The following is a 72,089-nucleotide window of genomic DNA, read 5'->3' as shown; positions in this document are numbered from 1 at the left end:
AGTGTCACAGGAATGGTTCAAAACATAGTCAGTAAGAAGACTCAGTCTTGTTGTACTTAAGTCGGCATTGTGCCTTTTCTATTCAATTCCGATGCAATTTCTGTGTTTCATCGTCAATAAGAATGTCAGAGGGATACAATAAACCTGAAGCGAAGCATCGGAATCTATAACTAGTGTCACAGAAATGGTTCAAAACAAAGTCAGTAACAAGAGTCAGTCTTCTTGTCCTTAAGTCGGCATTGTGCCTTTTGTATTTAATTCCGATGCAATTTCTGTGTTTCATCGTCAATAAGAAGGTCCAAGGGATACAGTAAAACTGGAGTGAAGCATCGGAATCTATAACTAGTGTCACAGGAATGTTTCAAATCATAGACAGTAAGAAGAGTCAGTCTTCTTGTACTTAATTCTGCTTTGTGCATTTTTTACTTAATTCCGATGCAATTTCTGTGTTTCAACGTCAATAAGAAGGTCCAAGCGATACAGTAAACCTGAAGTAAAGCATCGGAGTTTATAACTAGTGTCACAGGAATGGTTCAAAGCATAGTCAGTAAGAAAAGTCAGTCTTCTTGTCCTTAAGTCGGCATTGTGCCTTTTGTATTTAATTCCGATGCAATTTCTGTGTTTCATCATCAATAAGAAGGTCAGAGGGATACAGTAAACCTGAAGTGAAGCATCGGAATCCATAACTAGTGTCACAGGAATGGTTCAAAACATAGTCGGTAGGAAGAGTTAGTCTTCTTGTACTTAAGTCGGCGTTGTGCCTTTTGTATTTAATTCCGATGCAATTTCTGTGTTTCATCGTCACTAAGAAGGTCCAAGGTATACAGTAAAACTGGAGTGAAGCATCGGAATCTATAACTAGTGTCACAGGAATGTTTCAAATCATAGACAGTAAGAAGAGTCGGTCTTCTTGTACTTAATTCTGCTTTGTGCATTTTTTATTTAATTCCGATGCAATTTCTGTGTTTCAACGTCAATAAGAAGGTCCAAGCGATACAGTAAACCTGAAGTAAAGCATCGGAGTTTATAACTAGTGTCACAGGAATGGTTCAAAGCATAGTCAGTAAGAAAAGTCAGTCTTCTTGTCCTTAAGTCGGCATTGTGCCTTTTGTATTTAATTCCGATGCAATTTCTGTGTTTCATCATCAATAAGAAGGTCAGAGGGATACAGTAAACCTGAAGTGAAGCATCGGAATCCATAACTAGTGTCACAGGAATGGTTCAAAACATAGTCAGTAGGAAGAGTTAGTCTTCTTGTACTTAAGTCGGCGTTGTGCCTTTTGTATTTAATTCCGATGCAATTTCTGTGTTTCATCGTCAATAAGAAGGTCCAATTGATACAGTAAACCTGGAGTGAAGCATCGGAATCTGTAACTAGTGTCACAGGAATGGTTCAAATCATACACAGTAAGAAGAGTCGGTCTTCGTGTACTTCAGTCGGCATTTTGCCTTTTGTATTTAATTCCGATGCAATATTTGTGTTTCATCGTCAATTTGAAGGTCCAAGGGATACAGTAAACCTGAAGTGAAGCATCGGAATTCATAACTAGTGTCACAGGAATGGTTCAAAACATAGTCAGTATGAAGAGTTAGTCTTCTTGTACTTCAGTCGGCGTTGTGCCATTTGTATTTAATTCCGATGCATTTTCTGTGTTTCATCGTCACTAAGAACGTCCAAGGGATACAGTAAACCTGGAGTGATGCATCGGAATCTGTAACTAGTGTCACAGTAATGGTTCAAAACATAGACAGCAAGAAGAGTCAGTCTTCTTGTACTTAATTTTGCTTTGTGCATTTTGTATTTAATTCCGATGCAATTTCTGTGTTTCAACGTCAATAAGAAGGTCCAAGCGATACAGTAAACCTGAAGTAAAGCATCGGAGTTTATAACTAGTGTCACAGGAATGGTTCAAAGCATAGTCAGTAAGGAGTGTCAGTCTTCTTGTACGTAAGTCGGCATTGTGCTTTTGTATTTAATTCCGATGCAATTTCTGTGTTTCATCGTCAATAAGAAGGACCAAGGGATACAGTAAACCTTTAGTGAAGCATCGGAATCTATAACTAGTGTCACAGGGATGGTTCAAAACATAGTCAGTAAAAAGAGTCAGTCTTCTTGTACTTAAGTCAGCATTGTGCATTTTCTATTTAATTCCGATGCATTTTCTGTGTTTCATCGTCAATAAGAAGGTCCAAGGGATACAGTAAACCTGGAGTGAAGCTTCGAAATCTATAACTAGTGTCACAGGAATGGTTCAAAGCATAGACAGTAAGAAGAGTCAGTCTTCTTGTACTTACGTCGACATTGTGCCTTTTCTATTTAATTCCGATGCAATTTCTGTGTTTCATCGTCAATAAGAAGGACCAAGGGATACAGTATACGTGGAGTGAAGCATCGGAATCTATAGCTAGTGTCACAGGAATGGTTCAAAACATAGTCAGTAAGAAAAGTCAGTCTTCATGTCCTTAAGTCGGCATTGTGCCTTTTGTAATTAATTCTGATGCAATTTCTGTGTTTCATCGTCAATAAGAAGGACAAAGGGATACAGTAAACCTGGAGTTAAGCATCGGAATCTATAACTAGTGTCACAGGGATGGTTCAAAACATAGACAGTCAGAAGAGTCAGTCTTCTTGTACTTAAGGCGGCATTGTGCCTTTTCTATTTAATTCCGGAGCAATTTCTGTGTTTCATCGTCAATAAGAATGTCAGGAGGATACAGTAATCCTAAAGTGAAGCATCGGAATCGATAACTAGTGTCACAGGAATGGTTCAAAACATAGTCAGTAAGAAGACTCAGTCTTGTTGTACTTAAGTCGGCATTGTGCCTTTTCTATTCAATTCCGATGCAATTTCTGTGTTTCATCGTCAATAAGAATGTCAGAGGGATACAATAAACCTGAAGCGAAGCATCGGAATCTATAACTAGTGTCACAGAAATGGTTCAAAACAAAGTCAGTAACAAGAGTCAGTCTTCTTGTCCTTAAGTCGGCATTGTGCCTTTTGTATTTAATTCCGATGCAATTTCTGTGTTTCATCGTCAATAAGAAGGTCCAAGGGATACAGTAAAACTGGAGTGAAGCATCGGAATCAATAACTAGTGTCACAGGAATGTTTCAAATCATAGACAGTAAGAAGAGTCAGTCTTCTTGTACTTAATTCTGCTTTGTGCATTTTTTACTTAATTCCGATGCAATTTCTGTGTTTCAACGTCAATAAGAAGGTCCAAGCGATACAGTAAACCTGAAGTAAAGCATCGGAGTTTATAACTAGTGTCACAGGAATGGTTCAAAGCATAGTCAGTAAGAAAAGTCAGTCTTCTTGTCCTTAAGTCGGCATTGTGCCTTTTGTATTTAATTCCGATGCAATTTCTGTGTTTCATCATCAATAAGAAGGTCAGAGGGATACAGTAAACCTGAAGTGAAGCATCGGAATCCATAACTAGTGTCACAGGAATGGTTCAAAACATAGTCGGTAGGAAGAGTTAGTCTTCTTGTACTTAAGTCGGCGTTGTGCCTTTTGTATTTAATTCCGATGCAATTTCTGTGTTTCATCGTCACTAAGAAGGTCCAAGGGATACAGTAAAACTGGAGTGAAGCATCGGAATCTATAACTAGTGTCACAGGAATGTTTCAAATCATAGACAGTAAGAAGAGTCGGTCTTCTTGTACTTAATTCTGCTTTGTGCATTTTTTATTTAATTCCGATGCAATTTCTGTGTTTCAACGTCAATAAGAAGGTCCAAGCGATACAGTAAACCTGAAGTAAAGCATCGGAGTTTATAACTAGTGTCACAGGAATGGTTCAAAGCATAGTCAGTAAGAAAAGTCAGTCTTCTTGTCCTTAAGTCGGCATTGTGCCTTTTGTATTTAATTCCGATGCAATTTCTGTGTTTCATCATCAATAAGAAGGTCAGAGGGATACAGTAAACCTGAAGTGAAGCATCGGAATCCATAACTAGTGTCACAGGAATGGTTCAAAACATAGTCAGTAGGAAGAGTTAGTCTTCTTGTACTTAAGTCGGCGTTGTGCCTTTTGTATTTAATTCCGATGCAATTTCTGTGTTTCATCGTCAATAAGAAGGTCCAATTGATACAGTAAACCTGGAGTGAAGCATCGGAATCTGTAACTAGTGTCACAGGAATGGTTCAAATCATACACAGTAAGAAGAGTCGGTCTTCGTGTACTTCAGTCGGCATTTTGCCTTTTGTATTTAATTCCGATGCAATATTTGTGTTTCATCGTCAATTTGAAGGTCCAAGGGATACAGTAAACCTGAAGTGAAGCATCGGAATTCATAACTAGTGTCACAGGAATGGTTCAAAACATAGTCAGTATGAAGAGTTAGTCTTCTTGTACTTCAGTCGGCGTTGTGCCATTTGTATTTAATTCCGATGCATTTTCTGTGTTTCATCGTCACTAAGAACGTCCAAGGGATACAGTAAACCTGGAGTGATGCATCGGAATCTGTAACTAGTGTCACAGTAATGGTTCAAAACATAGACAGCAAGAAGAGTCAGTCTTCTTGTACTTAATTTTGCTTTGTGCATTTTGTATTTAATTCCGATGCAATTTCTGTGTTTCAACGTCAATAAGAAGGTCCAAGCGATACAGTAAACCTGAAGTAAAGCATCGGAGTTTATAACTAGTGTCACAGGAATGGTTCAAAGCATAGTCAGTAAGGAGTGTCAGTCTTCTTGTACGTAAGTCGGCATTGTGCTTTTGTATTTAATTCCGATGCAATTTCTGTGTTTCATCGTCAATAAGAAGGACCAAGGGATACAGTAAACCTTTAGTGAAGCATCGGAATCTATAACTAGTGTCACAGGGATGGTTCAAAACATAGTCAGTAAGAAGAGTCAGTCTTCCTGTACTTAAGTCGGCATTGTGCCTTTTCTATTTAATTCCGACGCAATTTCTGTGTTTCATCGTCAATAAGACGGTCCAAGGGATATAGTAAACCTGGAGTGAAGCATCGGAATCTATAACTAGTGTCACTGGAATGGTTCAAAACATAGACAGTAAGAAGGGTCAGTCTTCTTGTACTTACGTCGACATTGTGACTATTCTATTTATTTCCGATGCAATTTCTGTGTTTCATCGTCAATAAGAAGGTCAGAGGGATACAATAAACCTGAAGGGAGGCATCGGAATCTATAACTAGTGTCACAGGAATGGTTCAAAACAAAGTCAGTAAGAAGAGTCAGTCTTCTTGTCCTTAAGTCGGCATTGTGCCTTTTGTATTTAATTCCGAAGCAATTTCTGTGTTTCATCGTCAATAAGAAGGTCCAAGGGATACAGTAAACCTGAAGTGAAGCTTCGAAATTTATAGCTAGTGTCACAGGAATGGTTCAAACATAGTCCGTTAGAAGAGTCAGTCTTCTTGTACGTAAGACGGCATTGTGCCTTTTGTAATTAATTCCGATGCAATTTCTGTGTTTCATCGTTTAATAAGAAGGTCCAAGGCATACAGTAAACCTGGAGTGACGAATCGGAATCTATAACTAGTGTCACAGGAATGGTTCAAAAGTAAGTCAGTAAGAAGAGTCAGTCCTCTTGTCCTTAAGACGGCATTGTGCCTTTTGTATTTAATTCCGATGCTATTTCTGTGTTTCATCGTCAATAAGAATGTCCAAGGGATATAGTAAACCTGGAGTGAAGGATCGGAATCTATAACTAGTGTCACAGGAATGGTTCAAAACATAGTCAGTAAGGAGAGTCAGTCTTCTTGTACTTAAGTTGGCTTTGTGCCTTTTGTATTTAATTCCGATGCAATTTCTGTGTTTCATCGTCAATAAGAAGGACCAAGGGATACAGTAGAACTGGAGTGAAGCATCGGAATCTATAACTAGTGTCACAGGAATGGTACAAAGCAAAGTCAGTAAGAAGAGTCAGTCTTCTTGAACTTAATTCGGCATTGTGCCGTTTGTAATTAATTCCGATGCAATATCTGTGTTTCGTCGTCAATAAGAAGGTCCAAGGTATAGAGTAAACCTGAGGTGAATCATCGTAATCTATAGCTAGTGTCACAGGAATGGTTCAAAACATAGTCAGTATGAAGAGTCAGTCTTCTTGTCCTTAAGTCGGCATTGTGCCTTTTGTATTTAATTCCGATGCAATTTCTGTGTTTCATCGTCAATAAGAAGTTCCAAGGGATACAGTAAACCTGGAGTGAAGCAACGGAATCTGTAACTAGTGTCATAGGAATGGTTCAAATCATAGACAGTAAGAAGAGTCAGTCTTCTTGTACTTAATTCTGCATTGTGCTTTTGTATTTAATTCCGATGCATTTTCTGTGTTTCATCGTCAATAAGAAGGTCCAAGGGATACAGTAAACCTGAAGTGAAGCATCGGAATTAATAACTAGTGTCACAGGAATGGTTCAAAACATAGTCAGTAAGGAGAGTCAGACTTCTTGTACTCAAGTCGGCATTGTGCCTTTTCTATTAAATTCCGATGCAATTTCTGTGTTTCATCGTCAATAAGAAGGACCAAGGGATACAGTAAACCTCGAGTGAAGCATGGGAATCTATAACTAGTGTCGCAGGGATGGTTCAGAACATTGACCGTAAGAAGAGTCGGTCTTCTTGTACTTAAGTTGGCATTGTGCCTTTTCTATTTATATTCCGATGCAATTTCTGTGTTTCATCGTCAATAAGAAGATCAGAGGGATACAGTAATTCTGAAGTGAAGCATCGGAATCTGTAACTAGTATCACAGGAATGGTTCAAAACAAAGTCAGTAAGAAGAGTCAGTCTACCTGTCTTTAAGTCGGCATTGTGCCTTTTGTATTTAATTCCGATGCAATTTCTGTGTTTCATCGTCGATAAGAAGGTCCAAGGGATACAGTAAACCTGGAGTGAAGCTTCGAAATCTATAACTAGTGTCACAGGAATGGTTCAAAGCAGAGACAGTAAGAAGAGTCAGTCTTCTTGTACTTACGTCGACATTGTGCCTTTTCTATTTAATTCCGATGCAATTTCTGTGTTTCATCGTCAATAAGAAGGACTAAGGGATACAGTAAACCTGGAGTGAACCATCGGAATCTATAGCTAGTGTCACAGGAATGGTTCAAAACATAGTCAGTAACAAAAGTCAGTCTTCATGTCCTTAAGTCGGCATTGTGCCTTTTGTAATTAATTCCGATGCAATTTCTGTGTTTCATCGTCAATAAGATGGACCAAGGGATACAGTAAACCTGGAGTGAAGCATCGGAATCTATAACTAGTGTCACAGGGATGGTTCAAAACATAGACAGTCAGAAGAGTCAGTCTTCTTGTACTTAAGGCGGCATTGTGCCTTTTCTATTTAATTACGGAGCAATTTCTGTGTTTCATCGTCAATAAGAATGTCAGAGGGATACAATAAACCTGAAGCGAAGCATCGGAATCTATAACTAGTGTCACAGAAATGGTTCAAAACAAAGTCAGTAACAAGAGTCAGTCTTCTTGTCCTTAAGTCGGCATTGTGCCTTTTGTATTTATTTCCGATGCAATTTCTGTGTTTCATCGTCAATAAGAAGGTCCAAGGGATACAGTAAACCTGGAGTGAAGCATCGGAATCCATAACTAGTGTCACAGGAATGTTTCAAATCATAGACAGTAAGAAGAGTCAGTCTTCTTGTACTTAATTCTGCTTTGTGCATTTTGTATTTGATTCCGATGCAATTTCTGTGTTTCAACGTCAATAAGAAGGTCCAAGCGATACAGTAAACCTGAAGTAAAGCATCGGAGTTTATAACTAGTGTCACAGGAATGGTTCAAAGCATAGTCAGTAAGGAGTGTCAGTCTTCTTGTACTTAAGTCAACATTGTGCCTTTTGTATTTAATTCCGATGCAATTTCTGTGTTTCATCGACAATAAGAAGGACCAAGCGATACAGTGAACCTTTAGTGAAGCATCGGAATCTATAACTAGTGTCACAGGGATGGTTCAAAACATAGTCAGTAAGAAGAGTCAGTCTTCCTGTACTTAAGTCGGCATTGTGCATTTTCTATTTAATTCCGATGCAATTTCTGTGTTTCATCGTCAATAAGAAGGTCCAAGGGATACAGTAAACCTGGAGTGAAGCATCGGAATCTATAACTAGTGTCAATGGAATGGTTCAAAACATAGTCAGTAAGAAGAGTCAGTCTTCTTGTACTTAAGTCGGCATTGTGCCTTTTCTATTTAATTCCGACGCAATTTCTGTGTTTCATCGTCAATAAGAAGGTCCAAGGGATATAGTAAACCTGGAGTGAAGCATCGGAATCTATAACTAGTGTCACTGGAATGGTTCAAAACATAGACAGTAAGAAGGGTCAGTCTTCTTGTACTTACGTCGACATTAAGCCTATTCTATTTATTTCCGATGCAATTTCTGTGTTTCATCGTCAATAAGAAGGTCAGGGGGATACAATAAACCTGAAGTGAGGCATCGGAATCTATAACTAGTGTCACAGGAATGGTTCAAAACAAAGTCAGAAAGAAGAGTCAGTCTTCTTGTCCTTAAGTCGGCATTGTGCCTTTTGTATTTAATTCCGATGCAATTTCTGTGTTTCATCGTCAATAAGAAGGTCCAAGGGATACAGTAAACCTGAAGTGAAGCTTCGAAATTTATAGCTAGTGTCACAGGAATGGTTCAAACATAGTCCGTTAGAAGAGTCAGTCTTCTTGTACTTAAGTCGGCATTGTGCCTTTTGTAATTAATTCCGATGCAATTTCTGTGTTTCATCGTTTAATAAGAAGGTCCAAGGCATACAGTAAACCTGGAGTGACGCATCGGAATCTATAACTAGTGTCACAGGAATGGTTCAAAACTAAGTCAGTAAGAAGAGTCAGTCCTCTTGTCCTTAAGACGGCATTGTGCCTTTTGTATTTAATTCCGATGCAATTTCTGTGGTTCATCGTCAATAAGAATGTCCAAGGGATATAGTAAACCTGGAGTGAAGCATCGGAATCTATAACTGGTGTCACAGGAATGGTTCAAAACATAGTCAGTAAGGAGAGTCAGTCTTCTTGTACTTAAGTTGGCTTTGTGCCTTTTGTATTTAATTCCGATGCAATTTCTGTGTTTCATCGTCAATAAGAAGGACCAAGGGATACAGTAGAACTGGAGTGAAGCATCGGAATCTATAACTAGTGTCACAGGAATGGTACAAAGCAAAGTAAGTAAGAAGAGTCAGTCTTCTTGTCCTTAAGTCGGCATTGTGCCGTTTGTAATTAATTCCGATGCAATATCTGTGTTTCGTCGTCAATAAGAAGGTCCAAGGTATAGAGTAAACCTGAGGTGAATCATCGTAATCTATAGCTAGTGTCACAGGAATGGTTCAAAACATAGTCAGTATGAAGAGTCAGTCTTCTTGTCCTTAAGTCGGCATTGTGCCTTTTGTATTTAATTCCGATGCAATTTCTGTGTTTCATCGTCAATAAGAAGTTCCAAGGGATACAGTAAACCTGGAGTGAAGCAACGGAATCTGTAACTAGTGTCATAGGAATGGTTCAAATCATAGACAGTAAGAAGAGTCAGTCTTCTTGTACTTAAATCCGCATTGTGCTTTTGTATTTAATTCCGATGCATTTTCTGTGTTTCATCGTCAATAAGAAGGTCCAAGGGATACAGTAAACCTGAAGTGAAGCATCGAAATTAATAACTAGTGTCACAGGAATGGTTGAAAACATAGTCAGTAAGGAGAGTCAGACTTCTTGTACTTAAGTCGGCATTGTGCCTTTTCTATTTAATTCCGATGCAATTTCTGTGTTTCATCGTCAATAAGAAGGACTAAGGGATACAGTAAACCTGGAGAGAAGCATGGGAATCTATAACTAGTGTCGCAGGGATGGTTCAGATCATTGACCGTAAGAAGAGTCGGTCTTCTTGTACTTAAGTTGGCATTGTGCCTTTTCTATTTATATTCCGATGCAATTTCTGTGTTTCATCGTCAATAAGAAAATCAGAGGGATACAGTAATTCTGAAGTGAAGCATCGGAATCTATAACTAGTATCACAGGAATGGTTCAAAACAAAGTCAGTAAGAAGAGTCAGTCTACCTGTCTTTAAGTCGGCATTGTGGCTTTTGTATTTAATTCCGATGCAATTTCTGTGTTTCATCGTCAATATGAAGGTCCCAGGGATACAGTAAACCTGGAGTGTAGCATCGGAATCTATAACTAGTGTCACAGGAATGGTTCAAAACATAGACAGTAAGAACAGTCAGTCTTCGTGTACTTAAGCCGGCATTTTGCCTTTGGTATTTAATTCCAATGCAATTTCTGTGTTTCATCGTCAATAGGAAGGTCCAAGGTATACAGTAAACCTGAGGTGAAGCATCAGAATCTGTAACTAGCGTCACAGGAATGGTTCAAAACATAGTCAGTAAGAAGAGTCAGTCTTCTTGTACTTAAGTCGGCATTGTAACTTTTCACTTTATTTCCGATGCAATTTGTGTGTTTCATCGTCAATAACAAGGTCCAAGGGATACAGTAAACCTGGAGTGAAGCATCGGAATCTATAAGTAGTGTCAATGGAATGGTTCAAAGCATAGACAGTAAGAAGAGTCAGTGTTCTTGTACTTAAGTCGGCATTGTGCCTTTTGTATTTAATTCCGATGCTATTTCTGTGTTTCTTAGTCAATAAGAAGGTCAGAAGGGTACAGTAAACCTGAAGTGAATCATCGGAATCTATAGCACGTGTCACAGGAATGGTTCAAAACATAGTCAGTATGAAGAGTCAGTCTTCTTGTCCTTAAGTCGGCATTGTGCCCTTTGTATTTAATTTCGATGCAATTTCTGTGTTTCATCGTCAATAAGAAGGTCCAAGGGATACAGTAAACCTGGAGTGAAGCATCGGAATCTATAACTAGTGTCACAGCAATGGTTCAAACATAGTCAGTAAGAAGAGTCGGTCTTCTTGTACTTAGGTCGGCATTGTGCCATTTGTATTTAATTCCGATGCAATTTCTGTTTCATCGTCAATAAGAAGACCAAGGGATACAGTAAACCTGGAGTGTAGGCTCGGAATCTATAACTAGTGTCACAGGAATGGTTCAAAACATAGACAGTAAGAAGAGTCAGTCTTCGTGTACTTAAGTCGGCATTTTGCCTTTTGTATTTAATTCCGATGCAATTTCTGTGTTTCGTCGTCAATAAGAAGGTCCAAGGTATACAGTAAACCTGAGGTGAAGCATCGGAATCTATAACTATTGTCACAGGAATGGTTCAAAGCATAGACAGTAAGAAGAGTCAGTCGTCTTGTACTTACGTCGACAGTGTGCCTATTCTATTTATTTCCGATGCAATTTCTGTGTTTCATCGTCAATAAGAAGGTCAGAGGGATAAAATAAACCTGAAGTGAAGCATCGGAATCTATAACTAGTGTAACAGGATTGGTTCAAAACAAAGTCAGTAAGAAGAGTCTGTCTTCTTACCTTAAGTCGGCATTGTGCCTTTTGTATTTAATTCCGATGCAATTTCTGTGTTTCATCGTCAATAAGAAGGTCCAAGGGATACAGTAAACCTGAAGTAAAGCTTCGGAATCTATAGCCAGTGTCACAGGAATGGTTCAAACATAGTCAGTTAGAAGAGGCAGTCTTCTTGTACTTAAGTCGGCATTGTGCCTTTTGTAATTAATTCCGATGCAATTTCTGTGTTTCATCGTTTAATAAGAAGGTCCAAGGGATACAGTAAACCTGGAGTGACGCATCGGAATCTATAACTAGTGTCACAGGAATGGTTCAAAACTAAGTCAGTAAGAAGAGTCAGTCCTCTTGTCCTTAAGACGGCATTGTGCCTTTTTTATTTAATTCCGATGCAATTTCTGTGTTTCATCGTCAATAAGAATGTCCAAGGGATATAGTAAACCTGGAGTGAAGCATCGGAATCTATAACTAGTGTCACAGGAATGGTTCAAAACATAGACAGTAAGAAGAGTCAGTCTTCTTGTACTTACGTCGACATTGTGCCTTTTCTACTTAATTCCGATGTAATTTCTGCGTTTCATCGTCAATAAGAAGGTCAGAGGGATACAATACACCTGTAGTGAAGCATCGGAATCTACAGCTAGTGTCACAGGAATGGTTCAAAACATAGTATGTAAGAAGATTCTGTCTTCTTGTCCTTAAGTCGGCATTGTGCCTTTTGTAATTAATTCCGATGCAATTTCTGTGTTGCATCGTCAATAAGAAGGTACAAGGGATACAGTAAACCTGGAGTGAAGCATCGGAATCTATTACTATTGTCACAGGAATGGTTCAAATCATAGACAGTAAGAAGAGTCAGACTTCTTTCACTTAAGTCGGCATTGTGCCTTTTGTATTTAATTCCGATGCTACTTCTGTGTTTCATCGTCAATAAGAAGGTCCAAGGGATACAGTAAACCTGGAGTGAAGCATCGGAGTCTATCACTAGTGTCACAGGACTGGTTCAAAAATAGACAGTAAGAAGATTCAGTCTTCTTGTACTTAAGTCGGCATTGTGCCTTTTGTATTTAATTCCGATGCAATTTCTGTGTTTCATCGTCAATAAGAAGGTCAGAGGGATAGAGTAAACCCGAAGTGAAGCATCAGAATCTATAGCTAGTGTCACAGGAATGGTTCAAAACATAGTCAGTAAGAAGAGTCAGTCTTCTTGTCCTTAAGTCGGCATTGTGCCTTTTGTATATAATTCCGATGCAATTTCTGTGTTTCATCGTCAATAAGAAGGTCCAAGGGATACAGTAAACCTGGAGTGAAGCATCAGAATCTGTAACTAGTGTCACAGTAATGGTTCAAAACATAGACAGTAAGAAGAGTCAGTCTTCATGTACTTAATTCGGCATTGTGCCTTTAGTATTTAATTCCGATTCAATTTCTGTGTTTCATTGTCAATAAGAAGTTCCAAGGGATACAGTAAACAACAAGTGAAGCGTCGGAATCTATTACGGGTGTCACAGGAATGGTTCAAAACATAGTCAGTGGGAAGAGTCGGTCTTCTTGTACTTATGTCGGCGTTGTGCCTTTTGTATTTAATTCCGATGCATTTTCTGTGTTTCATCGTCAATAAGAAGGTCCAAGGGATACAGTAAACCTGAAGTGAAGCATCGGAATTTATAACTAGTGTCACAGGAATGGTTCAAAACATAGTCAGTAAGGCGAGTCAGTCTTCTTGTACTTAAGTCGGCATTGTGCCTTTTGTATTTAATTCCGATGCGATTTCTGTGTTTCATCGTCAATAAGAAGGACCAAGGGATACAGTATACCTGGAGTGAAGCATCGGAATCTATAACTAGTGTCACAGGGATGGTTCAAAACATAGACAGTCAGAAGAGTCAGTCTTCTTGTACTTAAGGCGGCATTGTGCCTTTTCTATTTAATTCCGGAGCAATTTCTGTGTTTCATCGTCAATGAGAATGTCAGAGGGATACAGTAATCCTGAAGTGAAGCATCGGAATCGATAACTAGTGTCACAGGAATGGTTCAAAACATAGCCAGTAAGAAGAATCAGTCTTGTTGTACTTAAGTCGGCATTGTGCCTTTTCTATTTAATTCCGATGCAATTTCTGTGTTTTATCGTCAATAAGAATGTCAGAGAGATACAATAAACCTGAAGCGAAGCATCGGAATCTATAACTAAAGTCACAGAAATGGTTCAAAACAAAGTCAGTAACAAGAGTCAGTCTTCTTGTCCTTAAGTCGGCATTGTGCCTTTTGTATTTAATTCCGATGCAATTTCTGTGTTTCATCGTCAATAAGAAGGTCCAAGGGATACAGTAAACCTGGAGTGAAGCATCGGAATCTATAACTAGTGTCACAGGTATGTTTCAAATCATAGACAGTAAGAAGAGTCAGTCTTCTTGTACTTAATTCTGCTTTGTGCATTTTTTATTTAATTCCGATGCAATTTCTGTGTTATAACGTCAATAAGAAGGTCCAAGCGATACAGTAAACCTGAAGTAAAGCATTGGAGTTTATAACTAGTGTCACAGGAACGGTTCAAAACATAGTCAGTAAGGAGTGTCAGTCTTCTTGTACTTAAGTCGGCATTGTGCCTTTTGTATTTAATTCCGATGCAATTTCTGTGTTTCATCGTCAATAAGAAGGACCAAGGGATACAGTAAACATTTAGTGAAGCATCGGAATCTATAACTAGTGTCACAGGGATGGTTCAAAACATAGTCAGTAAGAAGAGTCAGTCTTCTTGTACTTAAGTCGGCATTGTGCATTTTCTATTTAATTCCGATGCATTTTCTGTGTTTCATCGTCAATAAGAAGGTCCAAGGGATACAGTAAACCTGGAGTGAAGCTTCGAAATCTATAACTAGTGTCACAGGAATGGTTCAAAACATAGACAGTAAGAAGAGTCAGTCTTCTTGTACTTACGTCGACATTGTGCCTTTTCTATTTAATTCCGATGCAATTTCTGTGTTTCATCGTCAATAAGAAGGACCAAGGGATACAGTAAACGTGGAGTGAAGCATCGGAATCTATAGCTAGTGTCACAGGAATGGTTCAAAACATAGTCAGTAAGAAAAGTCAGTCTTCATGTCCTTAAGTCGGCATTGTGCCTTTTGTAATTAATTCCGATGCAATTTCTGTGTTTCATCGTCAATAAGAAGGACAAAGGGATACAGTAAACCTGGAGTGAAGCATCGGAATCTATAACTAGTGTCACAGGGATGGTTCAAAACATAGACAGTCAGAAGAGTCAGTCTTCTTGTACTTAAGGCGGCATTGTGCCTTTTCTATTTAATTCCGGAGCAATTTCTGTGTTTCATCGTCAATAAGAATGTCAGAGGGATACAGTAATCCTGAAGTGAAGCATCGGAATCGATAACTAGTGTCACAGGAATGGTTCAAAACATAGTCAGTAAGAAGAGTCAGTCTTGTTGTACTTAAGTCGGCATTGTGCCTTTTCTATTTAATTCCGATGCAATTTCTGTGTTTCATCGTCAATAAGAATGTCAGAGGGATACAATAAACCTGAAGCGAAGCATCGGAATCTATAACTAGTGTCACAGAAATGGTTCAAAACAAAGTCAGTAACAAGAGTCAGTCTTCTTGTCCTTAAGTCGGCATTGTGCCTTTTGTATTTAATTCCGATGCAATTTCTGTGTTTCATCGTCACTAAGAAGGTCCAAGGGATACAGTAAAACTGGAGTGAAGCATCGGAATCTATAACTAGTGACACAGGAATGTTTCAAATCATAGACAGTAAGAAGAGTCAGTCTTCTTGTACTTAATTCTGCTTTGTGCATTTTTTATTTAATTCCGATGCAATTTCTGTGTTTCAACGTCAATAAGAAGGTCCAAGCGATACAGTAAACCTGAAGTAAAGCATCGGAGTTTATAACTAGTGTCACAGGAATGGTTCAAAGCATAGTCAGTAAGAAAAGTCAGTCTTCTTGTCCTTAAGTCGGCATTGTGCCTTTTGTATTTAATTCCGATGCAATTTCTGTGTTTCATCATTAATAAGAAGGTCAGAGGGATACAGTAAACCTGAAGTGAAGCATCGGAATCCATAACTAGTGTCACAGGAATGGTTCAAAACATAGTCAGTAGGAAGAGTTAGTCTTCTTGTACTTAAGTCGGCGTTGTGCCTTTTGTATTTAATTCCGATGCAATTTCTGTGTTTCATCGTCAATAAGAAGGTCCAATTGATACAGTAAACCTGGAGTGAAGCATCGGAATCTGTAACTAGTGTCACAGGAATGGTTCAAATCATACACAGTAAGAAGAGTCGGTCTTCGTGTACTTCAGTCGGCATTTTGCCTTTTGTATTTAATTCCGATGCAATATTTGTGTTTCATCGTCAATTAGAAGTTCCAAGGGATACAGTAAACCTGAAGTGAAGCATCGGAATTCATAACTAGTGTCACAGGAATGGTTCAAAACATAGTCAGTATGAAGAGTTAGTCTTCTTGTACTTCAGTGGGCGTTGTGCCATTTGTATTTAATTCCGATGCATTTTCTGTGTTTCATCGTCACTAAGAACGTCCAAGGGATACAGTAAACCTGGAGTGATGCATCGGAATCTGTAACTAGTGTCACAGTAATGGTTCAAAACATAGACAGCAAGAAGAGTCAGTCTTCTTGTACTTAATTCTGCTTTGTGCATTTTGTATTTAATTCCGATGCAATTTCTGTGTTTCAACGTCAATAAGAAGGTCCAAGCGATACAGTAAACCTGAAGTAAAGCATCGGAGTTTATAACTAGTGTCACAGGAATGGTTCAAAGCATAGTCAGTAAGGAGTGTCAGTCTTCTTGTACTTAAGTCGGCATTGTGCTTTTGTATTTAATTCCGATGCAATTTCTGTGTTTCATCGTCAATAAGAAGGACCAAGGGATACAGTAAACCTTTAGTGAAGCATCGGAATCTATAACTAGTGTCACAGGGATGGTTCAAAACATAGTCAGTAAGAAGAGTCAGTCTTCCTGTACTTAAGTCGGCATTGTGCCTTTTCTATTTAATTCCGACGCAATTTCTGTGTTTCATCGTCAATAAGACGGTCCAAGGGATATAGTAAACCTGGAGTGAAGCATCGGAATCTATAACTAGTGTCACTGGAATGGTTCAAAACATAGACAGTAAGAAGGGTCAGTCTTCTTGTACTTACGTCGACATTGTGACTATTCTATTTATTTCCGATGCAATTTCTGTGTTTCATCGTCAATAAGAAGGTCAGAGGGATACAATAAACCTGAAGGGAGGCATCGGAATCTCTAACTAGTGTCACAGGAATGGTTCAAAACAAAGTCAGTAAGAAGAGTCAGTCTTCTTGTCCTTAAGTCGGCATTGTGCCTTTTGTATTTAATTCCGATGCAATTTCTGTGTTTCATCGTCAATAAGAAGGTCCAAGGGATACAGTAAACCTGAAGTGAAGCTTCGAAATTTATAGCTAGTGTCACAGGAATGGTTCAAACATAGTCCGTTAGAAGAGTCAGTCTTCTTGTACGTAAGACGGCATTGTACCTTTTGTAATTAATTCCGATGCAATTTCTGTGTTTCATCGTTTAATAAGAAGGTCCAAGGCATACAGTAAACCTGGAGTGACGCATCGGAATCTATAACTAGTGTCACAGGAATGGTTCAAAACTAAGTCAGTAAGAAGAGTCAGTCCTCTTGTCCTTAAGACGGCATTGTGCCTTTTGTATTTAATTCCGATGCTATTTCTGTGTTTCATCGTCAAAAAGAATGTCCAAGGGATATAGTAAACCTGAAGTGAAGCATCGGAATCCATAACTAGTGTCACAGGAAAGGTTCAAAACATAGTCAGTAAGGAGAGTCAGTCTTCTTGTACTTAAGTTGGCTTTGTGCCTTTTGTATTTAATTCCGATGCAATTTCTGTGTTTCATCGTCAATAAGAAGGACCAAGGGATACAGTAGAACTGGAGTGAAGCATCGGAATCTATAACTAGTGTCACAGGAATGGTACAAAGCAAAGTCAGTAAGAAGAGTCAGTCTTCTTGAACTTAATTCGGCATTGTGCCGTTTGTAATTAATTCCGATGCAATATCTGTGTTTCGTCGTCAATAAGAAGGTCCAAGGTATAGAGTAAACCTGAGGTGAATCATCGTAATCTATAGCTAGTGTCACAGGAATGGTTCAAAACATAGTCAGTATGAAGAGTCAGTCTTCTTGTCCTTAAGTCGGCATTGTGCCTTTTGTATTTAATTCCGATGCAATTTCTGTGTTTCATCGTCAATAAGAAGTTCCAAGGGATACAGTAAACCTGGAGTGAAGCAACGGAATCTGTAACTAGTGTCATAGGAATGGTTCAAATCATAGACAGTAAGAAGAGTCAGTCTTCTTGTACTTAATTCTGCATTGTGCTTTTGTATTTAATTCCGATGCATTTTCTGTGTTTCATCGTCAATAAGAAGGTCCTAGGGATACAGTAAACCTGAAGTGAAGCATCGGAATTAATAACTAGTGTCACAGGAATGGTTCAAAACATAGTCAGTAAGGAGAGTCAGACTTCTTGTACTTAAGTCGGCATTGTGCCTTTTCTATTTAATTCCGATGCAATTTCTGTGTTTCATCGTCAATAAGAAGGACAAAGGGATACAGTAAACCTGGAGTGAAGCATGGGAATCTATAACTAGTGTCGCAGGGATGGTTCAGAACATTGACCGTAAGAAGAGTCGGTCTTCTTGTACTTAAGTTGGCATTGTGCCTTTTCTATTTATATTCCGATGCAATTTCTGTGTTTCATCGTCAATAAGAAGATCAGAGGGATACAGTAATTCTGAAGTGAAGCATCGGAATCTATAACTAGTATCACAGGAATGGTTCAAAACAAAGTCAGTAAGAAGAGTCAGTCTACCTGTCTTTAAGTCGGCATTGTGCCTTTTGTATTTAATTCCGATGCAATTTCTGTGTTTCATCGTCGATAAGAAGGTCCAAGGGATACAGTAAACCTGGAGTGAAGCTTCGAAATCTATAACTAGTGTCACAGGAATGGTTCAAAGCAGAGACAGTAAGAAGAGTCAGTCTTCTTGTACTTACGTCGACATTGTGCCTTTTCTATTTAATTCCGATGCAATTTCTGTGTTTCATCGTCAATAAGAAGGACTAAGGGATACAGTAAACCTGGAGTGAACCATCGGAATCTATAGCTAGTGTCACAGGAATGGTTCAAAACATAGTCAGTAACAAAAGTCAGTCTTCATGTCCTTAAGTCGGCATTGTGCCTTTTGTAATTAATTCCGATGCAATTTCTGTGTTTCATCGTCAATAAGAAGGACCAAGGGATACAGTAAACCTGGAGTGAAGCATCGGAATCTATTACTAGTGTCACAGGGATGGTTCAAAACATAGACAGTCAGAAGAGTCAGTCTTCTTGTACTTAAGGCGGCATTGTGCCTTTTCTATTTAATTACGGAGCAATTTCTGTGTTTCATCGTCAATAAGAATGTCAGAGGGATACAATAAACCTGAAGCGAAGCATCGGAATCTATAACTAGTGTCACAGAAATGGTTCAAAACAAAGTCAGTAACAAGAGTCAGTCTTCTTGTCCTTAAGTCGGCATTGTGCCTTTTGTATTTAATTCCGATGCAATTTCTGTGTTTCATCGTCAATAAGAAGGTCCCAGGGATACAGTAAACCTGGAGTGAAGCATCGGAATCCATAACTAGTGTCACAGGAATGTTTCAAATCATAGACAGTAAGAAGAGTCAGTCTTCTTGTACTTAATTCTGCTTTGTGCATTTTGTATTTAATTCCGATGCAATTTCTGTGTTTCAACGTCAATAAGAAGGTCCAAGCGATACAGTAAACCTGAAGTAAAGCATCGGAGTTTATAACTAGTGTCACAGGAATGGTTCAAAGCATAGTCAGTAAGGAGTGTCAGTCTTCTTGTACTTAAGTCGGCATTGTGCCTTTTGTATTTAATTCCGATGCAATTTCTGTGTTTCATCGTCAATAAGAAGGACCAAGGGATACAGTAAACCTTTAGTGAAGCATCGGAATCTATAACTAGTGTCACAGGGATGGTTCAAAACATAGTCAGTAAGAAGAGTCAGTCTTCCTGTACTTAAGTCGGCATTGTGCATTTTCTATTTAATTCCGATGCAATTTCTGTGTTTCATCGTCAATAAGAAGGTCCAAGGGATACAGTAAACCTGGAGTGAAGCATCGGAATCTATAACTAGTGTCAATGGAATGGTTCAAAACATAGTCAGTAAGAAGAGTCAGTCTTCTTGTACTTAAGTCGGCATTGTGCCTTTTCTATTTAATTCCGACGCAATTTCTGTGTTTCATCGTCAGTAAGAAAGTCCAAGGGATATAGTAAACCTGGAGTGAAGCATCGGAATCTATAACTAGTGTTACTGGAATGGTTCAAAACATAGACAGTAAGAAGGTTCAGTCTTCTTGTACTTACGTCGACATTGAGCCTATTCTATTTATTTCCGATGCAATTTCTGTGTTTCATCGTCAATAAGAAGGTCAGAGGGATACAATAAACCTGAAGTGAGGCATCGGAATCTATAACTAGTGTCACAGGAATGGTTCAAAACAAAGTCAGAAAGAAGAGTCAGTCTTCTTGTCCTTAAGTCGGCATTGTGCCTTTTGTATTTAATTCCGATGCAATTTCTGTGTTTCATCGTCAATAAGAAGGTCCAAGGGATACAGTAAACCTGAAGTGAAGCTTCGAAATTTATAGCTAGTGTCACAGGAATGGTTCAAACATAGTCCGTTAGAAGAGTCAGTCTTCTTGTACTTAAGTCGGCATTGTGCCTTTTGTAATTAATTCCGATGCAATTTCTGTGTTTCATCGTTTAATAAGAAGGTCCAAGGCATACAGTAAACCTGGAGTGACGCATCGGAATCTATAACTAGTGTCACAGGAATGGTTCAAAACTAAGTCAGTAAGAAGAGTCAGTCCTCTTGTCCTTAAGACGGCATTGTGCCTTTTGTATTTAATTCCGATGCTATTTCTGTGTTTCATCGTCAATAAGAATGTCCAAGGGATATAGTAAACCTGGAGTGAAGCATCGGAATCTATAACTGGTGTCACAGGAATGGTTCAAAACATAGTCAGTAAGGAGAGTCAGTCTTCTTGTACTTAAGTTGGCTTTGTGCCTTTTGTATTTAATTCCGATGCGATTTCTGTGTTTCATCGTCAATAAGAAGGACCAAGGGATACAGTAGAACTGGAGTGAAGCATCGGAATCTATAACTAGTGTCACAGGAATGGTACAAAGCAAAGTCAGTAAGAAGAGTCAGTCTTCTTGTCCTTAAGTCGGCATTGTGCCGTTTGTAATTAATTCCGATGCAATATTTGTGTTTCGTCGTCAATAAGAAGGTCCAAGGTATAGAGTAAACCTGAGGTGAATCATCGTAATCTATAGCTAGTGTCACAGGAATGGTTCAAAACATAGTCAGTATGAAGAGTCAGTCTTCTTGTCCTTAAGTCGGCATTGTGCCTTTTGTATTTAATTCCGATGCAATTTCTGTGTTTCATCGTCAATAAGAAGTTCCAAGGGATACAGTAAACCTGGAGTGAAGCAACGGAATCTGTAACTAGTGTCATAGGAATGGTTCAAATCATAGACAGTAAGAAGAGTCAGTCTTCTTGTACTTAATTCTGCATTGTGCTTTTGTATTTAATTCCGATGCATTTTCTGTGTTTCATCGTCAATAAGAAGGTCCAAGGGATACAGTAAACCTGAAGTGAAGCATTGGAATTAATAACTAGTGTCACAGGAATGGTTCAAAACATAGTCAGTAAGGAGAGTCAGACTTCTTGTACTTAAGTCGGCATTGTGCCTTTTCTATTTAATTCCGATGCAATTTCTGTGTTTCATCGTCAATAAGAAGGACCAAGGGATACAGTAAACCTGGAGAGAAGCATGGGAATCTATAACTAGTGTCGCAGGGATGGTTCAGAACATTGACCGTAAGAAGAGTCGGTCTTCTTGTACTTAAGTTGGCATTGTGCCTTTTCTATTTATATTCCGATGCAATTTCTGTGTTTCATCGTCAATAAGAAAATCAGAGGGATACAGTAATTCTGAAGTGAAGCATCGGAATCTATAACTAGTATCACAGGAATGGTTCAAAACAAAGTCAGTAAGAAGAGTCAATCTACCTGTCTTTAAGTCGGCATTGTGCCTTTTGTATTTAATTCCGATGCAATTTCTGTGTTTCATCGTTAATATGAAGGTCCCAGGGATACAGTAAACCTGGAGTGTAGCATCGGAATCTATAACTAGTGTCACAGGAATGGTTCAAAACATAGACAGTAAGAACAGTCAGTCTTCGTGTACTTAAGCCGGCATTTTGCCTTTGGTATTTAATTCCAATGCAATTTCTGTGTTTCATCGTCAATAGGAAGGTCCAAGGTATACAGTAAACCTGAGGTGAAGCATCTGAATCTGTAACTAGCGTCACAGGAATGGTTCAAATCATAGTCAGTAAGAAGAGTCAGTCTTCTTGTACTTAAGTCGGCATTGTAACTTTTCACTTTATTTCCGATGCAATTTGTGTGTTTCATCGTCAATAACAAGGTCCAAGGGATACAGTAAACCTGGAGTGAAGCATCGGAATCTATAAGTAGTGTCAATGGAATGGTTCAAAGCATAGACAGTAAGAAGAGTCAGTGTTCTTGTACTTAAGTCGGCATTGTGCCTTTTGTATTTAATTCCGATGCTATTTCTGTGTTTCTTAGTCAATAAGAAGGTCAGAAGGGTACAGTAAACCTGAAGTGAATCATCGGAATCTATAGCACGTGTCACAGGAATGGTTCAAAACATAGTCAGTATGAAGAGTCAGTCTTCTTGTCCTTAAGTCGGCATTGTGCCCTTTGTATTTAATTTCGATGCAATTTCTGTGTTTCATCGTCAATAAGAAGGTCCAAGGGATACAGTAAACCTGGAGTGAAGCATCGGAATCTATAACTAGTGTCACAACAATGGTTCAAACATAGTCAGTAAGAAGAGTCGGTCTTCTTGTACTTAGGTCGGCATTGTGCCATTTGTATTTAATTCCGATGCAATTTCTGTTTCATCGTCAATAAGAAGACCAAGGGATACAGTAAACCTGGAGTGTAGGCCCGGAATCTATAACTAGTGTCACAGGAATGGTTCAAAACATAGAAAGTAAGAAGAGTCAGTCTTCGTGTACTTAAGTCGGCATTTTGCCTTTTGTATTTAATTCCGATGCAATTTCTGTGTTTCGTCGTCAATAAGAAGGTCCAAGGTATACAGTAAACCTGAGGTGAAGCATCGGAATCTATAGCTAGTGTCACAGGAGTGGTTCAAAACATAGTCAGTAAGAAGAGTCAGTCTTCCTGTCCTTAAGTCGGCATTGTGTCGTTTGTATTTAATTCCGATGCAATTTCTGTGTTTCATCGTCAATAAGAAGTTCCAAGGGATACAGTAAACCTGGAGTGAAGCAACGGAATCTATAACTAGTGTCACAGGAATGGTTCAAATCATGGACAGTAAGAACAGTCAGTCTTCTTGTACTTAATTCTGCATTGTGCCTTTTGTATTTAATTCCGATGCAATTTCTGTGTTTCATCGTCAATAAGAAGGTCCAAGGGATACAGTAAACCTGAAGTGAAGCATCGGAATTTATAACTAGTGTCACAGGAATGGTTCAAAACATAGTCAGTAAGGAGAGTCAGTCTTTTTGTACTTAAGTCGGCATTGTGCCTTTTGTATTTAATTCCGATGCAATTTCTGTGTTTCATCGTCAATAAGAAGGACCAAGGGATACAGTAAACCTGGAGTGAAGCATCGGATTCTATAACTAGTGCCACAGGGATGGTTCAGAACATAGACCGTAAGAAGAGTCAGTCTTCTTGTACTTAAGTCGGCATTGTGCCTTTTCTATTTATATTCCAATGCAATTTCTGTGTTTCATCGTCAATAAGAAGATCAGAGGGATACAGTAATCCTGAAGTGAAGCATCGGAATCTATAACTAGTGTCACAGGAATGGTTCAAAACATAGGCAGTAAGAAGAGTCAGTCTTGTTGTACTTAAGTCGGCATTGTGCCTTTTCGATTTAATTCCGATGCAATTTCTGTGTTTCATCGTCAATAAGAATGTCAGAGGGATGCAATAAACATGAAGCGAAGCATTGGAATCTATAACTAGTGTCACAGAAATGGTTCAAAACAAAGTCAGTAAGAAGAGTCAGTCTTCTTGTCCTTAAGTCGGCATTGTGCCTTTTGTATTTAATTCCTAAGCAATTTCTGTGTTTCATCGTCATTAAGAAGGACCAAGGGATACAGTAAACCTGGAGTGAAACATCGGAATCTATAACTAGTGTCACAGGAATGGTTGAAAACATAGTCAGGAAGGTGAGTCAGTCTTCTTGTACTTAAATCGGCACTGTGCCTTTTGTATTTAATTCCGATGCAATTTCTGTGTTTCATCGTCAATAAGAAGGACCAAGGGATACAGTAAACCTGGAGTGAACATCGGAATCTATAACTAGTGTGACAGGAATGGTTCATACCATAGACAGTAAGAAGAGTCAGTCTTCTTGTACTTACGTCGACACTGTGCCTTTTCTATTTAATTCCGATGCAATTTCTGTGATTCGTCGTCAATAAGAAGGTCCAAGGTAAACTGTAAAAATGAGGTGAATCATCGGAATCTATAGCTAGTGTCACAGGAATGGTTCAAAACATAGTCAGTAAGAAGAGTCAGTCGTCTTGTTCTGAAGTCGGCATTGTGCATTTTGTATTTAATTCCGATGCAATTTCTGTGTTTCATCGACAATAAGAAGTTCCAAGGGATACAGTAAACCTGGAGTGAAGCAACGGAATCTATAACTAGTGTCACAGGAATGGTTCAAAACATAGACAGTAAGAAGAGTCAGTCTTCTTGTACTTAATTCTGCATTGTGCCTTTTGTATTTAATTCCGATGCAATTTCTGTGTTTCATAGTCAATAAGAAGGTCAGAGGGATACAATAAACCTGAAGTGAAGCATCGGAATCTATAACTAGTGTCACAGGAATGGTTCAAAACAAAGTCAGTAAGAAGGGTCAGTCTTCTTGTCCTTAAGTCCGCATTGTGCCTTTTGTATTTAATTCCGATGAAATTTCTGTGTTTCATCGTCAATAAGAAGGTCCACGGGATACAGTAAACCTGAAGTGATGCTTCGGAATCTATAGCTGGTGTCACAGGAATGATTCAAACGTAGTCAGTTAGAAGAGTCAGTCTTCTTGTACTTAAGTCGGCATTGTGCCTTTTATAATTATTTCCGATGCAAATTCTGTGTTTCATCGTTTAATAAGAAGGTCCAAGGGATACAGTAAACCTATAGTGACGCATCGGAATCTATAACTAGTGTCACAGGAATGGTTCAAAGCTAAATCAGTAAGAAGAGTCAGTCCTCTTGTCCTAAAGACGGCATTGTGCCTTTTGTATTTAATTCCGATGCAATTTCTGTGTTTCATCGTCAATAAGAATGTCCAAGGGATATCGTAAACCTGGAGTGAAGCATCGGAATCTATGTATAACTAGTGTCACAGGAATGGTTCAAAACATAGACAGTAAGAAGGTTCAGTCTTCTTGTACTTACGTCGACATTGAGCCTATTCTATTTATTTCCGATGCAATTTCTGTGTTTCATCGTCAATAAGAAGGTCAGAGGGATACAATAAACCTGAAGTGAGGCATCGGAATCTATAACTAGTGTCACAGGAATGGTTCAAAACAAAGTCAGAAAGAAGAGTCAGTCTTCTTGTCCTTAAGTCGGCATTGTGCCTTTTGTATTTAATTCCGATGCAATTTCTGTGTTTCATCGTCAATAAGAAGGTCCAAGGGATACAGTAAACCTGAAGTGAAGCTTCGAAATTTATAGCTAGTGTCACAGGAATGGTTCAAACATAGTCCGTTAGAAGAGTCAGTCTTCTTGTACTTAAGTCGGCATTGTGCCTTTTGTAATTAATTCCGATGCAATTTCTGTGTTTCATCGTTTAATAAGAAGGTCCAAGGCATACAGTAAACCTGGAGTGACGCATCGGAATCTATAACTAGTGTCACAGGAATGGTTCAAAACTAAGTCAGTAAGAAGAGTCAGTCCTCTTGTCCTTAAGACGGCATTGTGCCTTTTGTATTTAATTCCGATGCGATTTCTGTGTTTCATCGTCAATAAGAAGGACCAAGGGATACAGTAGAACTGGAGTGAAGCATCGGAATCTATAACTAGTGTCACAGGAATGGTACAAAGCAAAGTCAGTAAGAAGAGTCAGTCTTCTTGTCCTTAAGTCGGCATTGTGCCGTTTGTAATTAATTCCGATGCAATATCTGTGTTTCGTCGTCAATAAGAAGGTCCAAGGTATAGAGTAAACCTGAGGTGAATCATCGTAATCTATAGCTAGTGTCACAGGAATGGTTCAAAACATAGTCAGTATGAAGAGTCAGTCTTCTTGTCCTTAAGTCGGCATTGTGCCTTTTGTATTTAATTCCGATGCAATTTCTGTGTTTCATCGTCAATAAGAAGTTCCAAGGGATACAGTAAACCTGGAGTGAAGCAACGGAATCTGTAACTAGTGTCATAGGAATGGTTCAAATCATAGACAGTAAGAAGAGTCAGTCTTCTTGTACTTAATTCTGCATTGTGCTTTTGTATTTAATTCCGATGCATTTTCTGTGTTTCATCGTCAATAAGAAGGTCCAAGGGATACAGTAAACCTGAAGTGAAGCATTGGAATTAATAACTAGTGTCACAGGAAAGGTTCAAAACATAGTCAGTAAGGAGAGTCAGACTTCTTGTACTTAAGTCGGCATTGTGCCTTTTCTATTTAATTCCGATGCAATTTCTGTGTTTCATCGTCAATAAGAAGGACCAAAGGATACAGTAAACCTGGAGAGAAGCATGGGAATCTATAACTAGTGTCGCAGGGATGGTTCAGAACATTGACCGTAAGAAGAGTCGGTCTTCTTGTACTTAAGTTGGCATTGTGCCTTTTCTATTTATATTCCGATGCAATTTCTGTGTTTCATCGTCAATAAGAAAATCAGAGGGATACAGTAATTCTGAAGTGAAGCATCGGAATCTATAACTAGTATCACAGGAATGGTTCAAAACAAAGTCAGTAAGAAGAGTCAATCTACCTGTCTTTAAGTCGGCATTGTGCCTTTTGTATTTAATTCCGATGCAATTTCTGTGTTTCATCGTCAATATGAAGGTCCCAGGGATACAGTAAACCTGGAGTGTAGCATCGGAATCTATAACTAGTGTCACAGGAATGGTTCAAAACATAGACAGTAAGAACAGTCAGTCTTCGTGTACTTAAGCCGGCATTTTGCCTTTGGTATTTAATTCCAATGCAATTTCTGTGTTTCATCGTCAATAGGAAGGTCCAAGGTATACAGTAAACCTGAGGTGAAGCATCAGAATCTGTAACTAGCGTCACAGGAATGGTTCAAATCATAGTCAGTAAGAAGAGTCAGTCTTCTTGTACTTAAGTCGGCATTGTAACTTTTCACTTTATTTCCGATGCAATTTGTGTGTTTCATCGTCAATAACAAGGTCCAAGGGATACAGTAAACCTGGAGTGAAGCATCGGAATCTATAAGTAGTGTCAATGGAATGGTTCAAAGCATAGACAGTAAGAAGAGTCAGTGTTCTTGTACTTAAGTCGGCATTGTGCCTTTTGTATTTAATTCCGATGCTATTTCTGTGTTTCTTAGTCAATAAGAAGGTCAGAAGGGTACAGTAAACCTGAAGTGAATCATCGGAATCTATAGCACGTGTCACAGGAATGGTTCAAAACATAGTCAGTATGAAGAGTCAGTCTCCTTGTCCTTAAGTCGGCATTGTGCCCTTTGTATTTAATTTCGATGCAATTTCTGTGTTTCATCGTCAATAAGAAGGTCCAAGGGATACAGTAAACCTGGAGTGAAGCATCGGAATCTATAACTAGTGTCACAACAATGGTTCAAACATAGTCAGTAAGAAGAGTCGGTCTTCTTGTACTTAGGTCGGCATTGTGCCATTTGTATTTAATTTCGATGCAATTTCTGTTTCATCGTCAATAAGAAGACCAAGGGATACAGTAAACCTGGAGTGTAGGCCCGGAATCTATAACTAGTGTCACAGGAATGGTTCAAAACATAGACAGTAAGAAGAGTCAGTCTTCGTGTACTTAAGTCGGCATTTTGCCTTTTGTATTTAATTCCGATGCAATTTCTGTGTTTCGTCGTCAATAAGAAGGTCCAAGGTATACAGTAAACCTGAGGTGAAGCATCGGAATCTATAGCTAGTGTCACAGGAGTGGTTCAAAACATAGTCAGTAAGAAGAGTCAGTCTTCCTGTCCTTAAGTCGGCATTGTGTCGTTTGTATTTAATTCCGATGCAATTTCTGTGTTTCATCGTCAATAAGAAGTTCCAAGGGATACAGTAAACCTGGAGTGAAGCAACGGAATCTATTACTAGTGTCACAGGAATGGTTCAAATCATGGACAGTAAGAACAGTCAGTCTTCTTGTACTTAATTCTGCATTGTGCCTTTTGTATTTAATTCCGATGCAATTTCTGTGTTTCATCGTCAATAAGAAGGTCCAAGGGATACAGTAAACCTGAAGTGAAGCATCGGAATTTATAACTAGTGTCACAGGAATGGTTCAAAACATAGTCAGTAAGGAGAGTCAGTCTTTTTGTACTTAAGTCGGCATTGTGCCTTTTGTATTTAATTCCGATGCAATTTCTGTGTTTCATCGTCAATAAGAAGGACCAAGGGATACAGTAAACCTGGAGTGAAGCATCGGATTCTATAACTAGTGCCACAGGGATGGTTCAGAACATAGACCGTAAGAAGAGTCAGTCTTCTTGTACTTAAGTCGGCATTGTGCCTTTTCTATTTATATTCCAATGCAATTTCTGTGTTTCATCGTCAATAAGAAGATCAGAGGGATACAGTAATCCTGAAGTGAAGCATCGGAATCTATAACTAGTGTCACAGGAATGGTTCAAAACATAGGCAGTAAGAAGAGTCAGTCTTGTTGTACTTAAGTCGGCATTGTGCCTTTTCGATTTAATTCCGATGCAATTTCTGTGTTTCATCGTCAATAAGAATGTCAGAGGGATGCAATAAACATGAAGCGAAGCATTGGAATCTATAACTAGTGTCACAGAAATGGTTCAAAACAAAGTCAGTAAGAAGAGTCAGTCTTCTTGTCCTTAAGTCGGCATTGTGCCTTTTGTATTTAATTCCTAAGTAATTTCTGTGTTTCATCGTCATTAAGAAGGACCAAGGGATACAGTAAACCTGGAGTGAAACATCGGAATCTATAACTAGTGTCACAGGAATGGTTGAAAACATAGTCAGGAAGGTGAGTCAGTCTTCTTGTACTTAAATCGGCACTGTGCCTTTTGTATTTAATTCCGATGCAATTTCTGTGTTTCATCGTCAATAAGAAGGACCAAGGGATACAGTAAACCTGGAGTGAACATCGGAATCTATAACTAGTGTGACAGGAATGGTTCATACCATAGACAGTAAGAAGAGTCAGTCTTCTTGTACTTACGTCGACACTGTGCCTTTTCTATTTAATTCCGATGCAATTTCTGTGATTCGTCGTCAATAAGAAGGTCCAAGGTAAACTGTAAAAATGAGGTGAAGCATCGGAATCTATAGCTAGTGTCACAGGAATGGTTCAAAACATAGTCAGTAAGAAGAGTCAGTCGTCTTGTTCTGAAGTCGGCATTGTGCATTTTGTATTTAATTCCGATGCAATTTCTGTGTTTCATCGACAATAAGAAGTTCCAAGGGATACAGTAAACCTGGAGTGAAGCAACGGAATCTATAACTAGTGTCACAGGAATGGTTCAAAACATAGACAGTAAGAAGAGTCAGTCTTCTTGTACTTAATTCTGCATTGTGCCTTTTGTATTTAATTCCGATGCAATTTCTGTGTTTCATAGTCAATAAGAAGGTCAGAGGGATACAATAAACCTGAAGTGAAGCATCGGAATCTATAACTAGTGTCACAGGAATGGTTCAAAACAAAGTCAGTAAGAAGGGTCAGTCTTCTTGTCCTTAAGTCCGCATTGTGCCTTTTGTATTTAATTCCGATGAAATTTCTGTGTTTCATCGTCAATAAGAAGGTCCACGGGATACAGTAAACCTGAAGTGATGCTTCGGAATCTATAGCTGGTGTCACAGGAATGATTCAAACGTAGTCAGTTAGAAGAGTCAGTCTTCTTGTACTTAAGTCGGCATTGTGCCTTTTATAATTATTTCCGATGCAAATTCTGTGTTTCATCGTTTAATAAGAAGGTCCAAGGGATACAGTAAACCTATAGTGACGCATCGGAATCTATAACTAGTGTCACAGGAATGGTTCAAAGCTAAATCAGTAAGAAGAGTCAGTCCTCTTGTCCTAAAGACGGCATTGTGCCTTTTGTATTTAATTCCGATGCAATTTCTGTGTTTCATCGTCAATAAGAATGTCCAAGGGATATCGTAAACCTGGAGTGAAGCATCGGAATCTATGTATAACTAGTGTCACAGGAATGGTTCAAAACATAGACAGTAAGAAGAGTCAGTCTTCTTGTACTTACGTCGACATTGTGCCTTTTCTATTTAATTCCGATGCAATTTCTGTGTTTCATCGTCAATAAGAGGGCCAAGGGACACAGTAAACCTGGAGTGAAGCATTGGAATCTATAGTTAGTGTCACAGGAATGGTTCAAATCATAGTCAGTAAGAAGAGTCAGTCTTCTTGTCCTTAAGTCAGCATTGTCCCATTTGTAATTAATTCCGATGCAATTTCTGTGTTTCATCGTCAATAAGAAGTTCCAAGGGATACAGTAAACCTGGAGTGAAGCAACGGAATCTGTAACTAGTGTCATAGGAATGGATCAAATCATAGACAGTAAGAAGAGTCAGTCTTCTTGTACTTAATTCTGCATTGTGCTTTTGTATTTAATTCCGATGCATTTTCTGTGTTTCATCGTCAATAAGAAGGTCCAAGGGATACAGTAAACCTGAAGTGAAGCATGGGAATCTATAACTAGTGTCGCAGGGATGGTTCAGAACATTGACCGTAAGAAGAGTCGGTCTTCTTGTACTTAAGTTGGCATTGTGCCTTTTCTTTTTATATTCCGATGCAATTTCTGTGTTTCATCGTCAATAAGAAGATCAGAGGGATACAGTAATTCTGAAGCGAAGCATCGGAATCTATAACTAGTATCACAGGAATGGTTCAAAACAAAGTCAGTAAGAAGAGTCAGTCTACCTGTCTTTAAGTCGGCATTGTGCGTTTTGTATTTAATTCCGATGCAATTTCTGTGTTTCATCGTCAATATGAAGGTCCCAGGGATACAAAAAACCTGGAGTGTAGCATCGGAATCTATAACTAGTGTCACAGGAATGGTTCAAAACATAGACAGTAAGAAGAGTCAGTCTTCGTGTTCTTAAGTCGGCATTTTGCCTTTTGTATTTAATTCCGATGCAATTTCTGTGTTTCGTCGTCAATAAGAAGGTCCAAGGTATACAGTAAACCTGAGGTGAAGCATCGGAATCTATAGCTAGTGTCACAGGAGTGGTTCAAAACATAGTCAGTAAGAACAGTCAGTCTTCTTGTACTTAATTCTGCATTGTGCCTTTTGTATTTAATTCCGATGCAATTTCTGTGTTTCATCGTCAATAAGAAGGTCCAAGGGATACAGTAAACCTGAAGTGAAGCATCGGAATTTATAACTAGTGTCACAGGAATGGTTCAAAACATAGTCAGTAAGGAGAGTCAGTCTTTTTGTACTTAAGTCGGCATTGTGCCTTTGGTATTTAATTCCGATGCAATTTCTGTGTTTCATCGTCAATAAGAAGGACCAAGGGATACAGTAAACCTGGAGTGAAGCATCGGATTCTATAACTAGTGCCACAGGGATGGTTCAGAACATAGACCGTAAGAAGAGTCAGTCTTCTCTAGTACTTAAGTCGGCATTGTGCCTTTTCTATTTATATTCCGATGCAATTTCTGTGTTTCATCGTCAATAAGAAGATCAGAGGGATACAGTAATCCTGAAGTGAAGCATCGGAATCTATAACTAGTGTCACAGGAATGGTTCAAAACATAGGCAGTAAGAAGAGTCAGTCTTGTTGTACTTAAGTCGGCATTGTGCCTTTTCTATTTAATTCCGATGCAATTTCTGTGTTTCATCGTCAATAAGAATGTCAGAGGGATGCAATAAACATGAAGCGAAGCATCGGAATCTATAACTAGTGTCACAGAAATGGTTCAAAGCAAAGTCAGTAAGAAGAGTCAGTCTTCTTGTCCTTAAGTCGGCATTGTGCCTTTTGTATTTAATTCCTAAGCAATTTCTGTGTTTCATCGTCAATAAGAAGGACCAAGGGATACAGTAAACCTGGAGTGAAACATCGGAATCTATAACTAGTGTCACAGGAATGGTTGAAAACATAGTCAGGAAGGTGTGTCAGTCTTCTTGTACTTAAATCGGCACTGTGCCTTTTGTCTTTAATTCCGATGCAATTTCTGTGTTTCATCGTCAATAAGAAGGACCAAGGAATACAGTAAACCTGGAGTGAAACATCGGAATCTATAACTAGTGTCACAGGAATGGTTCATACCATAGACAGTAAGAAGAGTCAGTCTTCTTGTACTTACGTCGACACTGTGCCTTTTCTATTTAATTCCGATGCAATTTCTGTGTTTCGTCGTCAATAAGAAGGTCCAAGGTAAACTGTAAAAATGAGGTGAAGCATCGGAATCTATAGCTAGTGTCACAAGAATGGTTCAAAACATAGTCAGTAAGAAGAGTCAGTCGTCTTGTTCTGAAGTCGGCATTGTGCCTTTTGTATTTAATTCCGATGCAATTTCTGTGTTTCATCGACAATAAGAAGTTCCAAGGGATACAGTAAACCTGGAGTGAAGCAACGGAATCTATAACTAGTGTCACAGGAATGGTTCAAAACAAAGTCAGTAAGAAGGGTCAGTCTTCTTGTCCTTAAGTCCGCATTGTGCCTTTTGTATTTAATTCCGATGAAATTTCTGTGTTTCATCGTCAATAAGAACGTCCACGGGATACAGTAAACCTGAAGTGAAGCTTCGGAATCTATAGCTGGTGTCACAGGAATGATTCAAACGTAGTCAGTTAGAAGAGTCAGTCTTCTTGTACTTAAGTCGGCATTGTGCCTTTTATAATTATTTCCGATGCAATTTCTGTGTTTCATCGTTTAATAAGAAGGTCCAAGGGATACAGTAAACCTGGAGTGACGCATCGGAAGCTATAACTAGTGTCACAGGAATGGTTCAAAGCTAAGTCAGTAAGAAGAGTCAGTCCTCTTGTCCTAAAGACGGCATTGTGCCTTTTGTATTTAATTCCAATGCAATATCTGTGTTTCATCGTCAATAAGAATGTCCAAGGGATATAGTAAACCTGGAGTGAAGCATCGGAATCTATGTATAACTAGTGTCACAGGAATGGTTCAAAACATAGACAGTAAGAAGAGTCAGTCTTCTTGTACTTACGTCGACATTGTGCCTTTTCTATTTAATTCCGATGCAATTTCTGTGTTTCATCGTCAATAAGAGGGCCAAGGGACACAGTAAACCTGGAGTGAAGCATTGGAATCCATAGCTAGTGTCACAGGAATGGTTCAAAACATAGTCAGTAAGAAGAGTCAGTCTTCTTGTCCTTAAGTCGGCATTGTCCCATTTGTAATTAATTCCGATGCAATTTCTGTGTTTCATCGTCAATAAGAAGGTCCAAGGTATACAGTAAACCTGGAGTGAAGCATCGGAATCTATAACTAGTGTCACAGGAATGGTTCAAATCTTAGTCAGTAAGAAAAGTCAGTCTTATTGTACTTAAGTCATCATTGTGCAGTTTCTATTGTATTCTGGTGCAATTTCTGTGTTTCATCGTCAATATGAAAGGTCAACCGATACAGTAAACCTGGAGTGAAGCATCGGAATCTATAACTATTGTCACAGGAATGGTTCAAATCATAGACAGTAAGAAGAGTCAGACTTCTTTTACTTAAGTCGGCATTGTGCCTTTTGTATTTAATTCCGATGCTATTTCTGTGTTTCATCGTCAATAAGAAGGTCCAAGGGATACAGTAAACATGGAGTGAAGCATCGGAGTCTATCACTAGTGTCACAGGACTGGTTCAAAAATAGAAAGTAAGAAGAGTCAGTCTTCTTGAACTTAATTCGCCATTGTGCCTTTTGTATTTAATTCCGATGCAATTTCTGTGTTTCATCATCAATAAGAAGGTCAGAGGGATACAGTAAATCTGAAGTAAAGCATCGGAATCCATAACTAGTGTCACAGGAATGGTTCAAACATAGACAGTAAAAAGAGTTAGTCTTCTTGTACTTAAGTCGGCGTTGTGCCTTTTGAATTTAATTCCGATGCAATTTCTGTGTTTCATCGTCAATAAGAAGGTCCAAGGGATACAGTAAACCTGGAGTGAACCATCGGAATCTGTAACTAGTGTCAAAGGAATGGTTCAAATCATACACAGTAAGAAGAGTCGATCTTCGTGTACTTCAGTCGGCATTTTGCCTTTTGTATTTAATTCCAATGCAATTTTTGTGTTTCATCGTCAATTAGAAGGTCCAAGGGATAAAGTAAACCTGAAGTGAAGCATCGGAATCCATAACTAGAGTCACAGGAATGGTTCAAAACATAGTCAGTAAGAAGAGTCAGTCTTCTTGTACTTAAGTCGGCGTTGTGCCTTTTGTATTTAATTCCGATGCAATTTCTGTGTTTCATCGTCAATAAGAACGTCCACGGGATACAGTAAACCTGGAGTGAAGCATCGGAATCTGTAACTAGTGTCACAGTAATGGTTCAAAACATAGACAGTAAGAAGAGTCAGTCTTCTTGTACTTAATTCGGCATTGTGCCTTTTGTATTTAATTCCGATGCAGTTTCTGTGTTTCATCGTCAGTAAGAAGGTCCGAGGGATACTGTAAACATCAAGTGAAGCGTCGGAATCTATAACGGGTGTCACAGGAATGGTTCAAAACATAGTCTGTAGGAAGAGTCGCTCTTCTTGTACTTAAGTCGGCATTGTGCCTTTTGTATTTAATTCCGATGCACTTTCTGTGTTTCATCGTCAATAAGAAGGTGCAAGGGATACCCTAAACCTGGAGTGAAGCATCGGAATCTCTAACAGTATCACAGGAATGGTTCAAAACATAGACAGTAAGAAGAGTCAGTCCTCTTGTACTTCATTCTGCTTTGTGCAATTTGTATTTAATTCCGATGCAATTTCTGTGTTTCATCGTCAACAAGAAGGTCCAAGCGATACAGTAAACCTGAGGTGAAGCATCGGGGTTTATTACTAGTGTCACAGGAATGGTTCAAAACATAGTCAGTAAGGAGTGTCAGTCTTCTTGTACTTTAGTCAGCATTGTGCCTTTTGTATTTATTTCCGATGCAATTTCTGTGTTTCATCGTCAATAAGAAGGTCCAAGGGATACAGTAAACCTCAAGTGAAGCATCGGAATCTGTAATGGGTGTCACAGGAATGGTTCAAAACATAGTCAGTAGGAAGAGTCTTTCTTCATGTACTTAAGTCGGCATTGTGCCTTTTGTATTTAATTCCGATGCATTTTCTGTGTTTCATCGTCAATAAGATGGTCCAAGGGATACTGTAAACCTAAAGTGAAGCATCGAAATTTATAACTAGTGTCACAGGAATGGTTCAAAACTCAATCAGTAAGGAGAGTCAGTTTTCTTGTACTTAAGTCGGCATTGTGACTTTTGTATTTAATTCCGATGCAATTTCTGTGTTTCATCGCAATAAGGAGGACCAAGGGATACAGTAAACCTGGAGTGAAGCATCGGAATCATTAACTAGTGTCACAGGGATGGTTCAAAACATAGACAGTAAGAAGAGTCAATCTTCTTGTACTTAAGTCGGCATTGTGCCTTTTCTATTTAATTCCGATGCAATTTCTGTGTTTCATCGTCAATAAGAAGGTCCAAGCGATACAGTAAACCTGAAGTGAAGAATCGGAGTTTATAACTAGTGTCACAGGAATGGTTCAAAACATAGTCAGTAAGGAGTGTCAGTTTTCTTGTTCTTAAGTGGGCATTGTGTCTTTTGTTTTTAATTCCGATGCAATTTCTGTGTTTCATCGTCAATAAGAAGGACCAAGGGATACAGTAAACCTGGAGTGAAGCATCGGAATCTATAACTAGTGTCACAGGGATGGTTCAAAACATAGACAGTAAGAAGAGTCAGTCTTCTTGTACTTAAGTCGGCATTGTGCCTTTTGTATTTAATTCCGATGCAGTTTCTCTGCTTCATCGTCAATACGAAGGTACAAGGTATACAGTAAAAATGCAGTGAAGCGTCGGTATCTAAAACTAGTGTCACAGGAATGTTTCAAATCATAGACAGTAGGAAGAGTCACTGTTCTTGTACTTAAGTAGGCATTGTGCCTTTTGTAATTTAATTCCGATGCAATTTCTGTGTTTCATCGTCAGTAAGAAGATCCAAGGGATACAGTAAACCTGCAGTGAAACATCGGAATCTATAAGTAGTGTCACAGGAATGGTTCAAAGCATAGATAGTAAGAAGAGTCAGTCTTCTTGTACTTAAGTCGGCATTATGCCTTTTGTATTTAAATCCGATGCAATTTCTGTGTTTCATCGTCAATAAGAAGGTCCAAGGGATACAGTACACCTCAAGTGAAGCATCGGAATCTATAAGTAGTGTCACAGGAATGGTTCAAAACATAGTCAGTCGGAAGAGTCGGTCTTCATGTACTTAAGTCGGCATTGTGCCTTTTCTATTTAATTCCGCTGCAATTTCTGTGTTTCATCGTCAATAAGAAGGTCAAAGGGATACAGTAAACCTGAAGTGAAGCATCGGAATCTATAACTAGTGTCACAGGAATGGTTCAAATCATAGACAGTAGGAAGAGTCAATGTTCTGGTACTTAAGTCGGCATTGTGCCTTTTGTATTTAATTCCGATGCAGTTTCTGTGCTTCATCGGCAATAAGAAGGTCCACGGGATACAGTAAACCTGAAGTGAAGCATCGGAATCTATAACTAGTGTCACAGGAATGGTTCAAACGTAGACAGAAGAAGAGTCAGTCTTCTTGTACTTAACTCGGCATTGTGCCTTTTCTATTTAATTCCGCTGTAATTTCTGTGTTTCATCGTCAATAAGAAGGTCCAAGGGATACAGTAAACCTGCAGTGAAGCATCGGAATCTATTTCTAGTGTCAATGGAATGGTTCATAACATAGACAGTAAGAAGAGTCAGTGTTCTTGTACTTAAGTCGGAATTGTGCCTTTTGTATTTAATTCCGATGCAATTTCTGTGTTTCATCGCCTATAAGAAGGTCCAAGGGATACAGTAAACCTGAAGTGAAGCATCGGAATCTACAACTAGTGTCACAGGATTGGTTCAAAACGTAGACAGTAAGAAGAGTCAGTCTTGTTGTACTTAAGTCGGCATTGTGCCTTTTCTATTTAATTCCGATGCAATTTCTGTGTTTCATCGTCTATAAGAAGGTCAGAGGGATACAGTAAACCTGAGGTGAAGCATCGGAATCTATAACCAGCGTCACAGGAATGGTTCAAAACATAGTCAGTAAGAAGCGTCAGTCTTTTTGTAGTTAAGTCGGCATTGTGCCTTTCGTATTTAATTCCGATGCAATTTCTGTGTTTCACAGTCAATAAGAAGGTCAGAGGGATACAGTAAACCTGCAGTGAAGCATCGGAATCTATAACTAGTGTCACAGGAATGGTTCAAACATAGACAGTAAGAAGAGTCGGTCTTCCTGTACTTAAGTCATCATTGTGCCTTTTGTATTCAATTCCGATGCAATTTCTGTGTTTCATCGTCAATAAGAAGGTCAGAGGGATACAGTAAACCTGAAGTGAAGCATCGGAATCTATAACTAGTGTCACAGGCATGATTCAAAACATAGACAGTAAGAAGAGTCAGTCTCTTTGTACTTAAGTCGTCATTGTGCCATTTGCATTTAATTCCGATGCAATTTCTGTGTTTCATCGTCAATAAGAATGTCCAAGGGATACAGTAAACCTGAAATGAAGCATTGGAATCTATAACTAGTGTCACAGAAATGGTTCAAAACGTAGACAGTAGGAAGAGTCAGTCTTCTTATACTAAAGTCGGCATTGTGCCTTTTGCATTTAATTCCAATGCAATTTCTGTGTTTCATCGTCAATAAGAAGGTCCAAGGGAAACAGTAAACCTGCAGTGAAGCATCGGAATCTATAACTAGTGTCACAGGAATGTTTCAAAACATAGTCAGTAAGAAGATTCAGTCTTCTTGTCCTTAAGTCGGCATTGTGCCTTTTGTATTTAATTCCGATGCAATTTCTGTGTTTCATCGGCAATAAGGTCAGAGGGATACAGTAAACCTGAAGTGATGCATCGAAATCTATAACTAGTGACACAGGAATGGTACAAAACATAGACTGTAGGAAGAGTCAGTCTTCTTGTACTTAAGTCGGCATTGTGCCTCTTGTATTAAATTCCGATGCAATTTCTGTGTTTCATCGTCAATAAGAAGGTCAGAGGGATACAGTAAACCTGACGTGAAGCATCAGAATCCAAAACTAGTGTCACAGGAATGGTTCAAAACATAGACAGTAGGAAGAGATAGTCTTCTTGTACGTTTGTCGGCATTTTGCCTTTTGTATTTAATTCCGATGCAATTTCTGTGTTTCATCATCAATAAGAAGGTCCAAGGTATACAGTAAACCTGAAGTGAAGCATCGGAATCTATAACTAGTGTCACAGGAATGTTTCAAAACATAGTCAGTAAGAAGAGTCAGTCTTCTTGTACTTAAATCGGCTTTGTGCCTTTTCTATTTAATTCCGATGCAATTTCTGTGTTTCATCGTCAATAAGAATGTCCAAGGGATATAGTAACCCTGGACTGAGGCATCGGAATCTATAACTAGTGTCACAGGATTGGTTCAAAACATAGACAGTAAGAAGAGTCAGTCTTCTTGTACTTAAGTCAAAATTGTGCCTTTTATATTTAATTCCGATGCAATTTCTGTGATTCATCGTCAATACGAAGGTCAGAGGGATACAATAAACCTGAAGTGAGGCATCGGAATATATCACTAGTAACACAGGAATGGTTCAAAACAAAGTCAGTAAGAAAAGTTAGTCTTCTTCTCCTTAAGTCGGCATTGTGCCTTTTGTATTTAATTCCGGTGCAATTTCTGTGTTTCATCGTCAATAAGAAGGTCCAAGGGATACAGTAAACCTGGAGGGAAGAATCGGAATCTATAACTAGTGTCACAGGAATGGTTCAAAACATAGACAGTAAGAAGAGTCAGTCTTCGTGTACTTATGCCGGGATTTTGTATTTTGTATTTACTTCCGATGCAATTTCTGTGTTTCATGGTCAATAAGAAGGTCCAAGGGATACAGCAAACCTGAAGTGAAGCATCGGAATCTATAACTAGTGTCCCAGGAATGGTTCGAAACATAGTCAGTAAGATGAGTCAGTCTTCTTGTACTTAAATCGGCATTGTGCATTTTGTATTTAATTCCGATGCGATTTCTGTGTTTCATTGTCAATAAGAACGTCAGAGGGGTACAGTAAACCTGAAGTGAAGCATCGGAATCTATAGCTAGTGTCACAGGAATGGTTCAAAACATAGACAGTAGGAAGAGTCAATGTTTTGGTACTTAAGTCGGCATTGTGCCTTTTGTATTTAATTCCGATGCAGTTTCTGTGCATCATCGTCAATACGAAGGTCGAAGGGATACAGTAAACCTGAAGTGAAGCGTCGGAATCTAAAACTAGTGTCACAGGAATGTTTCAAATCCTAGACAGTAGGAAGAGTCACTGTTCTTGTACTTAAGTCGGCATTGTGCCTTTTGTATTTAATTCCGATGCAATTTCTGTGTTTCATCGTCAATAAGAAGGTCCAAGGGATACAGTAAACCTGCAGTGAAACATCGGAATCTATAACTAGTGTCACAGGAATGGTTCAAATCATAGACAGTAAGAAGAGTCAGTCTTCTTGTACTTAAGTCGGCATTATGCCTTTTGTATTTAATTCCGATGCAATTTCTGTGTTTCATCGTCAATAAGAAGGTCCAAGGGATACAGTAAACCTCAAGTGAAGCATCGGAATCTACAAGTAGTGTCACAGGAATGGTTGAAAACATAGTCAGTCGGAAGGGTCGGTCTTCATGTACTTAAGTCGGCATTTTGCCTTTTCTATTTAATTCCGCTGCAATATCTGTGTTTCATCGTCAATAAGAAGGTCAAAGGGATACAGTAAACCTGAAGTGAAGCATCGGAATCTATAACTAGTGTCACAGGAATGGTTCAAAGCATAGACAGTAGGAAGAGTCAATGTTCTGGTACTTAAGTCGGCATTGTGGCTTTTGTATTTAATTCCGATGTAGTTTCTGTGCTTCATCGTCAATAAGAAGGTCCAAGGGATACAGTAAACCTGAAGTGAAGCATCGGAATCTATAACTAGTGTCACAGGAATGGTTCAAACGTAGACAGTAAGAAGAGTCAGTCTTCTTGTACATAAGTCGGCATTGTGCCTTTTGTATTTAATTCCGATGCAATTTCTGTGTTTCATCGTCAATAAGAAGGTCAGAGGTATACAGTAAACCTGAAGTGAAGCATCGGACTCTATAACTAGTGTCACAGAAATGGTTCAAAACATAGACAGTAGGAAGAGTCAGTCTTCTTATACTTAAGTCGACATTGTGCCTTTTGAATTTAATTCCGATGCAATTTCTGTGTTTCTATCGTCAATAAGAAGGTCCAAGGGAAACAGTAAACCTGAAGTGAAGCATCGGAATCTATAACTAGTGTCACAGGAATGGTCAAAACATAGACAGTACGAAGAGTCACTCTTCTTGTACTTATGTCGGCATTGTGGCTTTTGTATTTAATTCCGATGCAATTTCTGTGTTTCATCGTCAATAAGAAGGTCAGAGGGATACAGCAAACCTGAAGTGAAGCATCGGAATCTATAACTAGTGTCACAGGAATGTTTCAAAACATAGTCAGTAAGAAGAGTCAGTCTTCTTGTCCTTAAGTCGGCATTGTGCCTTTTGTATTTAATTCCTATGCAATATCTGGGTTTCATCGGCAATAAGGTCAGAGGGATGCAATAAAGCTGAAGTGAAGCATCGGAATCCAAAACTAGTGTCACAGGAATGGTTCAAAACATAGACAGTGGGAAGAGTCAGTCTTCTTGTACGTAAGTCGGCATTGTGCCTTTTGTATGTAATTCCGATGCAATTTCTGTGTTTCATCGTCAATAAGAAGGTCCAAGGTATACAGTAATTCTGAAGTGAAGCATCGGAATCTATGACTACTGTCACAGGAATGGTTCAAACATAGTCAGTAAGAGGAGTCAGTCTACTTGTACTTAAGTCGGCATTGTGCCTTTTCAATTTAATTCCGATGCAATTTCTGTGTTTCATCGTCAATAAGAATGTCCAAGGGATACAGTAAACCTGGAGTGAAGCATCGGATTCTATAAATAGTGTCACAGGAATGGTTCAAAACATAGACAGTAAGAAGAGTCAGTCTTCGTGTAGTTAAGCCGGCATTTTGCCTTTTGTATTTAATTCCGATGCAATTTCTGTGTTTCATCGTCAATAAGAAAGTCCAAGGGATACGGCAAACCTGAAGTGAAGCATCGGAATCTATAACTAGTGTCACAGGAATGGTTCAAAACATAGTCAGTAAGAAGAGTCAGTCTTCTTGTACTTAAGTCGGCATTGTGCCTTTTCTATTTAATTCCGATGCAATTTCTGTGTTTCATCGTCAATAAGAGGGTCAGAGGGATACAATAAACCTTTAGGTTAGCATCGTAATCTATAACTAGTGTCACAGGAATGGTTCAAAACAAAGTCAGTAAGAAGAGTCAGTCTTCTTGTCCTTAAGTCGGCATTCTTCCTTTTGTATTTAATTCCGATGCAATTTATGTGTTTCATCGTCAATAAGAAGGTCCAAGGGATACAGTAAGCCTGGAGTGAAGCATCGTAATCTATAACTAGTGTCACAGGAATGGTTCAAAACATAGACAGTAAGAAGAGTCAGTCTTCGTGTAGTTAAGCCGGCATTTTGCCTTTTGTATTTAATTCCGATGCAATTTCCGTGTTTCATCGTCAATAAGAAAGTCCAAGGGATACAGCAAACCTGAAGTGAAGCATCGGAATCTATAACTAGTGTCACAGGAATGGTTCAAAACATAGTCAGTAAGAAGAGTCAGTCTTCTTGTACTTAAGTCGGCATTGTGCCTTTTCTATTTAATTCCGATGCAATTTCTGTGTTTCATCGTCAATAAGAAGGTCAGAGGGATACAGTAAACCTGAAGTGAAGCATCGGAATCTATAGCTAGTGTCACAGGAATGGTTCAAATTGTAGTCAGTAAGAAGAGTCAGTCTTTTTGTACTTAAGTCGGCATTGTGCCTTTTCTATTTCATTCCGATGCAATTACTGTGTTTCATCGTCAATAAGAGGGTCAGTGGGATACAGAAAACCTGAAGTGAAGCATCGGAATCTGTAACTAGCGTTACAGGAATGGTTAAGAACATAGACAGTAAGAAGAATCAGCCTTCTTGTACTTAAGTCGGCATTGTGCCTTTTCTATTTAATTCCGATGCAATTTCTGTGTTTCATCGTCAATAAGATGGTCAGAGGGATACAGTAAACCTGAAGTGAAGCATCGGAAACTTGAACTACCGTCACAGAAATGGTACAAAGCATAGACAATAAGAAGAGTCAGTCTTCTAGTACTTAAGTCGGCATTGTGCCTTTTCTATTTAATTCCGATGCCATTTCTGTGTTTCATCGTCAATAAGAAACTCAGAGGGATACAGTAAACCTGAAGTGAAGCATGTGAATCTAGAGCTAGTGTCACAGGTATATTTCAAAACATAGTCAGTAAGGAGAGTCAGTCTTCTTGTCCTTAAGTCGGCATTGTGCCTTTTGTATTTAATTCCGAAGCAATTTCTGTGTTTCATCGTCAATAAGAAGGTACAAGGGATACAGTAAGCCTGGAGTGAAGAATCGGAATCTATAATTAGTGTCACAGGAAAGGTTCAAAACATAGACAGTAAGAAGATTCAGTCTTCTTGTACTTAAGTCGGCATTATGCCTTTTGTATTTCATTCCGATGCAATTTCTGTGTTTCATCGTCAATAAGAAGGTCCAAGGGATACAGTAAACCTCACGTGAAGCATCGGAATCTAAAACGAGTGTCACAGGAATGGTTCAAAACATAGTCAGTAGGAAGAGACGGTCTTCATGTACTTAAGTCGGCATTGTGCCTCTTCTATTTCATTCCGATGCAATTTCTGTGTTTCATCGTCAATAAGCAGGTCGAAGGGATACAGTAAACCTGAGGTGAAGCATCGGAATCTATAACTAGTGTTACAGGAATGGTTCAAAACATAGACAGTAGGAAGAGTCAGTCTTCTTTACTTAAGTCGGCATTGAGCCTTTTGTATTTAATTCCGATGCAATATCTGTGTTTCATCGTCAATACGAAGCTCAGAGGGATACAGTAAACCGGAAGTGAAGCATCGGAATCTGTAACTAGTGTCACAGGAATGGTGCAAAACATTGTCAATAAGAAGAAACGGTCTTCATGTACTTAAGTCGCCATTGTGCATTTTGTATTTAATTCCGACGCAATTTCTGTGTTTCATCGTCAATAAGAACGTACAAGGGATACAGTAAACCTGAAGTGAAGCATCGGAATCTATAACTAGTGTCACAGGAATGATTCAAAGCATAGACAGTAAGAAAATTCAAATTCGTGTACTTAAGTCGGCATTGTGCCTTTTCTATTTAATCCGATGCTATTTCTGTGTTTCATCGTCAATAAGAAGGTCACAGGGATACAGTAAACCTGATGTGAAGCATCGGAATCTATAACTAGTGTCACAGGAATGGTTCAAACGTAGACAGTAAGAAGGGTCACTCTTGTTGTCCTTAAGTCGGCATTGTGCCTTTTCTATTTAATTCCGATGCAATTTCTGTGTTTCATCGTCTATAAGAAGGTCAGAGGGATACAGTAAACCTGAGGTGAAGCATCGGAATCTATAACCAGTGTCACAGGAATGGTTCAAAACATAGTCAGTAAGAAGAGTCAGACTTCTTGTAGTTAAGTCGGCATTGTGCCTTTCATATTTAATTCCGATGCAATTTCTGTGATTCACCGTCAATAAGAATGTCAGAGGGATACAGTAAACCTGCAGTGAAGCATCGGAATCTATAACTAGTGTCACAGGAATGGTTCAAACATAGACAGTAAGAAGAGTCAGTCTTCCTGTACTTAAATCGGCATTGTGCCTTTTGTATTTAATTCCGATGCAATTTCTGTGTTTCATCGTCAATAAGAAAGTCAGAGGGATACAGTAAACCTGACGTGAAGCATCGGAATCTATAACTAGTGTCACAGGAATGATTCAAAACATAGACAGTAAGAAGAGTCAGTCTTCTTGTACTTATGTCGGCATTGTGCTTTCGTGTTTAATTCCGATGCAATTTCTGTGTTTCACCGTCAATAAGAAGGTTAGAGGGATACAGTAAACCTGAGGGTGAAGCATCGGAATCTATAACTAGTCTCACAGGAATGGTTCAAACGTAGACAGTAAGAAGAGTCAGCCTTTTTGTACTTAAGTCGGCATTGTGCCTTTTGTATTTAATTCCGTTGCTATTTCTGTGTTTCATCGTCAATAAGAAGGTCAGAGATATACAGTAAACCTGAAGTGAAGCATCGGACTCTATAACTAGTGTCACAGAAATGGTTCAAAACGTAGACAGTAGAAAGAGTCAGTCTTCTTATACTAAAGTCGGCATTGTGCCTTTTGAATTTAGTTCCGATGCAATTTCTGTGTTTCATCGTCAACAAGAAGGTCCAAGGCAAACAGTAAACCTGAAGCGAAGCATCGAAATCTATAACTAGTGTCACAGGAATGGTCAAAACATAGTCAGTAAGAAGAGTCAGTCTTCTTGTCCTTAAGTCTGCATTGTGCCTTTTGTATTTAATTCCGATGCAATTTATGTGTTTCATCGTCAATAAGAAGGTCAGAGGGATACAGTAAACCTGAAGTGATGTATCGGAATTTATAACTAGTGTCACAGGAATGTTTCAAAACATAGTCAGTAAGAAGAGTCAGTCTTCTTGTCCTTAAGTCTGCATTGTGCCTTTTGTATTTAATTCCGATGCAATTTCTGTGTTTCATCGGCAATAAGGTCAGAGGGATACAGTAAACCTGAAGTGATGCATCGAAATCTATAACTAGTGACACAGGAATGGTACAAAACATAGACTGTAGGACGAGTCAGTCTTCTTGTACTTAAGTCGGCATTGTGCCTTTTGTATTAAATTCCGATGCAATTTCTGTGTTTCATCGTCAATAAGAAGGTCCAAGGTATACAGTAAACCTGAAGTGAAGCATTGGAATCTATAACTAGTGTCACAGGAATGGTTCAAAACAAAGTCTGTAAGAAGAGTCCATCTTCTTGTGCTTAAGTCGGCTTTGTGCCTTTTCTATTTAATTCCGATGCAATTTCTGTGTTTCATCGTCAATAAGAAGGTCCAAGGGATATAGTAACCCTGGACTGAAGCATCGGAATCTATAACTAGTGTCACAGGAATCGTTCAAAACATAGACAGTAAGAAGAGTCAGTCTGCTTGTACTTAAGTCGACATTGTGCCTTTTCTATTTAATTCCGATGCTATTTCTGTGATTCATCGTCAATAAGAAGGTCAGAGGGATACAATAAACCTGAAGTGAGGCATCGGAATATATCACTAGTAACACAGGAATGGTTCAAAACAAAGTCAGTAAGAAGAGTCAGTCTTCTTGTCCTTAAGTCTTCATTGTGCCTTTTGTATTTAATTCCGGTGCAATTTCTGTGTTTCATCGTCAATACGAAGGTCCAAGGGATACAGTAAACCTGGAGGGAAGAATCGGAATCTATAACTAGTGTCACAGGAATGGTTCGAAACATAGTCAATAAGATGAGTCAGTCTTCTTGTACTTAAGTCGGCATTGTGCATTTTGTATTTAATTCCGATACAATTTCTGTGTTTCATCGTCAATACGAAGGTCCAAGGGATACAGTAAACCTGGAGTGAATCATCTGAATCTATAACTAGTGTCACAGGAATTGTTCAAAACATAGACAGTAAGAAGTCAGTCTTCTTGTACTTAAGTAGGGATCGTGCCTTTTGTATTTAACTCCGATGCCATTTATGTGTTTCATCGTCAATAAGAAAGTCAGAGGTGTACAGTAAACCTGAAGTGAAGCATCGGAATCTATAGCTAGTGTCACAGGAATGGTTCAAAACATAGACAGTAGGAAGAGTCAATGTTCTGGTACTTAAGTCGGCATTGTGCCTTTTGTATTTAATTCCGATGCAATTTCTGTGTTTCATCGTCAATAAGAAGGTCCAAGGGATACAGTAAACCTCAAGTGAATCATCGGAATCTATAAGTAGTGTCACAGGAATGGTTCAAAACATAGTCAGTCGGAAGAGTCGGTCTTCATGTACTGTAGTCGGCATTGTGCCTTTTCTATATAATTCCGATGCAATTTCTGTGTTTCATAGTCAATAAGAAGGTCAAAGGGATACAGTAAACCTGAAGTGAAGCATCGGAATCTATAACTAGTGTCACAGGAATGGTTCAAAACATAGACAGTAGGAAGAGTCAATGTTCTGGTACTTAAGTCGGAATTGTGCCTTTTGTATTTAATTCCGATGCAGTTTCTGTGCTTCATCGTCAATAAGAAGGTCCAAGGGATACAGTAAACCTGATGTGAAGCATCGGAATCTACAACTAGTGTCACACTAATGGTTCAAAACAAAGTCAGTAAGAAGAGTCAGTCTTCTTGTCCTTAAGTCGGCATTGTGCCGTTTGTATTTAATTCCGATGCAATTTCTGTGATTCATCGTCAATAAGAACGTCAGAGGGATACAATAAACCTGAAGTGAGGCATCGGAATATATCACTAATAACACAGGAATGGTTCAAATCAAAGTCAGTTAGAAGAGTCAGTCTTCTTGTCCTTAAGTCGGCATTGTGCCTTTTGTATTTAATTCCGGTGCAATTTCTGTGTTTCATCGTCAATAAGAAGGTCCAAGGGATACAGTGAACCTGGAGGGAAGAATCGGAATCTATAACTAGTGTCACAGGAATGGTTCAAAGCATAGACAGTAAGAAGAGTCAGTCTTCTTGTACTTAAGCAGGGATTGTGCCTTTTGTATTTTACTCCGATGCCATTTCTGTGTTTCATCGTCAATACGAAAGTCAGAGGGGTACAGTAAACCTGAAGTGAAGCATCGGAATCTATAGCTAGTGTCACAGGAATGGTTCAAAACATAGACAGTAGGAAGATTCAATGTTCTGGTACTTCAGTCGGCATTGTGCCTTTTGTATTTAATTCCGATGCAGTTTCTGTGTTTCATCGTCAAGACGAAGGTACAAGGGATACAGTAAACCTGAAGTGAAGCGTCGGAATCTAAAACTAGTGTCACAGGAATGTTTCAAATCATAGACAGTAGGAAGAGTCACTGTTCTTGTACTTAAGTCGGCATTGTGCCTTTTGTATTTAATTCCGATGCAATTTCTGTGTTTCATCGTCAATAAGAAGGTCCAAGGGATACAGTAAACCTGGAGTGAAACATCGGAATCTATAACTAGTGTCACAGGAATGGTTCAAAACATAGACAGTAAGAAGAGTCAGTCTTCTTGTACTTAAGTCGGCATTATGCATTTTGTATTTAATTCCGATGCAATTTCTGTGTTTCATCGTCAATAAGAAGGTCCAAGGGATACAGTAAACCTCAAGTGAAGCATCGGAATGTATAACTAGTGTCACAGGAATGGCTCAAATAATTGTCAATAAGAAGAGTCGGTCTTCATGTACTTAAGACGGCATTGTGCCTTTTGTATTTAATTCCGATGCAATTTCAGTGTTTCATCGTCAATAAGAAGGTACAAGTGATACAGTAAACCTGAAGTGAAACGTCGGAATCTAAAACTAGTGTCACAGGAATGTTTCAAATCATAGACAGTAGGAAGATTCACTGTTCTTGTACTTAAGTCGGCATTGTGCCTTTTGTATTTAATTCCGATGCAATTTCTGTGTTTCATCGTCAATAAGAAGGACCAAGGGATACAGTAAACCTGGAGTGAAACATCGGAATCTATACCTAGTGTCACAGGAATGGTTCAAAACATAGACAGTAAGAAGAGTCAGTCTTCTTGTACTTGAATTGACATTATGCCTTTTGTATTTAATTCCGATGCAATTTCTGTGTTTCATCGTCAATAAGAAGGTCCAATTGATACAGTAAACCTCAAGTGAAGCATCGGAATCTATAAGTAGTGTCACAGGAATGGTTCAAAGCATAGTCAGTCGGAAGAGTCGGTCTTCATGTACTTAAGTCGGCATTGTGCCTTTTCTATTTAATTCCGATGCAATTTCTGTATTTCATCGTCAATAAGAAGGTCAAAGGGATACAGTAAACCTGAAGTGAAGCATCGGAATCTATAACTAGTGTCACAGGAATGGTTCAAAACATAGACAGTAGGAAGGGTCAATGTTCTGGTACTTAAGTCGGCATTGTGCCTTTTGTATTTAATTCCGATGCAGTTTCTGTGCTTCATCGTCAATAAGAAGGTCCAAGGGATACAGTAAACCTGAAGTGAAGCATCGGAATCTATAACAAGTGTCACACTAATGGTTCAAAACAAAGTCAGTAAGAAGAGTCAGTCTTCTTGTCCTTAAGTCGGCATTGTGCCTTTTGTATTTAATTGCGATGCAATTTCTGTGTTTCATCGTCAATAAGAATGTCCAAGGGATACAGTAAACCTGATGTGAAGCATCGGAATCTATAACTAGTGTCACAGGAATGTTTCAAATCATAGACAGTAGGAAGAGTCACTGTTCTGGTACTTAAGTCGGCATTGCGCCTTTTGTATTTAATTCCGATGCAATTTCTGTGTTTCATCGTCAATAAGAAGGTCCAAGGGATACAGTAAACCTGAAGTGAAGCATCGGTATCTACAACTAGTGTCACAGGAATGGTTTAAAACTTAGTCAGTAAGAAGAGTCAGTCTTCTTGTACTTAAGTCGGCATTGTGAACTTCATATTTAATTCCGATGCAATTTGTGTGTTTCACCGTCAATAAGAAGGTCAGAGGGATACTGTAAACCTGAAGTGAAGCATCGGAATCTGTAACTAGTGTCACGGGAATGGTTCAATCGTAGACAGTAAGAAGAGTCAGTCTTCTTGTACATAAGTCGGCATTGTGCCTTTTGTACTTAATTCCGATGCCATTTCTGTGTTTCATCGCCAATAAAAAGGTCAGAGGTATACAGTAAACCTGAAGTGGAGCATCGGACTCTATAACTAGTGTCACAGAAATGGTTCAAAACATAGACAGTAGGAAGAGTCAGTCTTCTTATACTTAAGTCGACATTGTGCCTTTTGAATTTAATTCCGATGCAATTTCTGCGTTTCATCGTCAATAAGAAGGTCCAAGGGAAACAGTAAACCTGAAGTGAAGCATCGGAATCTATAACTAGTGTCACAGGAATGGTCAAAACATAGACAGTACGAAGAGTCACTCTTCTTGTACTTATGTCGGCATTGTGGCTTTTGTATTTAATTCCGATGCAATTTCTGTGTTTCATCGTCAAAAAGAAGGTCAGAGGGATACAGTAAACCTGAAGTGAAGCATCGGAATCTATAACTAGTGTCACAGGAATGTTTCAAAACATAGTCAGTAAGAAGAGTCAGTCTTCTTGTCCTTAAGTCGGCATTGTGCCTTTTGTATTTAATTCCTATGCAATTTCTGTGTTTCATCTGCAATAAGGTCAGAGGGATACAGTAAACCTGAAGTGAAGCAACGGAATCCAAAACTAGTGTCACAGGAATGGTTCAAAACATAGACAGTGGGAAGAGTTAGTCTTCTTGTACGTAAGTCGGCATTGTGCCTTTTGTATGTAATTCCGATGCAATTTCTGTGTTTCATCGTCAATGAGAAGGTCCAAGGGATACAGTAATTCTGAAGTGAAGCATCGGAATCTATGACTAGTGTCACAGGAATGGTTCAAACATAGTCAGTAAGAGGCGTCAGTCTACTTGTACTTAAGTCGGCATTGTGCCTTTTCAAGTTAATTCCGATGCAATTTCTGTGATTCATCGTCAATAAGAAGGTCCAAGAGGTACAGTAAACCTGGAGTGAAGCAACGGATTCTATAAATAGTGTCACAGGAATGGTTCAAAACACAGGCAGTAAGAAGAGTCAGTCCTCTTGTTACTTAAGTCGAAATTGTGCCTGTTCTATTTAATTCCGGTGCAATTTCTGTGGTTCATCGTCAATAAGAAGGTCAGAGGGATACAATAAACCTGAAGTGAAGCATCGGATCTATAACTAGTGTCACAGGAATGGTTCAAAACAAAGTCAGTATGAAGAGTCAGTCTTCTTGTCCTTAAGTCGGCATTCTGCCTTTTGTATTTAATTCCGATGCAATTTCTGTGTTTCATCGTCAATAAGAAGGTCCAATGGATACAGTATACTTGGAGTGAAGCATCGTAATCTATAACTTGTGTCACAGGAATGGTTCAAAGCATAGACAGTAAGAAGAGTCAGTCTTCGTGTACTTAAGGCGGCATTTTGCCTTTTGTATTTAATTCCGATGCTATTTCTGTGTTTCATCGTCAATAAGAAGGTCCAAGGGATACAGCAAACCTGAAGTGAAGCATCGGAATCTATAACTAGTTTCACAGGAATGGTTCAAAACATAGTCAGTAAGAAGAGTCAGTCTTCTTGTACTTAAGTCGGCATTGTGCCTTTTCTATTTAATTCCGATGCAATTTCTGTGTTTCATCGTCAATAACAAGGTCCAAGTGATACAGTAAACCTGGAGTAAAGCATCGGAATCTATAACTAGTGTCAATGGAATGGTTCAAATCATAGACAGTAAGAAGAGTCAGTCTTCTTGTACTTAAGTCGGCATTGTGCCTATTGTATTTAACTCCGATGCCATTTCTGTGTTTCATCGTCAATAAGAAACTCAGAGGTATACAGTAAACCTGAAGTGAAGCATGGGAATCTAGAGCTAGTGTCACAGGTATGGTTCAAAACATAGTCAGTAAGAAGAGTCAGTCTTCTTCTCCTTAAGTCGGCATTGTGCCTTTTGTATTTAATTCCGATGCAATTTCTGTGTTTCATCGTCAATAAGAAGGTCCAAGGGATACAGTAAGCCTGGAGTGAAGCATCGGAATCTATAATTAGTGTCACAGGAATGGTTCAAAACATAGACAGTAAGAAGAGTCAGTCTTCTTGTACTTAAGTCGGCATTATGCCTTTTGTATTTAATTCCGATGCAATTTCTGTGTTTCATCATCAATAAGAAGGTCCATGGGATACAGTAAACCTCAAGAGAAGCATCGGAATCTATAACTAGTGTCACAGGAATGGTTCAAACATAGACAGTAAGAAGAGTCAGTCTTCTTGTTCTTAAGTCGGCATTGAGCCTTTTGTATTTAATTCCGATGCAATATCTGTGTTTCATCGTCAATACGAAGGTCAGAGGGATAAAGTAAACCGGAAGTGAAGCATCGGAATCTGTAACTAGTGTCACAGGAATGGTGCAAATCATTGTCAATAAGAAGAGTCGGTCTTCATGTACTTAAGTCGGCATTGTGCCATTTGTATTTAATTCCGACGCAATTTCTGTGTTTCATCGTCAATAATAACGTACAAGGGATACAGTAAACCTGAAGTGAAGGATCGGAATCTATAACTAGTGTTACAGGAATGGTTCAAAACATAGACAGTAGGAAGAGTCAGTGTTCTTGTACTTAAGTCGGCATTGTGCCTTTTGTATTTATTTCCGATTCAATTTCTGTGTTTCACCGTCAATAAGAAGGTCCAAGGGATACAGTAAACCTGAAATGAAGCATCGGAATCTACAACTAGTGTCACAGGATTGGTTCAAGACATAGACAGTAAGATGAGTCAATCTTCATGTACTTAAGTCGGCATTGTGCCTTTTCTATTTATATCCGATGCAATTTCTGTGTTTCATCGTCAATAAGAAGGTCCAAGGGATACAGTAAACCTGGAGTGAAGCATCGGAATCTATAACTAGCGTCACAGTAATGGTTCAAACATAGGCAGTAAGAAAGTCAGTCTTCTTGTACTTAAGTCGGCATTGTGCCTTTTGTATTTAATTCCGATGCAATTTCTGTGTTTCATCGTCAATACGAAGGTACATGGGGTTCAGTAAACCTGAAGTGAAGCATCGGAATCTATAACTAGTGTCACTGGATTGGTTCAAAATATAGACAGTAAGAAGAGTCAGTCTTCTTGTACTTAAGTCGGCATTGTGCCTTATGTATTTATTTCCTATACAATTTCTGTGATTCATCGTCAATAAGAAGGTCCCAGGGATATAGTAAACCTGAAGTGAAGCATCAGAATCTATAACTAGTGTCACAGGAATGGTTCAAAACATAGTCAGTAAGAAGAGTCAGTCTTCTTGTCCTTAAGTCGGCATTGTGACTGTTGTATTTAATTCCGATGCAATTTCTGTGTTTCATCGGCAATAAGGTCAGAGGGATACAGTACACCTGAAGTGAAGCATCGGAATCTATAGCTAGTGTCACACTAATGGTTCAAAACAAAGTCAGTAAGAAGAGTCAGTGTTCTTGTACTTAAGTCGGCATTGAGCCTTTTGTATTTATTTCCGATGCAATATCTGTGTTTCATCGTCAATAAGAAGGTCAGAGGGACACAGTAAACCGGAAGTGAAGCATCGGAATCTGTAACTAGTGTCACAGGAATGGTGCAAATCATTGTCAATAAGAAGAGTCGGTCTTCATGTACTTAAGTCGGCACTGTGCCTTTTGTATTTAATTCCGATGCAATTTCTGTGTTTCGTCGTCAATAAGAACGTACAACGGATACAGTAAACCTGAAGTGAAGCATCGGAATCTATAACTAGTGTCACAGGAATGGTTCAAAACATAGACAGTAGGAAGAGTCAGTGTTCTGGTACTTTAGTCGGCATTGCTTTTTGTATTTAATTCCGATTCAATTTCTGTGTTTCATCGTCAATAAGAACGTCCAAGGGATACAGTGAACCTCAAGAGAAGCATCGGAATCTATAACTAGTGTCACAGGAATGGTTCAAACATAGACAGTAAGAAGAGTCAGTCTTCTTGTTCTTAAGTCGGCATTGAGCCTTTTGTATTTAATTCCGATGCAGTATCTGTGTTTCATCGTCAATACGAAGGTCAGAGGAATACAGTAAACCGGAAGTGAAGCATCGGAATCTGTAACTAGTGTCACAGGAATGGTGCAAATCATTGTCAATAAGAAGAGTCGGTCTTCATGTACTTAAGTCGGCATTGTGCCTTTTGTATTTAATTCCGACGCAATTTCTGTGTTTCATCGTCAATAATAACGTACAAGGGATACAGTAAACCTGAAGTGAAGCATCGGAATCTATAACTAGTGTCACAGGAATGGTTCAAAACATAGACAGTAGGAAGAGTCAGTGTTCTTGTACTTAAGTCGGCATTGTGCCTTTTGTATTTAATTCCGATTCAATTTCTGTGTTTCACCGTCAATAAGAAGGTCCAAGGGATACAGTAAACCTGAAATGAAGCATCGGAATCTACAACTAGTGTCACAGGATTGGTTCAAGGCATAGACAGTAAGAAGAGTCAATCTTCATGTACTTAAGTCGGCATTGTGCTTTTCTATTTATATCCGATGCAATTTCTGTGTTTCATCGTCAATAAGAAGGTCAGAGGGATACAGTAAACCTGAAGTGAAGCATCGGAATCAATAACTAGTGTCACAGGAATGGTTCAAAGATAGTCAGTAAGAAGTGTCAGCCTACTTGTATTTAATTCGGCATTGTGCCTTTTGTATTTAATTCCGATGCAATTTCTGTGTTTCGTCGTCAATAAGAAGGTCCAAGGGATACAGTAAACCTGGAGTGAAGCATCGGAATCTATAACTAGCGTCACAGTAATGGTTCAAACATAGGCAGTAAGAAAGTCAGTCTTCTTGTACTTAAGTCGGCATTGTGCCTTTTGTATTTAATTCCGATGCAATTTCTGTGTTTCATCGTCAATACGAAGGTCCATGGGGTTCAGTAAACCTGAAGTGAAGCATCGGAATCTATAACTAGTGTCACTGGATTGGTTCAAAATATAGACAGTAAGAAGAGTCAGTCTTCTTGTACTCAAGTCGGCATTGTGCCTTATGTATTTATTTCCTATACAATTTCTGTGATTCATCGTCAATAAGAAGGTCCCAGGGATATAGTAAACCTGAAGTGAAGCATCAGAATCTATAACTAGTGTCACAGGAATGGTTCAAAACATAGTCAGTAAGAAGAGTCAGTCTTCTTGTCCTTAAGTCGGCATTGTGACTGTTGTATTTAATTCCGATGCAATTTCTGTGTTTCATCGGCAATAAGGTCAGAGGGATACAGTACACCTGAAGTGAAGCATCGGAATCTATAGCTAGTGTCACACTAACGGTTCAAAACAAAGTCAGTAAGAAGAGTCAGTCTTGTTGTCCTTAAGTCGGCATTGTGCCTTTTGTATTTAATTCCGATGCAATATCTCTGTTTCATCGTCAATAAGAAGGTCAGAGGGACACAGTAAACCGGATGTGAAGCATCGGAATCTGTAACTAGTGTCACAGGAATGGTTCAAAACATAGACATTAAGAAGAGTCAGTCTTCGTGTACTTAAGTCGGCATTGTGCCTTTCGTATTTAATTCCGATGTAATTTCTGTGCTTCACCGTCAATAAGAAGGTCAGAGGGATACAGTAAACGTGAAGTGAAGCATCGGAATCTATAACTAGTGTCACAGGAATGGTTCAAACATAGACAGTAAGAAGAGTCAGTGTTCTTGTACTTAAGTCGGCATTGAGCCTTTTGTATTTATTTCCGATGCAATATCTGTGTTTCATCGTCAATAAGAAGGTCAGAGGGACACAGTAAACCGGAAGTGAAGCATCGGAATCTGTAACTAGTGTCACAGGAATGGTGCAAATCATTGTCAATAAGAAGAGTCGGTCTTCATGTACTTAAATCGGCACTGTGCCTTTTGTATTTAATTCCGATGCAATTTCTGTGTCTCGTCGTCAGTAAGAACGTACAAGGGATACAGTAAACCTGAAGTGAAGCATCGGAATCTATAACTAGTGTCACAGGAATGGTTCAAAACATAGACAGTAGGAAGAGTCAGTGTTCTTGTACTTAAGTCGGCATTGGCCTTTTGTATTTAATTCCGATTCAATTTCTGTGCTTCATCGTCAATAAGAACGTCCAAGGGATACAGTAAACCTGGAGTGAAGCATCGGAATCTATAACTAGAGTCACAGTAATGGTTCAAAGCATAGGCAGTAAGAAAAGTCGTCTTCTTGTACTTAAGTCGGCATTGTGCCTTTTGTATTTAATTCCGATGCAATTTCTGTGTTTCATCGTCAATAAGAATGTCCATGGGGATCAGTAAACCTGAAGTGAAGCATCGGAATCTATAACTAGTGTCACTGGATTGGTTCAAAATATAGACAGTAAGAAGAGTCAGTCTTCTTGTACTTAAGTCGGCATTGTGCCTTATGTTTTTAATTCCGATGCAATTTCTGTGTTTCGTCGGCAATAAGGTCAGAGGGATACAGTAAACCTGGAGTAATGCATCGGAATCTATAACTCGTGTCACAGCAATGGTTCAAAACATAGACAGTAGGAAGAGTCAGTGTTCTTGTACTTAAGTCGGCATTGTGCCTTTTGTATTTAATTCCGATTCAATTTCTGTGTTTCATCGTCAATAAGAAGGTCCTAGGGATACAGTAAACCTGGAGTGAAGCATCGGAATCCATAACTAGTGTCACAGGAATGGTTCAAATTATAGTCAGTAAGAAGAGTCAGTCTTCTTGTACTGAAGTCGGCATTGAGCCTTTTCTATTTAATTCCAATGGAATATCTGTGTTTCATCGTCAATAACAAGGTCCAAGGGATACAGTAACCCTGGAGTGAAGCTTCGGAATCTATAACTAGTGTCAATGGAATGGTTCAAAACATAGACAGTTACAAGAGTCAGTCTTCTTGAACTTAAGTCGGCATTGTGGCTTTTGTATTTTACTCCGATGCCATTTCAGTGTTTCATCGTCAATAGGAAAGTCAGAGGGATACAGTAAACCTGAAGTGAAGCATCGGAATCTCTAGCTAGTGTCACAGGACTGGTTCAAAACATAGTCAGTAAGTAGAGTCAGCCTTCTTGTACTGAAGTCGGCATTGTGCCTTTTGTTTTTAATTCCGATGCAATTTCTGTGTTTCATCGTCAATAAGTAGGTCCCAGGGATACAGTAAACATAGAGTGGAGCATCGGAATCTATAACTAGTGTCACAGGAATGGTTCGAAACATAGACAGTAAGAACAGTCAGTCTTCGTGTACATAAGTCGGCATTTTGCCTTTTGTATATAATTCCGATGCAATATCTGTGATTCATCGTCAATAAGAAGGTCCAACGGATACAGTAAACCTGATGTGAAGCAACGGAATAAATAACTAGTGTCACAGGAATAGTTCAAACCATAGTCAGTAAGAAGAGTCAGTCTTCTTGTACTTAAGTCGGCATTGTGCATTTGTATTTAATTCCGATGAAATTTCTTTGTTTCATCGTCAATAAGAATGTCCAAGGGATACAGTAAACCTGACGTGAAGCATCGGAACCTATAACTAGTGTCACAGGAATGGTTGAAATCATTGTCAATAAGAAGAGTCGGTCTTCATGTACTTGAGACGCCCTTGTGCCTTTTGTATTTAATTCCGATGCAATTTCTGTGTTTCATCATGAACAAGAAGGTACAAGGGATACAGTAAACCTGAAGTGAAGCATCGTAATCTGCAACTAGTGTCACAGGATTGGTTCAAAACATAGACAGTAAGAAGAGTCAGTCTTATTGAACTTATGTCGGCATTGTGAATTTTCTATTTAATTCCGATGCAATTTCTGTGTTTCATCGTGAATAACAAGGTCCAAGGGATACAGTAAACTTGGAGTGGAGCATCGGAATCAATAACTAGTGTCCATGGAATGGTTCAAAGCATAGACAGTAAGAAGAGTCAGTCTTCGTGTACTTAAGTCGGCATTGTGCCTTTCGTATTTAATTCCGATGTAATTTCTGTGCTTCACCGTCAACAAGAAGGTCAGAGAGATACTGTAAACGTGAAGTGAAGCATCGGAATCTTTAACTAGTGTCACAGGAATGGTTCAAACATAGAAAGTAAGAAGAGTCAGTCTTCTTGTACTTAAGTCGGCATTGAGCCTTTTGTATTTAATTCCGAATCAATTTCTGTGTTTCATCGTCAATAAGCAGGTCCAATTGATACAGTAAACCTGAATTGAAGCATCGGAATCTACAACTAGTGTCACAGGATGGGTTCAAAACATAGACAGTAAGAAGAGTCAATCTTCTTGTACTTAAGTCGGCATTGTGCCTTTTCTATTTAAATCCGATGCAATTTCTGTGTTTCATCGTCAATAACAAGGTCAGAGGGATACAGTAAACCTGAAGTGAAGCATCGGAATCTATAACTAGTGTCACAGGAATGGTTCAAACATAGTCAGTAAGAAAAGTCAGTCTACTTGTCCTTAATTCGGCATTGTGCCTTTTGTATTTAATTCCGATGCAATTTCTGTGTTTCATCGGCAATAAGGTCAGAGGGATACAGTAAACCTGGAGTAAAGCATCGGAATCTATAACTAGTGTCACAGCAATGGTTCAAAACATAGACAGTGGGAAGAGTCAGTCTTCTTGTACTTAAGTCGGCATTGTGCCTTTTGTATTTAATTCCGATGCAATTTCTGTGTTTCATCGTCAATAAGCAGGTCCATGGTGATCAGTAAACCTGAAGTGAAGCATCGGAATCTATAACTAGTGTCACTAGATTGGTTCAAAATATAGACAGTAAGAAGAGTCAGTCTTCTTGTACTTAAGTCGGCATTGTGCCTGATGTATTTAATTCCGATGCAATTTCTGTGTTTCATCGGCAATAAGGTCAGAGGGATACAGTAAACCTGGAGTAAAGCATCGGAATCTATAACTAGTGTCACAGCAATGGTTCAAAACATAGACAGTGGGAAGAGTCAGTCTTCTTGTACTTAAGTCGGCATTGTGCCTTTTGTATTTAATTCCGATGCAATTTCTGTGTTTCATCGTCAATACGAAGGTCCAAGGGATACAGTAAACCTGGAGTGAAGCATCGGAATCTATAACTAGTGTCACAGGAATGGTTCAAATCATTGTCAGTAAGAAGAGTCAGTCTTCTTGTACTTAAGTCGGCATTGTGCACTTGTATTTATTTCCGATGCAATTTCTTTGTTTCATCGTCAATAAGAATGTCCAAGGGATACAGTAAACTTGAAGTGAAACGTCGGAACCTATAACTAGTGTCACAGGAATGGTTGAAATCATTGTCAATAAGAAGAGTCGGTCTTCATGTACTTGAGTCGGCTTTGTGCCTTTTGTATTTAATTCCGATGCAATTTTTGTGTTTCATCGTCAATAAGAAGGTACAAGGGATACAGTAAACCTGAAGTGAAGCATCGGAATCTACAACTAGTGTCACAGGATTGGTTCAAAACATAGACAGTAAGAAGAGTCAGTCTTCTTGAACTTAAGTCGGCATTGTACCTTTTCTATTGAATTCCGATGCAATTTCTGTGTTTCATCGTAAATAACAAGGTCCAAGGGATACAGTAAACCTGGAGTGGAGCATCGGAATCTATAACTAGTGTCCATGGAATGGTTCAAAACATAGACAGTAAGAAGAGTCAGTCTTCTTGTACTTAAGTCGGCATTGTGCCTTTTGTATTTAACTCCGATGCCTTTTCTGTGTTTCATCGTCAATAAGAAAGTCAGAGGGATACAGTAAACCTGAAGTGAAGCATCGAAATCTATACCTAGTGCCACAGGAATGGTTCAAAACATAGTCAGTAAAAAGAGTCAGTCTTCTTGTCCTTATGTCGGCATTGTGCCTTTTGTATTTAATTCCGATGCAATTTCTGTGATTCATCGTCAATAAGATGGTCCAAGGGATACAGTAAACCTGGAGTAAAGCATCGGAATCCATAACTAGTACCACAGGAATGGTTCAAAACATAGACAGTAAGAAGAGTCAGTCTACTTGTCCTTAATTCGGCATTGTGCCTTTTGTATTTAATTCCGATGCAATTTCTGTGTTTCATCGTCAATAAGAAGGTCCATGGTGATCAGTAAACCTGAAGTGAAGCATCGGAATCTATAACTAGTGTCACTAGATTGGTTCAAAATATAGACAGTAAGAAGAGTCAGTCTTCTTGTACTTAAGTCGGCATTGTGCCTGATGTATTTAATTCCGATGCAATTTCTGTGTTTCATCGGCAATAAGGTCAGAGGGATATAGTAAACCTGGAGTAAAGCATCGGAATCTATAACTAGTGTCACAGCAATGGTTCAAAACATAGACAGTGGGAAGAGTCAGTCTTCTTGTACTTAAGTCGGCATTGTGCCTTTTGTATTTCATTCCGATGCAATTTCTGTGTTTCATCGTCAATACGAAGGTCCAAGGGATACAGTAAACCTGGAGTGCAGCATCGGAATCTATAACTAGTGTCACAGGAATGGTTCAAATTATAGTCAGTAAGAAGAGTCAGTCTTCTTGTACTTACGTCGGCATTGTGCCTTTTCTATTTAATACCAATGAAATATCTGTGTTTCATCGTCAATAATAAGGTCGAAGGGATACAGTAACCCTGGAGTGAAGCTTCGGAATCTATAACTAGTGTCAATGGAGTGGTTCAAAACATAGACAGTAACAAGAGTCAGTCTTCTTGAACTTAAGTCGGCATTGTGGCTTTTGTATTTTACTCCGATGCCATTTATGTGTTTCATCGTCAATAGGAAAGTCAGAGGGATACAGTAAACCTGAAGTGAAGCATCGGAATCTATAGCTAGTGTCACAGGACTGGTTCAAAACATAGTCAGTAAGGAGAGTCAGCCTTCTTGTCCTGAAGTCGGCTTTGTGCCTTTTGTTTTTAATTCCGATGCAATTTCTGTGTTTCATCGTCAATAGGTAGGTCCAAGGGATACAGTAAACCTGGAGTGAAGCATCGGAATCTATAACTATTGTCACAGGAATGGTTCAAAGCATAGACAGTAAGAAGAGTCAGTGTTCTTGTACTTAAGTCAACATTGTGCCTTTTGTATTTAATTCCGATGCAATTTCTGTGTTTCATCGTCAATAAGAAGGTCCAACGGATACAGTAAACCTGGAGTGGAGCATCGGAATCTATAACTAGTGTCACAGGAATGGTTCGAAACATAGACAGTAAGAAGAGTCAGTCTTCGTTTACATAAGTCGGCATTTTGCCTTTTGTATATAATTCCGATGCAATTTCTGTGTTTCATCGTCAATAAGAAAGTCCAACGGATACAGTAAACCTGAAGTGAAGCATCGGAATCCAAAACTAGTGTCACAGGAATGGTTCAAATCATTGTCAGTAAGAAGAGTCAGTCTTCTTGTACTTAAGTCGGCATTGTGCACTTGTATTAATTCCGATGCAATTTCTTTGTTTCATCGTCAATAAGAATGTCCAAGGGATACAGTAAACTTGAAGTGAAACATCGGAACCTATAACTAGTGTCACAGGAATGGTTGAAATCATTGTCAATAAGAAGAGTCGGTCTTCATGTACTTGAGTCGGCTTTGTGCCTTTTGTATTTAATTCCGATGCAATTTTTGTGTTTCATCGTCAATAAGAAGGTACAAGGGATACAGTAAACCTGAAGTGAAGCATCGGAATCTACAACTAGTGTCACAGGATTGGTTCAAAACATAGACAGTAAGAAGAGTCAGTCTTCTTGAACTTAAGTCGGCATTGTACCTTTTCTATTGAATTCCGATGCAATTTCTGTGTTTCATCGTAAATAACAAGGTCCAAGGGATACAGTAAACCTGGAGTGGAGCATCGGAATCTATAACTAGTGTCCATGGAATAGTTCAAAACATAGACAGTAAGAAAAGTCAGTCTTCTTGTACTTAAGTCGGCATTGTGCCTTTGTATTTAACTCCGATGCCTTTTCTGTGTTTCATCGTCTATAAGAAAGTCAGAGGGATACAGTAAACCTGAAGTGAAGCATCGAAATCTATACCTAGTGCCACAGGAATGGTTCAAAACATAGTCAGTAAGAAGAGTCAGTCTTCTTGTCCTTATGTCGGCATTGTGCCTTTTGTATTTAATTCCGATGCAATATCTGTGATTCATCGTCAATAAGATGGTCCAAGGGATACAGTAAACCTGGAGTAAAGCATCGGAATCTATAACTAGTACCACAGGAATGGTTCAAAGCATAGACAGTAAGAAGAGTCAGTCTTCTTGTACTTAAGTCGGCATTGTGCCTTTTGTATTTAATTCCGATGCAATTTCTGTGTTTCATCGTCAATAAGAAGGTCCAAGGGATACAGTAAACCTAAAGTGATGCATCGGAATCTATAACGGGTGTCACAGGAATGGTTCAAAACATAGTCAATAGGTAGAGTCGGTCTTCATGTACTTCAGTCGGCATTGTGCCTTTTGCATTTAATTCCGATGCAATTTCTGTGTTTCATTGTCAATAAGAAGGTCCAAGCCATAGAGTAAACCTGAAGTGAAGCATCGGAATCTACAACTAGTGTCACAGGATTGGTTCAAAACATAGGCAGTAAGATGAATCTGTCTTCTAGTACTTAAGTCGGCATTGTGCCTTTTCTATTTTATACCGATGCAATCTCTGTGTATCATCGTCAATAAGAAGGTCAGAGGGATACAGTAAACCTGAAGTGAAGTATCGGAATCTATAACTAGTGTCACAGAAGTGGTTCAAAACATAGTCAGTAAGAAGAGTCAGTCTTCTTGAACTTAAGTCGGCATTGTACCTTTTCTATTGAATTCCGATGCAATTTCTGTGTTTCATCGTAAATAACAAGGTCCAAGGGATACAGTAAACCTGGAGTGGAGCATCGGAATCTATAACTAGTGTCCATGGAATAGTTCAAAACATAGACAGTAAGAAGAGTCAGTCTTCTTGTACTTAAGTCGGCATTGTGCCTTTTGTATTTAATTCCGATGCAATTTCTGTGTTTCATCGTCAATACGAAGGTCCAAGGGATACAGTAAACCTGGAGTGCAGCATCGGAATCTATAACTAGTGTCACAGGAATGGTTCAAATTATAGTCAGTAAGAAGAGTCAGTCTTCTTGTACTTACGTCGGCATTGTGCCTTTTCTATTTAATACCAATGAAATATCTGTGTTTCATCGTCAATAATAAGGTCGAAGGGATACAGTAACCCTGGAGTGAAGCTTCGGAATCTATAACTAGTGTCAATGGAGTGGTTCAAAACATAGACAGTAACAAGAGTCAGTCTTCTTGAACTTAAGTCGGCATTGTGGCTTTTGTATTTTACTCCGATGCCATTTATGTGTTTCATCGTCAATAGGAAAGTCAGAGGGATACAGTAAACCTGAAGTGAAGCATCGGAATCTATAGCTAGTGTCACAGGACTGGTTCAAAACATAGTCAGTAAGGAGAGTCAGCCTTCTTGTCCTGAAGTCGGCTTTGTGCCTTTTGTTTTTAATTCCGATGCAATTTCTGTGTTTCATCGTCAATAGGTAGGTCCAAGGGATACAGTAAACCTGGAGTGAAGCATCGGAATCTATAACTATTGTCACAGGAATGGTTCAAAGCATAGACAGTAAGAAGAGTCAGTGTTCTTGTACTTAAGTCAACATTGTGCCTTTTGTATTTAATTCCGATGCAATTTCTGTGTTTCATCGTCAATAAGAAGGTCCAACGGATACAGTAAACCTGGAGTGGAGCATCGGAATCTATAACTAGTGTCACAGGAATGGTTCGAAACATAGACAGTAAGAAGAGTCAGTCTTCGTGTACATAAGTCGGCATTTTGCCTTTTGTATATAATTCCGATGCAATTTCTGTGTTTCATCGTCAATAAGAAAGTCCAACGGATACAGTAAACCTGAAGTGAAGCATCGGAATCCATAACTAGTGTCACAGGAATGGTTCAAATCATTGTCAGTAAGAAGAGTCAGTCTTCTTGTACTTAAGTCGGCATTGTGCACTTGTATTTATTTCCGATGCAATTTCTTTGTTTCATCGTCAATAAGAATGTCCAAGGGATACAGTAAACTTGAAGTGAAACATCGGAACCTATAACTAGTGTCACAGGAATGGTTGAAATCATTGTCAATAAGAAGAGTCGGTCTTCATGTACTTGAGTCGGCTTTGTGCCTTTTGTATTTAATTCCGATGCAATTTTTGTGTTTCATCGTCAATAAGAAGGTACAAGGGATACAGTAAACCTGAAGTGAAGCATCGGAATCTACAACTAGTGTCACAGGATTGGTTCAAAACATAGACAGTAAGAAGAGTCAGTCTTCTTGAACTTAAGTCGGCATTGTACCTTTTCTATTGAATTTCGATGCAATTTCTGTGTTTCATCGTAAATAACAAGGTCCAAGGGATACAGTAAACCAGGAGTGGAGCATCGGAATCTATAACTAGTGTCCATGGAATAGTTCAAAACATAGACAGTAAGAAGAGTCAGTCTTCTTGTACTTAAGTCGGCATTGTGCCTTTTGTATTTAACTCCGATGCCTTTTCTGTGTTTCATCGTCTATAAGAAAGTCAGAGGGATACAGTAAACCTGAAGTGAAGCATCGAAATCTATACCTAGTGCCACAGGAATGGTTCAAAACATAGTCAGTAAGAAGAGTCAGTCTTCTTGTCCTTATGTCGGCATTGTGCCTTTTGTATTTAATTCCGATGCAATATCTGTGATTCATCGTCAATAAGATGGTCCAAGGGATACAGTAAACCTGGAGTAAAGCATCGGAATCTATAACTAGTACCACAGGAATGGTTCAAAGCATAGACAGTAAGAAGAGTCAGTCTTCTTGTACTTAAGTCGGCATTGTGCCTTTTGTATTTAATTCCGATGCAATTTCTGTGTTTCATCGTCAATAAGAAGGTCCAAGGGATACAGTAAACCTTAAGTGATGCATCGGAATCTATAACGGGTGTCACAGGAATGGTTCAAAACATAGTCAATAGGTAGAGTCGGTCTTCATGTACTTCAGTCGGCATTGTGCCTTTTGCATTTAATTCCGATGCAATTTCTGTGTTTCATTGTCAATAAGAAGGTCCAAGCCATAGAGTAAACCTGAAGTGAAGCATCGGAATCTACAACTAGTGTCACAGGATTGGTTCAGAACATAGGCAGTAAGATGAATCTGTCTTCTAGTACTTAAGTCGGCATTGTGCCTTTTCTATTTTATACCGATGCAATCTCTGTGTATCATCGTCAATAAGAAGGTCAGAGGGATACAGTAAACCTGAAGTGAAGTATCGGAATCTATAACTAGTGTCACAGAAGTGGTTCAAAACATAGTCAGTAAGAAGAGTCAGTCTTCTTGAACTTAAGTCGGCATTGTACCTTTTCTATTGAATTCCGATGCAATTTCTGTGTTTCATCGTAAATAACAAGGTCCAAGGGATACAGTAAACCTGAAGTGGAGCATCGGAATCTATAACTAGTGTAGATGGAATAGTTCAAAACATAGACAGTAAGAAGAGTCAGTCTTCTTGTACTTAAGTCGGCATTGTGCCTTTTGTATTTAACTCCGATGCCTTTTCTGTGTTTCATCGTCTATAAGAAAGTCAGAGGGATACAGTAGACCTGAAGTGAAGCATCGAAATCTATACCTAGTGCCACAGGAATGGTTCAAAACATAGTCAGTTAGAAGAGTCAGTCTTCTTGTCCTTATGTCGGCATTGTGCCTTTTGTATTTAATTCCGATGCAATATCTGTGATTCATCGTCAATAAGATGGTCCAAGGGATACAGTAAACCTGGAGTAAAGCATCGGAATCTATAACTAGTACCACAGGAATGGTTGAAAACATAGACAGTAAGAAGAGTCAGTCTTCTTGTACTTAAGTCGGCATTGTGCCTTTTGTATTTAATTCCGATGCAATTTCTGTGTTTCATCGTCAATAAGAAGGTCCAAGGGATACAGTAAACCTAAAGTGATGCATCGGAATCTATAACGGGTGTCACAGGAATGGTTCAAAACATAGTCAATAGGTAGAGTCTGTCTTCATGTACTTCAGTCGGCATTGTGCCTTTTGCATTTAATTCCGATGCCATTTCTGTGTTTCATCGTCAATAAGAAGGTCCAAGGGATACAGTAAACCTGGAGTGAAGCATCGGAATCTATAACTAGCGTCACAGGAATGGTTCAAAACATAGTCAGTAAGAAGAGTCAGTCTTCTTGTCCTTAAGTCGGCATTGTGACTGTTGTATTTAATTCCGATGCAATTTCTGTGTTTCATCGGCAATAAGGTCAGAGGGATACAGTACACCTGAAGTGAAGCATCGGAATCTATAGCTAGTGTTACACTAATGGTTCAAAACAAAGTCAGTAAGAAGAGTCAGTCTTCTTGTCCTTAAGTCGGCATTGTGCCTTTTGTATTTAATTCCGATGCAATATCTGTGTTTCATCGTCAATAAGAAGGTCAGAGGGACACAGTAAACCGGATGTGAAGCATCGGAATCTGTAACTAGTGTCACAGGAATGGTTCAAAACATAGACATTAAGAAGAGTCAGTCTTCGTGTACTTAAGTCGGCATTGTGCCTTTCGTATTTAATTCCGATGTAATTTCTGTGCTTCACCGTCAATAAGAAGGTCAGAGGGATACAGTAAACGTGAAGTGAAGCATCGGAATCTATAACTAGTGTCACAGGAATGGTTCAAACATAGACAGTAAGAAGAGTCAGTGTTCTTGTACTTAAGTCGGCATTGAGCTTTTGTATTTATTTCCGATGCAATATCTGTGTTTCATCGTCAATAAGAAGGTCAGAGGGACACAGTAAACCGGAAGTGAAGCATCGGAATCTGTAACTAGTGTCACAGGAATGGTGCAAATCATTGTCAATAAGAAGAGTCGGTCTTCATGTACTTAAGTCGGCACTGTGCCTTTTGTATTTAATTCCGATGCAATTTCTGTGTTTCGTCGTCAATAGGAACGTACAAGGGATACAGTAAACCTGAAGTGAAGCATCGGAATCTAAAACTAGTGTCACAGGAATGGTTCAAAACATAGACAGTAGGAAGAGTCAGTGTTCTTGTACTTAAGTCGGCATTGCCTTCTGTATTTAATTCCGATTCAATTTCTGTGTTTCATCGTCAATAAGAACGTCCAAGGCATACAGTAAACCTCAAGAGAAGCATCGGAATCTATAACTAGTGTCACAGGAATGGTTCAAATCATAGACAGTAGGAAGAGTCAGTGTTCTTGTACTTAAGTCGGCATTGTGCCTATTGTATTTAATTCCGATTCAATTTCTGTGTTTCACCGTCAATAAGAAGGTCCAAGGGATACAGTAAACCTGAAATGAAGCATCGGAATCTACAACTAGTGTCACAGGATTGGTTCAAGGCATAGACAGTAAGAAGAGTCAATCTTCATGTACTTAAGTCGGCATTGTGCCTTTTCTATTTGTATCCGATGCAATTTCTGTGTTTCATCGTCAATAAGAAGGTCAGAGGGATACAGTAAACCTGAAGTGAAGCATCGGAATCAATAACTAGTGTCACAGGAATGGTTCAAACATAGTCAGTAAGAAGTGTCAGCCTACTTGTATTTAATTCGGCATTGTGCCTTTTGTATTTAATTCCGATGCAATTTCTGTGTTTCATCGTCAATAAGAAGGTCCAAGGGATACAGTAAACCTGGAGTGAAGCATCGGAATCTATAACTAGCGTCACAGTAATGGTTCAAACATAGGCAGTAAGAAAGTCAGTCTTCTTGTACTTAAGTCGTCATTGTGCCTTTTGTATTTAATTCCGATGCAATTTCTGTGTTTCATCGTCAATACGAAGGTCCATGGGGTTCAGTAAACCTGAAGTGAAGCATCGGAATCTATAACTAGTGTCACTGGATTGGTTCAAAATATAGACAGTAAGAAGAGTCAGTCTTCTTGTACTCAAGTCGGCATTGTGCCTTATGTATTTATTTCCTATACAATTTCTGTGATTCATCGTCAATAAGAAGGTCCCAGGGATATAGTAAACCTGAAGTGAAGCATCAGAATCTATAACTAGTGTCACAGGAATGGTTCAAAACATAGTCAGTAAGAAGAGTCAGTCTTCTTGTCCGTAAGTCGGCATTGTGACTGTTGTATTTAATTCCGATGCAATTTCTGTGTTTCATCGGCAATAAGGTCAGAGGGATACAGTACACCTGAAGTGAAGCATCGGAATCTATAGCTAGTGTCACACTAATGGTTCAAAACAAAGTCAGTAAGAAGAGTCAGTCTTCTTGTCCTTAAGTCGGCATTGTGCCTTTTGTATTTAATTCCGATGCAATATCTGTGTTTCATCGTCAATAAGAAGGTCAGAGGGACACAGTAAACCGGATGTGAAGCATCGGAATCTGTAACTAGTGTCACAGGAATGGTTCAAAACATAGACATTAAGAAGAGTCAGTCTTCGTGTACTTAAGTCGGCATTGTGCCTTTCGTATTTAATTCCGATGTAATTTCTGTGCTTCACCGTCAATAAGAAGGTCAGAGGGATACAGTAAACGTGAAGTGAAGCATCGGAATCTATAACTAGTGTCACAGGTATGGTTCAAACATAGACAGTAAGAAGAGTCAGTGTTCTTGTACTTAAGTCGGCATTGAGCCTTTTGTATTTATTTCCGATGCAATATCTGTGTTTCATCGTCAATAAGAAGGTCAGAGGGACACAGTAAACCGGAAGTGAAGCATCGGAATCTGTAACTAGTGTCACAGGAATGGTGCAAATTATTGTCAATAAGAAGAGTCGGTCTTCATGTACTTAAGTCGGCACTGTGCCTTTTGTATTTAATTCCGATGCAATTTCTGTGTTTCGTCGTCAATAAGAACGTACAAGGTATACAGTAAACCTGAAGTGAAGCATCGGAATCTATAACTAGTGTCACAGGAATGGTTCAAAACATAGACAGTAGGAAGAGTCAGTGTTCTTGTACTTAAGTCGGCATTGGCCTTTTGTATTTAATTCCGATTCAATTTCTGTGTTTCATCGTCAATAAGAACGTCCAAGGGATACAGTAAACCTGGAGTGAAGCATCGGAATCTATAACTAGAGTCACAGTAATGGTTCAAAGCATAGGCAGTAAGAAAAGTCGTCTTCTTGTACTTAAGTCGGCATTGTGCCTTTTGTATTTAATTCCGATGCAATTTCTGTGTTTCATCGTCAATAAGAATGTCCATGGGGATCAGTAAACCTGAAGTGAAGCATTGGAATCTATAACTAGTGTCACTGGATTGGTTCAAAATATAGACAGTAAGAAGAGTCAGTCTTCTTGTACTTAAGTCGGCATTGTGCCTTATGTTTTTAATTCCGATGCAATTTCTGTGTTTCGTCGGCAATAAGGTCAGAGGGATACAGTAAACCTGGAGTAATGCATCGGAATCTATAACTCGTGTCACAGCAATGGTTCAAAACATAGACAGTAGGAAGAGTCAGTGTTCTTGTACTTAAGTCGGCATTGTGCCTTTTGTATTTAATTCCGATTCAATTTCTGTGTTTCATCGTCAATAAGAAGGTCCTAGGGATACAGTAAACCTGGAGTGAAGCATCGGAATCCATAACTAGTGTCACAGGAATGGTTCAAATTGTAGTCAGTAAGAAGAGTCAGTCTTCTTGTACTGAAGTCGGCATTGAGCCTTTTCTATTTAATTCCAATGGAATATCTGTGTTTCATCGTCAATAACAAGGTCCAAGGGATACAGTAACCCTGGAGTGAAGCTTCGGAATCTATAACTAGTGTCAATGGAATGGTTCAAAACATAGACAGTTACAAGAGTCAGTCTTCTTGAACTTAAGTCGGCATTGTGGCTTTTGTATTTTACTCCGATGCCATTTCAGTGTTTCATCGTCAATAGGAAAGTCAGAGGGATACAGTAAACCTGAAGTGAAGCATCGGAATCTCTAGCTAGTGTCACAGGACTGGTTCAAAACATAATCAGTAAGTAGAGTCAGCCTTCTTGTACTGAAGTCGGCATTGTGCCTTTTGTTTTTAATTCCGATGCAATTTCTGTGTTTCATCGTCAATAAGTAGGTCCCAGGGATACAATAAACCTAGAGTGAAGCATCGGAATCTATAACTATTTTCACAGGAATGGTTCAAAGCATAGACAGTAAGAAGAGGCAGTGTTCTTGGACTTAAGTCGGCATTGTGCCTTTTGTATTTAATTCCGATGCAATTTCTGTGTTTCATCGTCAATAAGTAGGTCCTACGGATACAGTAAACCTGGAGTGGAGCATCGGAATCTATAACTAGCGTCACAGTAATGGTTCAAACATAGGCAGTAAGAAAGTCAGTCTTCTTGTACTTAAGTCGTCATTGTGCCTTTTGTATTTAATTCCGATGCAATTTCTGTGTTTCATCGTCAATACGAAGGTCCATGGGGTTCAGTAAACCTGAAGTGAAGCATCGGAATCTATAACTAGTGTCACTGGATTGGTTCAAAATATAGACAGTAAGAAGAGTCAGTCTTCTTGTACTCAAGTCGGCATTGTGCCTTATGTATTTATTTCCTATACAATTTCTGTGATTCATCGTCAATAAGAAGGTCCCAGGGATATAGTAAACCTGAAGTGAAGCATCAGAATCTATAACTAGTGTCACAGGAATGGTTCAAAACATAGTCAGTAAGAAGAGTCAGTCTTCTTGTCCGTAAGTCGGCATTGTGACTGTTGTATTTAATTCCGATGCAATTTCTGTGTTTCATCGGCAATAAGGTCAGAGGGATACAGTACACCTGAAGTGAAGCATCGGAATCTATAGCTAGTGTCACACTAATGGTTCAAAACAAAGTCAGTAAGAAGAGTCAGTCTTCTTGTCCTTAAGTCGGCATTGTGCCTTTTGTATTTAATTCCGATGCAATATCTGTGTTTCATCGTCAATAAGAAGGTCAGAGGGACACAGTAAACCGGATGTGAAGCATCGGAATCTGTAACTAGTGTCACAGGAATGGTTCAAAACATAGACATTAAGAAGAGTCAGTCTTCGTGTACTTAAGTCGGCATTGTGCCTTTCGTATTTAATTCCGATGTAATTTCTGTGCTTCACCGTCAATAAGAAGGTCAGAGGGATACAGTAAACGTGAAGTGAAGCATCGGAATCTATAACTAGTGTCACAGGAATGGTTCAAACATAGACAGTAAGAAGAGTCAGTGTTCTTGTACTTAAGTCGGCATTGAGCCTTTTGTATTTATTTCCGATGCAATATCTGTGTTTCATCGTCAATAAGAAGGTCAGAGGGACACAGTAAACCGGAAGTGAAGCATCGGAATCTGTAACTAGTGTCACAGGAATGGTGCAAATCATTGTCAATAAGAAGAGTCGGTCTTCATGTACTTAAGTCGGCACTGTGCCTTTTGTATTTAATTCCGATGCAATTTCTGTGTTTCGTCGTCAATAAGAACGTACAAGGTATACAGTAAACCTGAAGTGAAGCATCGGAATCTATAACTAGTGTCACAGGAATGGTTCAAAACATAGACAGTAGGAAGAGTCAGTGTTCTTGTACTTAAGTCGGCATTGGCCTTTTGTATTTAATTCCGATTCAATTTCTGTGTTTCATCGTCAATAAGAACGTCCAAGGGATACAGTAAACCTGGAGTGAAGCATCGGAATCTATAACTAGAGTCACAGTAATGGTTCAAAGCATAGGCAGTAAGAAAAGTCGTCTTCTTGTACTTAAGTCGGCATTGTGCCTTTTGTATTTAATTCCGATGCAATTTCTGTGTTTCATCGTCAATAAGAATGTCCATGGGGATCAGTAAACCTGAAGTGAAGCATTGGAATCTATAACTAGTGTCACTGGATTGGTTCAAAATATAGACAGTAAGAAGAGTCAGTCTTCTTGTACTTAAGTCGGCATTGTGCCTTATGTTTTTAATTCCGATGCAATTTCTGTGTTTCGTCGGCAATAAGGTCAGAGGGATACAGTAAACCTGGAGTAATGCATCGGAATCTATAACTCGTGTCACAGCAATGGTTCAAAACATAGACAGTAGGAAGAGTCAGTGTTCTTGTACTTAAGTCGGCATTGTGCCTTTTGTATTTAATTCCGATTCAATTTCTGTGTTTCATCGTCAATAAGAAGGTCCTAGGGATACAGTAAACCTGGAGTGAAGCATCGGAATCCATAACTAGTGTCACAGGAATGGTTCAAATTGTAGTCAGTAAGAAGAGTCAGTCTTCTTGTACTGAAGTCGGCATTGAGCCTTTTCTATTTAATTCCAATGGAATATCTGTGTTTCATCGTCAATAACAAGGTCCAAGGGATACAGTAACCCTGGAGTGAAGCTTCGGAATCTATAACTAGTGTCAATGGAATGGTTCAAAACATAGACAGTTACAAGAGTCAGTCTTCTTGAACTTAAGTCGGCATTGTGGCTTTTGTATTTTACTCCGATGCCATTTCAGTGTTTCATCGTCAATAGGAAAGTCAGAGGGATACAGTAAACCTGAAGTGAAGCATCGGAATCTCTAGCTAGTGTCACAGGACTGGTTCAAAACATAATCAGTAAGTAGAGTCAGCCTTCTTGTACTGAAGTCGGCATTGTGCCTTTTGTTTTTAATTCCGATGCAATTTCTGTGTTTCATCGTCAATACGTAGGTCCCAGGGATACAATAAACCTAGAGTGAAGCATCGGAATCTATAACTATTTTCACAGGAATGGTTCAAAGCATAGACAGTAAGAAGAGGCAGTGTTCTTGGACTTAAGTCGGCATTGTGCCTTTTGTATTTAATTCCGATGCAATTTCTGTGTTTCATCGTCAATAAGTAGGTCCAACGGATACAGTAAACCTGGAGTGGAGCATCGGAATCTATAACTAGTGTCACAGGAATGGTTCGAAACATAGACAGTAAGAACAGTCAGTCTTCGTGTACATAAGTCGGCATTTTGCCTTTTGTATATAATTCCGATGCAATATCTGTGTTTCATCGTCAATAAGAAGGTCCAACGGATACAGTAAACCTGAAGTGAAACATCGGAATAAATAACTAGTGTCACAGGAATGGTTCAAACCATAGTCAGTAAGAAGAGTCAGTCTTCTTGTACTTAAGTCGGCATTGTGCATTTGTATTTAAATCCGATGCAATTTCTTTGTTTCATCGTCAATAAGAATGTCCAAGGGATACAGTAAACCTGACGTGAAGCATCGGAACCTATAACTAGTGTCACAGGAATGGTTGAAATCATTGTCAATAAGAAGAGTCGGTCTTCATGTACTTGAGACGGCCTTGTGCCTTTTGTATTTAATTCCGATGCAATTTCTGTGTTTCATCGTCAATAAGAAGGTACAAGGGATACAGTAAACCTGAAGTGAAGCATCGTAATCTACAACTAGTGTCACAGGATTGGTTCAAAACATAGACAGTAAGAAGAGTCAGTCTTATTGAACTTATGTCGGCATTGTGAATTTTCTATTTAATTCCGATGCAATTTCTGTGTTTCATCGTCAACAAGAAGGTC

The sequence above is a fragment of the Schistocerca piceifrons genome, unplaced genomic scaffold, assembly GCF_021461385.2.
Source record: "Schistocerca piceifrons isolate TAMUIC-IGC-003096 unplaced genomic scaffold, iqSchPice1.1 HiC_scaffold_1747, whole genome shotgun sequence".
NCBI classification, from domain to species: Eukaryota; Metazoa; Arthropoda; class Insecta; order Orthoptera; family Acrididae; genus Schistocerca; species Schistocerca piceifrons.
This window is presented reverse-complemented; position numbering follows the sequence as displayed.